The sequence below is a fragment of the Amborella trichopoda genome, chromosome 11 (assembly GCF_054954075.1).
Source record: "Amborella trichopoda isolate Santa Cruz 75 chromosome 11, AtrichopodaSantaCruz75HAP2 v2.0, whole genome shotgun sequence".
Lineage (NCBI taxonomy): Eukaryota > Viridiplantae > Streptophyta > Magnoliopsida > Amborellales > Amborellaceae > Amborella > Amborella trichopoda.
In genome coordinates this window covers 12,636,844-12,697,791 of record NC_142346.1, presented here as the reverse complement: position 1 = coordinate 12,697,791, position 60,948 = coordinate 12,636,844, and the positions used below count along the sequence as shown (strand labels likewise).

The 60,948-nt window shown below is 35.7% G+C and overlaps 1 long non-coding RNA gene across 5 annotated transcripts; it reads right to left on the bottom strand.

Annotated features, from left to right (window-relative positions):
* Positions 1-17,975: 17,975 nt before the first annotated feature.
* LOC110006633 (uncharacterized) lies at positions 17,976-35,574 on the bottom strand. 5 transcript variants are annotated; one of them, XR_016044318.1, is made up of 3 exons: positions 35,280-35,574; positions 32,670-32,729; positions 17,976-18,942 (listed from the first exon to the last, which is right to left on the bottom strand). It is a non-coding gene; the product is annotated as an uncharacterized LOC110006633 (long non-coding RNA). The 5 variants fall into 5 exon arrangements; XR_016044320.1 differs by having other exon boundaries at positions 35,330-35,571; XR_016044321.1 differs by lacking the exon at positions 17,976-18,942 and adding an exon at positions 20,683-20,818 and having other exon boundaries at positions 35,280-35,569.
* Between the last annotated feature and the right edge of the window lie 25,374 nt (positions 35,575-60,948).

Genomic DNA, 60,948 nt, shown 5'->3' with positions numbered 1-60,948 from the left:
TGAGGGGAAGGCTTGAGACTAGAGAGAAAACCTTAGCTTCCTGAGACTCTAACCCCAAAGCAAAAGAAAACCTAGACCTAGGGCACAACCACCCTAGATCTACCAGAGACTTGCTGATCGACATCTGGACCGGAAGGGCAAGAGGAACCGGTTCTAATACAGGCGAGCCCCAGAAGGCTCAAGAGTCCCGGACCATCCGACCTGATCAGGTACTCATTCTCCTTTCATTTCTTCTTTATTTTATTTTATTTATTTGTTTTGATCTGATTTTGATTTGTTTTGATTGAAAAATCGTATTTTGAAATGCTTTGGATCATGCTGGCTCTACCACATATTTGAGAGCAGATCTGCTCTTTTTGGGCAGATCTGATCTCAGATCTAAATTCGATTATTCCCATGCTCTTTACCATTTTATTTCCTTCATTTTTTTATCAGTTTAAAGTGTCAGATCAAAGTGATCTACATCCACAGATCGCTCTAATTTTTCACGGTAAATAGTTTGGCGCCCACCGTGGGGCAAATTGAGCGTGATTCGAGCATCAAAATTTTGAAAATCTCAAAATCTTTTGAAACTTTGCAAGCATGTTCTAGGTACCATTTTGTGATTGTTCCCAAAGTTTCAGGTTAATATTTTAAAATACAAAAACAATATTTTTCTGTTAGATCTGCAGTCCCCTCTTGTCGCTTTATTCTAATTTATTTTCATCAAAAACAATTTTATTTGTTTTTTCTCTAAGTTTATAGTAAGATTATTTTATCAATATCTACAAGAAAAAATGTAGAAAAATAATAATTTTTTGGGCAACATAGGGCGTGCCGCTTAGGCGACACAGGTTGTGCCGCCCAATTCCAGGGCGACATGCCCTCTAGTGGCCCCCCGTCACCCAAGTCATATGTTTTTGAAATTTGCAGGCTGGGTCCTGGGTCTCTTTTGGGTCTCTTTTGTGTCTGTTCACAAAGTTTCAGAGCAAAATAAAATTTTAAAAAATACCAAAAAATTATTTTGCTTGATACAAGTTTGTTCTATCTGCTGTTCTTGTTTCACTTTGTTTTAATTTTATTTCATCAAAAATTCTGATTTTTCTGCTCTTGCAAGTTTCAGTAGCCTTATTTCATCAAGATCAACAAGATATAAAAAATAACAACAATAAATTTTTTTTTTTTGGGTGGCACGACCCGTTCTGCCCAACCTACAGGTGCGACACGACTCGTGCTGCCCTATCACAGAGGTCCCAGAAAAAATATGGGACCCCACAGGCCTGTCCCAGAGCCTTTTTTGTGCTTGTTCACCAATTTTTGGCTTAAATTAAATTTTTTAAAAATATAAAAAAATATTTTTCTTCAGATAAGTCTATCATGCTCTTGACTTTTTCTTTTTTTATTTTAGTTTGTTAATTTTGACTGAAACCATGTTTTTCATGCTTTCACCACACTTAGTTTATCTGTGTTTCATCAAACTTAAAAAAGATAAAAAAATTAATAATAACAATAATACATCGAGGGCCGCACGCACCCTCCTTGAACCATGTCCCATTCGAGTCACCCTCGACCCCAGCGCTCGACTTAGCACAGATTGTGCCTGGTCTCATTGTCCTTACCATACATTCTTAGGGGTTCCTCACCCCTCCATCTATATTGTGCCTCGAGCGAGTTTCGCCTCGAAGCGCATATCGCTAGGCGCGATCAGCGTTAAGGGCTCACTTGTTTTCTTTCTTATTGTGTGTTTGTGTGGCTAACTTTATTTTCATTTGCGTGCTTCTTTATACACTCTAGCACGCATCGACCGGAAATCTCCAAAAACTAGAAAACAAAATTTTCGAAAACCCCCAAAATCCACGTTAACGGCGTGAGGGGAACCCAACTTTAAGAGTCGAGGCGATTGGGATTCACGTAACTCTATCTGTGAGCGCCCCTCCGTAATCCTTTGCCTCAAAGCAACTCTGCGTATAATAGAACCTGGTAACATGAGGTCAAGACCTATGCAGGGAACTATATTAGTCTAGCCGCATTTCAGTAGTTAGGAACCCACTCTCAAGCCAAGCCTACCTATAGTACTATACTAGGTCAAACTTTTTCATGTGCTTGCTTGCTTATTGATCTTGGGTCTTAGCCCGAATCTGCTTTTGGTCAGAGCTGAAGCCTCTGGGTCTTGGTTTAGACTTGTACCCAGCCTAGCCCAGGTTTGAACCAGGTTTCGCCTTGGTCAAAACTTAGGCCCCTCTTGGTCCGAGCCGAAGGCTTGTTCCTAGTTCGTCTTTGATCAAGTCCAGGTCCATACCTGGCCTGATCATTAAAACTCTCTGGGTCTAAGTTCAGGCTTATACCCAGCCTAGCTCAAATTCGAACCAGGTTCACACCCAAGTTCGAACCTAGGTCCCTTTTTGGTCCGAGCCAAGGGCTCGTGCCTAAACCAAATTTGATCTAGTCCAGGTCCACACTCGATCTGATTATCATAACCCTCTAAGTCCAAGCCTAAGATTGCGCTCAGCTCAGTCCATGTTCGGACCAGGTTTGCACTCAAGTCTGAACTTAGACCCACTTTTGGCCCGACTCGAGACTCGGACTTACCTTGTCTACATCTTTGTCTAGGTTCCAGTATAGGTCTAAACTAAGAGTTACCTCTAGGGTTGGATTAGGCTTACCCTAGTTCAAAGTCTAAACCAAAACCTGTCGAGTTTAGATTCTAGGCTAATTTTAGCCTAGTTGTCACTTGGGGTTGACCACTAGAGTCAGGTTACGTCTACCCTAGGCCGTCTAGTCTAGATCTTACCCAAGTCTGATTCTAGAACCCTGCCAAGGACGACCACCATGTTAGTCTCCCAAGACGATTATGATGACCACTCCACGGCTGACTCTAAACCGAACCTTCCCAAACTTAGGGACCAATATGCCGCAATCCCATGGGATTACGGCCAAAACTCGGGCCAATCCATTATCCATCGTCCAGGACTTCAATTAGAAGCTGGGTCCCAGGGATCCACTCCTAACCCTGAGCTCTGTATGGTCCGAAAAGTTGGCTCCGCCCAAAAAACATTGAACAGCCAGGGGGTCCGACTGGGCATTGTCCTATAGGGAACCTTACGTAGCCACAGTAGAAGCCATGTGACCTTAGGCAACCAAAGCAAGAGCCGTGCGATGGACGAAGTTCACACTGTATCTAATGATGCGTAGAAGTCGCACCAAAATAACCTTGGCGCTCAGCGGTCTCAAAATCAAGAACCATCTATGTCTAGGGGATCTAACCCAACCTCGAGCCACCGTAGTACAGCCCACGATGTCTTAAACACTGTATGCAGCCGATGTGTCAATCTAGACCAACCCTTAGGCGAGATAGGCATCCAGGCTGCCCTCAAAAGTCTAGTTGACTTAGGTTACACAGTTCATGCCCCAGTTCATGGGTCGATCCAAAACCAACCTAATAGCATAGGTCAACTCATAGCACAACCGAGTCAGCCGATTCTTCAATCGGCCCCTCTTGTGTATCCGGTCCAACCAACCGTGCAGTTTTCGCAACCGGTGGCGATGCCTATGGGTCAGTACGCCCCTCAAGGACAAATGTGTCAAACCGCCACGGTAACCGCAGCTCATCCATCACAAGCCCAAATAGGCCAACATCTACCCCAAGTCTCAACTCATTAGTCTATGTTTGGGAAGACCGGTGGGCCTACTCTCGTGCCGAATACCCAACAAGAAGGCACCTTAAAAGCGATACAAGATATGATTGTAAGGATGGGTATGTATGTAATTCTACCCCCAAAGGGCTATGCTCATGAGACCCTTGGAGGCATGGAGGACCTTCCCCTTGGGTTTGTCATGCCAGAGTTTAAAAACAAATTCATTGGGAAGAGTGACCCAAATATTCACGTCTACGCGTACCTCCTCTCCGTTCGAGCCTTGCGAGACAGGTCTAACCAGTTGAAGGCCCTGTTTTCACAAAATTTGACCTGTGAGGCTTTAAACTGGCATCGGAGAACAATGACGGCTCAACCACACATAATTTCAAACGAAATGTTCAATCAGTTCGTCTCTCATTACCGTGGGTCAACACCAAGATCTCTTTCCCTTGGCGAGCTCAGTGCAACCAAACAAAACCCAGGAGAATCCTTCAAGGATTTTATCAGTCGATTGCGTGAGGCGGCGATGCAAGTCATCAAATGTCCACTTACGGACCCAGCTAAAATCTCCATGGCTTTAGAAAATGCAGCTCCTGAATACAAGACCTTCTTTAGCCAGGGACTTATCCCCCACTCTTTCAACTCCATGATTGAGCGGGTGGCAAGACATGAAAGGGCGAGAGGGACACCCCTCAGTACAAGGCCCGATAACAAAGCCATCACGACTCCCCGGAATAAAAATAAGAGCAATGGCAAGGAGAAAGCTTCCGGTCAGGTTAACAAAATTGTCATTAATGGACCGGCTCAGGGTTCAGCCACCCAGCACAATAATAGGAATCAAAATTGAAGGGGTCAGCCTAGAGCTAACACTCAAAATAACAATCGAAGGAGAGAGGACAACTTCACCCCTCTCAAAGGTCTGTTAGAAAAAGCGTTGGAGTTACTCTTGAAGAAAAACATGGTTCAACTCCCGTTACCATCTGAACCACTATTTGAGGTTAAGGATAAGAACAGATGGTGTAAGTGGCATAGAAACCATGCCCATGATACCCAAAATTGTTTCTACTTGAAGTGGGTGATTCAAGGGTTGATTAATAGGGGCGACATCACTGTCGGACCTAGAAATCAACCTGTTGAAGAACTTAATCAAAAGATCGATATCTTCACAAACCCTCTTCCCAAATACGGCCACAACGACCGAAGAAACAGGAGCTCCGAGTAACTCAAAGGAGGATGTTATCATATGATTGAAAACTGAGACGAAGAAGATGATCCCAGCCAATTCATATTTGCTTGTGATCATCATCTCCAAGAAGTTGAAGATCGTTTGAGTCTTCTTAGAGGAAACTCTTCGTCCCCGAACTCTGATGATCCTCCTAAGTGGGACCAGTATGACAAATATGATGCCCTCGAGATTGACATGGTCAAAGCTGATGAAAAGGGATCATCTTCCAAATAAAGGGCCAACACCCCGAAATCTCCCATTACTCTTGCTAGGGTTGACCCTATCGAGCTTCAAGCTGGCGAGGTTGATTCCCTAACCAGAAGAGGCCGAGTGTTCAAACTCATTCATTTAATGGCCAACACTCTCGATGAAAGAATGAGAAACACCTCAAGAGCCAAACAACCAACAAGAGCTGCAGATCACGAGCCGAATAAAGAAACTCAAGGATTTGCATCTACCTACAATTTACCAACTCATCTCGGGAAGATCCAGGCTCAAATCTCCATCTTGGAGCTGCTTGCGAATTCATCGGCATATAGAGCGCGAATTGAAAAGGTTCTTGCTAAGACCCACATCCCGAGCAACACACAACCAGATGAGTTGTGCGGGATGATCAACCAACTAATGGCACCAACACCAATCATATTCACGGACGATGACATCCCGGCTAATGTCAATCGCTTTCACGTTCAGCCTCTTCATATCATTATTTTCATGAAAGGATATGAGATAAGGAGAGTTCTGGTTGATAATGGGGCATCCTTGAATATATGCCTTATGAAAATGATGAAGCAGATAGGCAAACGCTTGGATAACTTCGAGCCGTGTCAACTAACTATCGCTGCGTACGACGGGACCAAAAGACAAGCTGATGGCATACTGCCTGTCACACTTAAGATCGACCCGGTCATCCAAGTGATAAAGTTTTATGTCTTAGACATAAAACCTTCATTCAACATGCTTCTAGGAAGACTGTGGCTGCACGAAAACCTCATGGTCGCCTCTACGCTCCATCAATGCCTCAAATTTCCAACGAAAAATGGCGCGTGAAGGTATGCGCTGAACCCCCTGCTTTTCTCAATCTTAGCATACATAATGGGAAGCTAGCCGTAGGGGTCGAGCTTGGAAAAATCTCACTCGCTTCCTTCGAGCAAGCTGATTGTGTCACCTTACGCCTAGAAGCTGGGGACCCTGTTTCTCAATTTTTGCAAACTTCTGCATCGATGGAGAACATTATCCAATGTCAACATCGTAGCTTGGCACATACTCCTCTCCCAAGCTTCCAACCAGGCCAAGGCTTGTGGAGTCAAGGGCAAGACGTAACAGAGGTGATTTATTAATCACCCCAAGCCAAAACTAAAAACGGGGATCAAAGAGGACTCAGGTGTTCTCTCACTTTATTTGAAAGCCAGATGAAGCCTTCAAGCTATTTAGGCCTTGTATCCGAGGGCATTCAAAGCCTCGATCCTCTCGATGCCCGTCCTTCAAAATGGCCAAAGGTGATCCTTGATTCCCTAACAAGGAATAACTCTTCTTCCACATCTCAGCACACACAAGAACTGGGAATTGAAGACCTTTTCTCTGACCTATATTTGAAGGTATGCACAATCGGCTCTAACACAGCTAAGCGTGCTCATCTACCTACTCAAACTTAGGAACAGAATTGATCGATAACTCCTCTATCTCGAGAATCGCTGGAAGCATACCAACGGTACCTCCAAGTCCTGGTGCCAAAAACAGATAAGCGCAGGGTGGCCATCTAACCGCCCTGCGCGTCCGGCCTGCAACATTTCTCTCGTGAGTCCCATAAGGGACACCTCTTACGACATTTCAAAAACCGTGGAAAATTCAAAACATGATACAGCTGATAGTAACAATTTTGTTTTTAAAAAAAAAGCGCTCACTCAAGATAGCGCAATAACAGTGCATAATAACCGAGACGATGAATTGGACGACCAAGATGAAGATCAAGAGAGTCAAGAGTGTGAAGAAATCTCTCAACTTGAAGAACTTACTTCCCATGTTGAGCAATTCAAGAAGAGGTTCGATGGTGACCCAACGGCTATCATCAAAGAGACGATTGACGTAAACCTAGGAACTGAGAAGGGCCCAAGGTTAACCAAGTTTGGAACCTCCTTATCTTCTGAGGAGCGGGAAAATGTGATTTCCATTATCAAGGAATATCGCGATGTCTTCGCCTGGTCATACGATGATATGCCGGGGCTAAATCCCACATTGGTGCAACATCACCTAATATTCAATGAAGGGGCAAAACTTGTAAAGTAGAAACTCCGACGTCAAAAGACCCATATTGAGCTCAAAATTAAAGAAGAAATCAACAAACTGCTCAAGGTGAAGTTCACTACCTCCGTCGATTACTCAGAATGGCTGGCCAACATAGTGGTCGTACCCAAGAAAGACGGGAAGATCCGAGTGTGTGTCGATTGCCGAGACATCAACAAGGCATGTCCAAAGGACAACTTCCCGTTACCAAGCATAAATGCCTTGGTCGACAATATTGTGGGGCACGAGATGCTGTCATTCATGGATGGCTTCTCGGGTTACAACCAGATCCTCATGGCAGAAGAAGACCAAACCAAGACGTCATTCATAACACAATGGAGAACCTATTGTTACAAAGTCGTTCCTTCGGTTTCAAAAACGTAGGAGCAACTTATCAAAGAGCAATGACTAGCATCTTCCACTATCTAATGCATATTGTTATGGAAGACTATGTCGACGACATTCTGGTCAAGTCAAAGACCAGGTCTAATCATTTCAGCAACTTGAGAACCATTTTTGAAAGACTCCAGAAACATCAACTCAAAAATGTGCCTTTGGAGTTGAATCCGGTAAATTACTAGGCTTTATAGTAAGCCAAAGAGACATTGAGGTAGACCCGTCCAAAATATGAGCCATCACCGAAATGCCTCCTCCCCGGAGCATCAGAGAAATCCGTGGGTTTCAAGTTCGCATACAAGCCATAAGGCGTTTCATTTTACAACTGGCGGACAAGTGCGCACCATTCAATAAACTCCTTAAGAAAGGCACCTCATTCATATGGGACAATGAATGCCAAGAAGCGTTTGATCAAATCAAGGAGTACCTCACCAAACCTCGCATCCTTAGTCCTCCTAGTCTAGATAAACCCATGTTCCTATATGTGTCGGTGAAAGACAAGACCATGGAGGCAATGTTAGGATAATATAACGACCATAGAAAAGAACAAACGATATACTATATCAGCAAAACCATGGTCGACTATGAAACAAGATACACTGATGTGGAGAAACACTGCTTAACACTTGTGTGGGCCATGCAAAAACGAAGATATTATGTCTTATCTCATTCAGTCAAGCTCATATAAAAAATTGACCCACTCAAGTACCTATTGGAGAGGTCAGTCCTCAACGGACGTTTGGCGAAGTAGAGAATGCTATTGAGCGAGTTCGAGATCGAGTATGTCACTCAAATATTGGTCAAAGGACAAGCCATTATTGACCACTTAGCTGAACATGCACTGCCAGGCAATATTCCCGTTAACACGTATCTCCTTGATGAGAACCTCTTCTCAATTGAGGACTCGAATTGGGAGTTATACTTCGACGGTGTAAAGAACGAATACAAATCAGGTATAGGAGTCATACTATGCTCACCCGAAAAGATTTTAATGCCAACAGCCATCAGATTGAATTTCCCATGTACCAATAACGTTGCTAAATACGAAGCCTTGATAACCGGGCTTGAGAATGTTATGGGAATGAAAATCCAAGAAATACGAGTGATTGGTGACTCATTACTCGTCATAAACCAGATTCAAGGGATTTAGAGGGTAAAAGAAGAAAAGCTCAAACCCTATCAAGAAAGGTGGAAAAGATGATTCCATATTTTTAAAAAATCTCCTTTTAGCATGTAACTAGGGAAAATAATCGGTTCGCCGACACCCTTGCAACCCTTGCTTCGATGGTTGATATTCCTCTAAAAATCACCACATTGACATTCTATATCAAGAACAAACATGACCTTTCATCGTCGATGATCGAAAAAGAAATAGAACAAGAGAATGAGAACGATGGGGAAGTATCTTCCGCGGTTTCAAATGCGCTAGTCAAAGGGTTCCACGATGTTTTGTCCCTGTTAAAAGATGGTTTATACCCTAAAGGAGCCATCAAAAGGGATAAAGAAGCCCTTTGAAGGTTTTCTATGGGATTCTTGGTAAGAGGTGATCTCCTATTCAAAAAGTCATTTGATGACATCATTCTACGGTGCCTCGATCAACCAGAAATTGACCAAGTACTAACAGCTTTGCACAATGAAGGAGGTCATTTTGGGACAGCCGCCTTAGCTCAGAAAATCAGGCGCCAATGCTATTATTGGACCACTATGACTAAAGATTACTAGAAGTTCGTTAAGAGGTGTCTCAAATGTCAACTTTATAGAGACCTCATCCATGCACCGTCCATATCACTCAACTCAACACTGCCCATATGGCCCTTCGCCATGTGGGGTCTTGATATCATTGGAATGATATCACCAAAAGCCTCAAACGGCCACTGTTTTATATTAACGGCTTCAAAATACTTCACCAAATGGGTAGAGGATGCATCATTTGTTAAAATTGACGGCCAACATGTTGCCATGTTTCATAAAGAACAATATCGTAATTAGATTCGGTGTTCATGAGTCAATCATCACTGACAATGGATCCAATATCAAAAAGGAAAAGGTTACTAAGGTGTGCAAAAGGTTCGGGGTAACGTAGAAATTCTCCACACCTTACTACCCTCAAAGAAACGGACAAGCGGAGGCCACAAACAAAGGACTTCTCAGAATAATAGACAACATAATAGAAGTCGGGAAAGATTGGCACGAAAAGCTAAATGACGCCCTATGGGCCTACCGGACAACTTAAAAGACTCCTACTGGCATGGCTCCATACTCATTAGTGTATGGTATGGAAGCATTGTTGCTTATCGAGATTGAGATACCATCTCTCCGAGTGCTCATTCATAGAAATTTAGATGAAGAACAAAGGATCGAAGCATAAATCGCGGCTCTCATTAATTTGGATGAAAGACCACTACGAGCGACACAAAATATCGTTGCGTATTAGTGTAGGGTCGAGAGAGCATACCACAAAAAAGTTGTTCCTCAACAGTTCAAAGAAAGAAACATGGTATCCAAGAAAATCTTTCTCACTCCTGCAACTGCACACCCTTTAGGCAAGTTCAAACGTAATTGAGAGGGGCCATTTGCGGTTACTGGAGCGCACGCAGGCAACTCTTACAAGATAAAAAATCAGGAGGGGTATGAACTCAATGACCCCATTAATGCGATGTATCTTAGAAAATATTACCCATAATGGGCTCAAAAGAGTGGTGAAAACCTGAAAAAGTATCACAAAAGAAAAAAAAAATGAAAGAATATAAAAAAAAAAAATGGACATGGTGAAAACCTAAAATGGCATCACGGGTAAAAAGAATAAAAAAAATCTCCAAAAAGGAAGTTTCGATTCAAAACACTCAAGTACAGACAAGTACTTGCAAGTTTCAACAATACTGCACAAGTAGACCTTGAGGATGAAAACTCCTCCTAGACCTTGCAGGTTCCCAACAGAACCAACTCAAAAAGATGTGGAAAGTGACTTCGACGAACCTTAGGATAACATCGAGTCCTCTCCAAGATGGAAGCCGGGCAAGAATCTAGTGAACTCTTTATGGATCCGCGAAGCACAGGATGAAAGCTCCAAAGGTAAAAAGACAACTTCGAGACTTTTGAGTTCTCACGATCTCACAAGAAAATCCTTTCATCATCTTTGGTTAAAACTTGATAAAGAATATGACCACCAAAGGGGCCACATGTGGCAAAACTGTAAGGCCCACCCCTTTTGAAAATGCTTTTTCAATCTAATTTGTTAAAACCGTCTATTTTCAAAAACCCTTTTAAAAAGACTTCCTCCATCACTACAAGAGGCTAAACTGATAGTCAATCTGGCATTGTTCTCGAAGCCAACTTCCTACGCCTGTTATGAAGGCTTAAACTAGTTACGCACTCCATGGTTGTACAAGTATAACGACCAACTACCACATATCAGAGATGGGTGAACCTCGCCAATGACCAAATTGGCTAGTTTGGGAGTGTTTTTCTCTCGACTGGATCCCCTGAGCCAACATGAGTCAAGGTCATTCCCGTGTGTGTGTAAGATGTCGCAATAGCTGGAAATTCGAGACAAAGACCCTACAACTAGGGAGCTGAGTTTGTAACATTTTAGTTTAGAAAGTGTGTGCAAAGAAAGTGTTCTGCTCTACTTCAATGAGTCAACTGCACACGTATAAGTTAAAAAACCACCCAAACTTGGTAAAAAAAAAAGGGCTTGGCGGCACGCCTCGTGTTGCCCAACCTAATACCAAAAAGTAAAAAAAAAGTTTTGCTTGGCAGCACGTCTCGTGCTGCCCAACCTGATACAACAAAAAGAAAAAATTTGCTTGGCAGCACGCTTCGTGCTGCCAAAAAAAAAAATTATGCACGACACTAGCCGTGTCGCCCAGCCTGTGAGGGTGACATGCCTTGTGCCATTAGTGTCGCCCATACATTTGCCAAAAGTTTTACTTTTACGTTTTCGAACAAAATATACTTAATAAAAAAAAAATTCAAAAAAATTTCATATGCTCCTCGGTGGCATGAGCCTAAACTGCCAACCAGCTTCAAAATCTTTCGCTCCTCGGTGACATGAGCCTAAAATGCCAACCAATTTTCCAGAAATTTTTTTTTTTTTTTTTAAAAAAAAATCTTCACGATGGCATGAGCCTAAACTACCAACAAGTTTCCAAAATTTCAAAAAAATAAAAAATAAAATTAAAAAGAGAGAACACTCCTCGGTCGCACGAGCCTAAACTGCCAACCAAAGTTCGATCCACGACACAACCACCTTGTTTCAATAGAAAAACGTCAAACTCGTGCGACGTTAAAGAGTCGAGATAGAAAAAACGTCAAACTCGTGCGACGTTAAAGAGTCGAGACAGGAAAAACGTCAAACTCGTGCGACGTTAAAGAGCCGAGACAGGAAAAACATCAAACTCGTGCGACGTTAAACAGTCGAAACAGGAAAACATCAAACTCATGCGACGATAAAGAGGCGAGACAGGAAAAACGTCAAACTCGTGTGATGTTAAAGAGTCGAGATAGGTAACGTCTAGCCCCATATGACGTAAAATGTCGGATGTATTCAGGGCACAACCACCTTATTCAATGTGTTCAGGGCACAACCAACCTGTTCAATGTGTTCTGCGCACAATCACCCTGTTCAATGTGTTCAAGGCACAACCACCATGTTCAAACGTCTAGCCCCGTATGACACAGGGTATATCCAGTTCAACGTCAAACTCGTGCGATGTAAAAGAGCCGAGACAGGTAATGTCTAGCCCCATATGACGTAAAATGTCGGATGTGTTCAAGGCACAAGCACCCTGTTCAATATTGTTCAGGGCACAACCACCCTGTTCAATATTGTTCAGGGCACAACCACCCTGTTCAATGTGTTCAAGGCACAACCACCTTGTTCAAACGTCTATCCCCGTATGACGTAAAAGGGTCGAGTGTATGGTCCATCACTACATGACATTAAACTGCTTAGAGGGCTCTATGATTGTAGGAGTTAAAACTGCTAACCAACCTTGTTTTTCAAAATATCTTTCTCTTTTTAAACTTTCCACTATATGTCTTGTGATTTAAAAAACTTTAATTCCTTTGTTAAAATCGTAGTATGTCCCTGCTCCGGGTTCTATTTCAAATCTTCCCCTACTTTCTAAAAGTATTTTAAAACAAAGGAGCTTGGACACCCGTATATGATGAATACCGCGTTTGCCTCGATTGCTGCGTTGTTGCCTCGTCTCTCACTTCAGATTCGGCTAGACAAATCTCTTCCTATAGAAAGCCTTTCCCTATAGACAGCCTTAGGAAACCCTAAGGAGATCAAAGAAAATGCCAGGGTTAAAAATTTCAAACTGCAAAACCCCTTAAGTTACGTGGCATGGCCAAAAAATCCAACTCAAGTTTCAAGCTTGTGTAACTCATCGACATCTCACACCGAAAACCTAAGAGGAAAAATGCCCAAGGTGGGTGAGCTCGATGAGCACAATGACTTGGAGGGATAGTTGGTGTGCCCCCTGACCACGTGACTTCAGGATAAAATTTAACATGTCTGCTTTATCTTTGACATTCACCTGCCCCTTGAAGAACAGGGAATGCCAGAGTGTTTACTTCTTTACCACTCACCTATCCCTCGAAGGACAGGGAGTGCCAAAAAGGGACAACTGTAGATACCCAATTTTAAATTTGAAAAATTCTATGGTTTCATGAACCCTTAAGACGACACTTAACCTAGTAAACACTAATCCATAGTTCACACTACCTACTTTGTGACCCAGAACCAGTTTGCCTGCATAGAACCCCGTAGGAACCCTGTTTTGACCCAGATTTCTATAAATGCCCTATTTTACTAAAAAATCATTAAAAATACTAAAAAAATCTGTTTTGACCCAAATTTTCTCTGAGAGCTTCACGAGAGGCGGAGGAACACACCAGAAGTGAAAAATCTCAATTTTGACAAAAATTGGTGTGTGCAACACGAAGCGTGCCTCCCAAGCAACACAACTTGTGCTGCCCAGCCTTGGGCGACACAGAGGGTGCCGCCCAAATTCGTGACTCTCAAAATTTTGAATTTTGACCAGGGATTTGCTTGTTACGCGTGCTTATCTTTCCCAACAAGTTTTGACCCCTATAAGGCCTCTTTATGTGGTCATTTGAGGGGAAGGCTTGAGACTAGAGAGAAAGCCCTAGCTTCTTGAGACTCTAACCCCAAAGCAAAAAAAAACCTAGACCTAAGGCACAACCACCCTAGATCTACCAGAGACTTGCTGATTGACATCTGGCCCATAAGGGCAGGAGGAACCGGTTCTGATACGGGTGAACCTCAGAAGGCTCAAGACTCTCGGGCCATTCGACCCGGTTAGGTACTCATTTTCCTTTCATTTCTTCTTTATTTTATTTTATTTATTTGTTTTTATCTGATTTTGATTTTTTTTTATTGAAAAATCGTATTTTGAAATGGTTTGGATCATGCTGGCTCCACCATAGATCTGAGAGCAGATCTGCTCTTTCTGGGCATATCTGCTCTCTGATCTGAATTTGATTGTTCCCATGCTCTTTACCATTTTATTTCCTTCATTTTTTATCAGTTTAAAGTGTCAGATCAGAGTGATCTACATCTGCAAATCGCTCTGATTTTTCACGGTAAACAAGTATAAATGATTAGGTGCCTTGGGATTTCATACTTGCAAGAATGACTGCTCTAGGATTCCTGGAGTTGTATATTTCCTGGATTCGACTCTGCATTACCATTCCTTTCTCAGTTCTCCATAATGGATATCCAAAATGATATTTCAGAGGCAAAAAGGTCCTAAGGCAAGGGGATTATTTGCCTTCTTATTTATTTGCTAATCACGGCTTTTTTCAATTGATAGTTGGATCATGAGGTGTTGCAAGGTATGTTACCTATGATTTTCTCTTTAGGTTGTGATTATGGAATTTCCCATCTTTTTTATATTGATCATAGAGTTATATTATGTGAAGCCTCATTATTGCTACTTGTGCAATGAAATCTATTCTTTTGAATTTTGAAAAGACTACAAGTCAAAAACTTAGTATTGCCCAAAGCAAAGCCTTTTTTTGTTTTTTGTTTTGTGGCGCAAGATACAAGGCACTTGATTTTGAGGCACGTGCACTTGGTTTTCGTGAAGGATCCTTGCCGATAAGATATCTGGGCCTACCACTATTTCATGACAATTTAAAGCATAATAATTGTCATGTTTATTTGATAAGGTTATTGACAAGATAAGGATATGGCAAGCTCTATCCTTATCTTATGCAGGTACATTGTAGTTGCTGAAATCGATACTCAACTCATCAGCTAGTTTCTGGATTTTATTCTTCATCTTACCCAAGAGTACATGCAAAAGTTGCAACACAATATTCTATGAGCAGGCACATTTGAGAAGAAAGTTCGTGAGTGGAAAATTACCTACCTCACTTTTAAAGATGGGGGCCTTGGGATTCGTGATATTTATGATTTCAACATTGTAGGTATGATGAAGTTGGCATGAGGAGTTTTGGCAAATCTGCCATCTTATTAGCACATTTCTTTAAACACAGATACTTCAAAGATTCATCGATATGGGGATCTAAGAAGAAGAGTTGTTCTTATTCAGATGGGTTATCTCATTTGCAAAATAATGATAGATGGATTGTAAGAAATGGACAGCCAATGGATTTTTAAACAAATCCATGGTTATAAGAGAAGTCTATTTGGGAGAATTATGGTGTTAATATTCACAATGACCTTAGGATATTTGTCAAACTTAAGGTATCAGAATATCTTGAAGGTTCTCCCCAGATTTGGAACCTTCCCTCTCTTACATCCGAGTACTTAATTGGAATATGGAAAGAGGTGGAGGCTTTGCAGTTCTGTTGCAGCCACAAAGCGTTTTTTTAATATGGACCCATTCTCCAAATGGGCTATTATCTGTCAAGGAAGTGTGAGATTTTGTTTTGGCGAAAGGTTTTCTCTCAACCTATTTTCAAAGCATTATGGTCCTCAAAGTGCGATCCTAAAGTCAAGTGATTTCCTTAGCTAGCCTTCCATCACCAACTTCCCACTTCCTCTCTCTTTCAACAAAAAGGGATTGCCCTGCATCCTAATGCCCCTTCTGTAGTAATAATGATGATAACATATGCCATCTATTGATTCATTGTGTTTTCTCACAAGGTATTTGGAAATCGGTTGTATAGAAGTATGGTAAAAGATTCATTCCAGGCACATCCATTGCGATCATGCTTAATAATTGGATCACCTTCAAATTCAAATAAGATGGTCTTCTAAATATTTGGTGTCATAGGAGGTGATGAGGATTTTTATTGCTGCTTTTGCCAAACCCTTTAGTATTGCATCGAATAATTATGCGTAATTTCATGCCTTACAATTGAGTATTGATCTAACGATCTAATTGGATTGTTTCCCCTTACAAATCGAGAGTGACGCTTTGTTGCTTGTCAATGTCATATGTGGCTGATGTAGAACTCTATGGGCGCTTCTTAACGTGGAAGCAAATTGCCAACAGTCTTTCAAATTGTGTATGGAACCATTGCACATATTTATCAAGAGGCCAACACGGTGGAAAATATTTCATGCTAAAAAGGCAATGACTTTATCTGAACCCACAATTTGGTGCTTTAGACGACAAGATTTTATCTATCTTTCTTTACTGCATGATATTGCACAATTGCCTTATTGTAGGATTGCAAAATCATGAACCATATTTAGTTTTTTTTATTATTAATAAAAACGGGTAAAAGGCCTTCTCCATCACTGATTTACCCTTTTTTTTTTTTTTTTTTTAATTTATTAGTTTAGAATTATTTTACTATACAAAGATGAATAAATTTAAACTTTGTTTTATATAACTTCTATTATGAAAAAATTCATAATTCACATTATTAAAAGTTAATACATTATGTAATTTAGGATATAAATAAATTACAAGCTTTGTATTAGTAATTTATACTTATAGAATATAACTTTTATCATTCATACTATAACATTAAAAAACTAAAAAAAAAATCCAATTTCGATGCTACAAAATTAAAATTAAAATTATTTTTTTAAAAAAAGATTTTTTCTGCAAAATGACACAAAACTCCAAATAATTATAAAATAATGAAGAAAAAAAAAAAAAAAACCCTCAAATTCACACAAGAAAAAAAGACTTTTTTAACCAAAAATTTACGTTGTCTTAAAAACAAGGGTCAATAAATTTGTACAACAATAACTAAGGTAGGTGAATGAATTTGTTAAAAAGTTCACATTGTCTAAAATACGAAGGTGAATAAATTTTTTGATGTCTTAAACGCGAAGGTGAATAGATTTTACAAAAAAAATTTTGATGTCTTAAACACGAAGGTGAATAGATTTTACAAAAGTTGTTATGTAAATTGTGCTAAATAAATTTATATAAGTACAAATAAATTTACGCGAACTTTCTTGTTTATTCACGATGGTAGATATACAAATTTACAAAAAGAATAAATGGAGAAGTATACAAAAAAGACCATTTATTTTTTTGTACAAAAAGGGTATAATCACTCTTGTTACCTAAATTTTCAAACTTGGTGGTTGTAAGAGTGTCATTGAATAGCCACAAAGTTCCAAAAATTTTTTTCGTACTTCATTACTCAACCCAAACCATCCAATTTGGCATCTAATAAGGGAAAATAGTTGTCATTTCCTTGTAGTCTAAGTTTTTTTTTTTGGTAAATCAGTGGGGGGAGAAGGCCCCTGCCCGCTTTTCATTGATTAAAGAAAAATAAATTATAGGTCACTATTTTACAACCCTACAATAGGGCAATTGTGAAACATCATGAAGTAAAGAACGTGAAATAAAATCTAAAGGCCTAAAGCACCAAATGGTAGCCTCTGAAAAAATTGTAGCCTTTTTAGCGAGTACATCCGCCACCATATTAGCCTCACGATAAACGTGATAAATAGACCATGAATCATTTACGAGTCTAAATTGGCAATTAGCAACTATGGCGTGAAGCCCCCATGAAGATCTGCAACAACAACCTATGACTTGCACTAGTAGGGAAGAATCACTTTCAATCTGAAATGAAAAATAATCTATCTAGATAGCTAAGTCAACACCCACTTCTAAAGAAATGCAGAGAAGAGAAAACCATCACCCCTTCTCATGACATCCCCACAACTGGATATTCCAGGATTTTGAAAGGAGGACCCATCAATATTTAGCTTGAAGTGTTAAGGGTGAGTAAATCACCATGCAATCGATATGGAGGACTCGATTCCTTGTGCTCGCTATGTTACTTGTAGATATTTTGTTATTACCTTATTTGATATGTGGTAGGACCAAGCTTTAGAATCGACCAGTTCTCAAACATGACCAATGATCCTCCTAATCAACTGTTCACGCTTGGATACATTTCCTTGAAAAATACAACGATTTCGCTCCTCCTAGCATCCAAAGTACCGTGAAGAAAAAGGAATGCCAAATATTAAAAACTCCATCTGACTTGAATCTGAAGGCTACCCATTTCCTCAATGTAAATACAATGAATGAATAAAAAATAAATATTTTACCACATCTCCATACGATCTATCTTCATATCCCCTGTAATAGAACAAATAAAGCAATAGATGACATATATTGTCATTGTTATAATAGCAAAAAGGGCATGCATACATAAGCCACGTTGATCCCTCTCCACTACAATAGAGTGGAGGTAGGGAGTCGGTAATAGAGGGTCAACTAAGAGAACCATTTCGCCTTAGGAGGGCACCTTGAAGACCACAGCATTTTGAAGATGGGTTGGGGAGAACCCTTGCGCCAAATAAAATGTTACATGTCCTTGACCAAGAATAGCCCGTTAGGAGAGTGAGTCCATACCAAAAAATCACTATGGTTTTAAAGGAATTATGAATGCGACCTCCTCCTCCCATGCCTGCTCCACCTAGTTCCATGCTTTTAATAGAGGGCTAGATGTAGGAGAGAAAAGATGCAACGTCTATGGGGAACCCTGTATATAGTCTACGACCTTTGCTTTAGCCAGAGGCCTTAGAGTCATATAGATATGATTACCATAAGACTCCCCAATCGATATTTCTGATAACCACGGATCCGTCCAAAAATCCACTGACCTGCTATCCCCAATAATTCATCAAACATTGTGTTGCAAGAAAGATATGCGCATTTGTATACCCTTCTACGCACACGAAGAACTCTTTCGTAAAGCTCCCCATTATAGATGAGTTTTTGAAATGCCTGTGCCTAAAAAACATGCTATTAAAGAGGATGGATTAATCATGACTCTCCATGCCAACTTCATCATGCCTGCAATGTTGAAGTCTGAAATATCACGAATCCCAAAGCGTCCATCTTTCAGTGTGAGGCATATAGTTTTCCTTCCGTTCACAAGATGAATTCCTTTATTCCCAACTTTGTCTATCCATAAAAAGTTGTATTGCAATCTCTCCACCTATTACTTGTACGTTTGGGTAAGATAATGATAAAATCCAAAATATAGCTGATGAATTAAGTACAAATTTCAACAACTATAAATAACATGCATAAGTTAAGGATAATGTTTGCCACACCCTTATCTTACCAATAACATTTCCAACTAGACTATGACAATGCTTGTGCTTTAAATTACTATGGAATAGAGGTAGCCTCAAATATCTTAACGGCATGGATCTTTGACTAAAACTAAGTTCCTTCAAAATCATATCATCTTGTACTCTGCTCCACACCAAAGAATAACGCTTTGCTTTGAGCAATATTCAGTTTCTGCCCGTAGTATTTCCAAACTTCAAAAGGATAGATTTCATAGTAGTACAACAATACAAGAGGCTTCACAAAAGATAATAACATCATTAACATAAAAAATGTGAGAAACCCCAAAATCACAACCAGAAGGAAAAGCCAAAGGTAGCATATCTTGTGACACTGCACAATCCAACTGTCTACTAAGGAAGTCCATGACTAGTAGAAAATAGGGTGATAGTGGATTCCCTTGCCTTAGACCCCTTCTAGCTATGAAGTATCCATTTGGAGAGCCAATGTGAAGCATTAAAAATTATGGTGTGGTGATACATATACGAATCTAGGAAGATGAAAAGCTTTGGAAAGCCCAAGGTAAGCAACCTAGCAAGTATAAATTCTCATGATACAGGGTTCTTAAGTCAAGTTGTAAGCACATCTTAGGTTTCTTGGAATTCCTACTTGGAGTTCTTATGAAATAGAGAAATAAGCTTATTTGCCATCATAATATTATCTATAATAAGTCTCCCCTTCATAAATGTTGCCTGTCTAAGGGCAATAAAAGAAATCAAGACATCCCTCTGGCGATTAAAGATGATTTTGCTTATAATCTTGTGCAAAACACTACATAAACCAATTGGTCCAAAGTCTTTCATAACTATCTGAGAATTAAACTTAACCTTAGAAATGAGACAAATGAAAGTGGAGTTAATTTGCCTAAAAAATTCATCGTCCTTAAAGAAACCCTTCAAGCTGCAAAAAAGTCTTCCTTGATTACCTCCCAACTGAATTTGTAAAACTCTACAGTGAAATCCTGAGTATTTTCATTGTTCATGTCCGTATACAAGCCATAATCTCCTATAAGGAAACGTCCTCAATGAGCTGCCTCTACTGATTTGGATTAAGACGTAAAGTAGGTGGAAAAAGGTCAACCGATTGTAGGTCAATATCACTCTCGTGTGCAAAAAGATCCTTAATAAAAACAATCATATGTGCTTCAATTTGCTTTTCAGATGCAATAGAATTCCCATTTTGATCCTTTTAATAGGGTGATCATCTCAATTCTCCTAACAATGTATTGTATAAATTAATGTATAGTATAATATTATGTAATTATAAATATATTAATAGCATATCATTAATATATTTATATTATTATAAATATATATTTAATATATAAATTAATATAGTACAATATTATATGATATAAATATAATATATATAATATATGCTACTAATATATTTATATTATATTTCTGAATTTTTCTCAAAAGAAAACTCAGAAAAAAGATAATTGTTTTTTAAAAAAACATTTAAATAAAACTAAAAGAGATGAAATTCAAAAGTTATTCTATGAATTTCTGGAAGACGAACAAAACTCATATTCCATTCTTTGAATGGTATAGATACTGGATAAAATTAACTAAATACTCTAAAGAATCTATCATTGCTTTGGTTTTGCACTCCACACAATGGATTATCAGTAAACACGAAGAAATATTTTTGCTACATCCTCATAATAAAAGTATAACTATTTTCCAATTCCAATAACACTCTAGCCATTCCCTTCAGGGATACTTCTGGACCACTACCTGTTAGAGATATAATAGAGCAGCAAAATTATACCAATCTTTATGCACATACTATAGGCTCTCAATCTGAAAGAATAGAAACTTTTCTAGAAACTATGAAAGATGCAATCCAACCTATAAAACAAATTATTTTTACAAATGAAGGAAAAGATTTGTTTCAACAAACTGCTCCGAAAAATATTCCTAAATCAATTAAACAACCTCTGCCCTTTGGTGAAAAACCCTTGGTTACTCTAATTACTAATCTTCAAGAAAAGTCAAATTTAATAAAAGAACTTTTAAAGATTATCTAAATTAACTCTCAAAAATCAAGTAAACGTTTTATTTGAGCCAGACACTTGTTCAGAATATTCTGAAGAACACTCTCCTGATGAATCCACTGAAAATTCAGACAGACTCTGATGTGATAAAACCATAATATTTTACTGAATAAAAAATACTCTTAATAATAGGAATGTTACTAGAAATGTTAAGACAAAAAACTATTATGGTCGTCCCTCACCAGTAGATATACAATTTGAAGAAACCCCAAAAATAGTAACCCAAACTTTCTCTAGTGACTCTATCAATGAATGGAATATAGATGGCATGACCAAACATCATATGACTATGTATGCTACTGCTTGTTTACTTAGAAAAATTCAGATCAGACCATTGCTAACTTAATAGTAGCAGGATTGTTTGGCCAGCTAAGAGGTTGGTGCTATAATTATTTAAACCAAACTCAAAGACAAATGATTCTTAACCATTGTAAATCTGATCAAAATAATTAGAAAACTTTTGTTATCAATTTGGAATAAACCTATATCATCCTACAAATAAACCAGGTTAAGTACTTTGAAAGTGGAAAATCCTATAACAATAATTAGCAATATAAGAAAAATAGTTATAAGAAGAAAAAATAAAAATAACGATAACATGAGAAAACAAAACAAAATTCCTACATGCCATAAATGCGGAAAGAAAGATCATTATGCTAATAGATGTTTTTCTAAGAAAAAACACACTAAAAATTTAAAAAAATCCTTAGAAATAGAAGTAGTAGTTTACTCCTCTTCCACTAAATCTGAAATTGATAAACAAGATTGTTCTTGCTCAATAAATGTTTTAACTACAGAACAAGAAACCTCTCTAACTCCACCAATAAAGAATTTAAACATAAACCATTAAAAAAACACTTTGAGAATCAAAATAAACAAGTAAAAGAAAGATTGACCTAACACCTCCTGTTTATGATTTAAATAAAATAATAAAATAAGCCAGAACTAGGAAACCCTTAAGAGAAGATATAACAATAACTGATTTCAAAAGAGAGAGAAATGAAACTCAAGAAGAAATTAGAACTTAAAAAGAAAGATTAAAAATTTTAGAAGAAAGTTACAATTCTATAAAAGAACACTTTGAGAATCAAAACAAACAAGTAAAAGAAAGATTGACCTAACACCTCCTGTTTATGATTTAAATAAAATAACAAAAGAAGCCAAAACTAGGAAACCCTTAAGAGAAGATATAACAATAACTGATTTCAAAAGAGAGAGAAATGAAACTCAGGAAGAAATTAGAACTTTAAAAGAAAGATTAAAAAATCTAGAAGAAAGTTACACCTCTATAAAAGAAGAAATTAATGAAAAAACAGAAATAGCTCTAATGGACTTAGGTGCTGATTTAAACTGCAAAGAAGAATTAGTGCTGCCACAATATTTTGAAAAAAATGATAAAAAACTTTACACTGCTTATTTGAATAAATTAAAAATCAAATATAAAGTGTCAAATGCTCAAATTTGCAAAGATGGTATCACTGTAAATATTACGATGGAAATATATTATTAAAAATATTTATAAATTACCAACTCTTGCAAAGCTCGTAGAAGGAAGAGTCTATGAAAAAAACAAATTTTGAGAAAATTATTGAAGATAGCCTAGAGGAAGCTGATTCCTAGCTATACACTAAAGATATGGATCCTTCTCCCTCTTCTCCTGCAAAAACGCTAGATTCAGATAACTATTAAGGAAGAGAAGGAAGTGACGATTGACGAGACTAAAGGCATCACCGAAAGTAATTTTGTCATTTAAAAATAAAAAACAAACTCCACTATTGTATAATAAAGCAAAATTATCAGTGTACATTACTGTAGTAGGTAACTGTAACTATCATTGTACCTTAATGTAGAAGGTCACTACAGTTATCACTATATAATATTGTAGCAAGTCGTTGTAGCTATCACTGTAAAGTAACCTACATCACTGTTATTACCAAGCCAGCTATCCTTCAAAAGAAGATTTGTTTCTTCTCAAAAGTCAGTCGCTCCAGCTGTTTCAATTCATTTTTATCCTAGAAAATCCTCCTTCTCTGGCTATAAAAGGAATCGCCATTCAAAGTTTGCCCCCTCTCTTGCTCTCTTACTTTTTTTCTCTCTTGCTCTCTTAGCTCCCTGGTTTTTCTCTCATCCTTTCTATATTTTTCTCTGAGTAAATATTGTAATTATCATGTACAAAGTATCAACTTAGATTTGCGTTGTTTGTAAGGCTTTGAAGGCTGTTTGTAAAATTCTGGTATGTATCTTTTCATAAGTTCCAGTTTGATCTATTGAAGTATGTATGTTATTTCCGCTCTGTTATTTATTTCTTATGTAATTTAGGATTTATTTGTGTTTTTATGGTCTTGTACAAAATGGGATCAAAGCCAAGTCATTGCTTTATTTCTTGCTTTGAATGGTTTTCAAACTTATCTATAACTTTGTAAGATCTAGAAGAGACCAACTCGTAAGCTTACTGAGGCCAACCTATAAGCTAAAAGGTTATCAATGACATTGGAACTTTTATACCCTTTTAGTCGAAGATTGGCGTTTCTTGGGGGTTTTTTTTTTTGGCTCCTTTACATTGAGAACTTCTTAGCACAATAAGACGTAGTAAGATAAGCTACGCGAGACACAGTACTCTAGACTTATTAAGAAATGGCTAATTTTGAAGAACTATCAAGAAGTAGTATTTCTATTGATGACTTGGATCATCACATAGTTGTTGAAAATTCCTGGGAACCCGAATCGTTTTAGGAATCCGAATCGCGGCCTCTTAGAAGATTCCTGTTTTAGGAATCGACATCTGTACAATAGGAGTTGCTGGGAATGAGATTCCTAATTTCCTGAAATCATGTATCGATTAAAATAGATTCAAGGTTCCTCCACATCTCGAATTGAGATTCGAGCCTCCTTGGAATCAAGATTCCAATCCCCCTGGAATTGACACTCGAGGAGTCAAGATTCATTGATGTGGAATCGAGATTCCGACATCTATGGAATCGAGTTTCTAACATATAGAGAACAAAATATGTTTGCAGTTTAAAATCGTGATTCCGACATATTTGGAATCGAGTTTTTTGTGTATATGGATCAGAGATCCATGCTAGTTTGATATTGAGAATTACAATAGTATGGAATGCGTTTGACCCCTACCAAGAATCAAGATTTCAATTTTATGGAGTAGGAAACCCCATACACATCTTGAGCCTTATCAACTTTAAAACCTATATCAGATGTCTCTTATTAGAAGGGTTCCCAAATTTTAAAGTGATTGCGTTGAAACTTAGCGTCAAATAACCTACTAGGAAAATTATATACAAAAGATATATATTTCTAAATTGTGATTTTAATTTCATTATTATAAAGGAATAATAGGATTATGTCTACGCCATGGTTTTGTTTGTATGTGTCTTACTTACCAGTTATATTTAAAGTAAAAGCCATCCAGAGTAGCACAACTACAAATATGAAACCATGCTACCATTAGAAGCATTCGAAGGAAGATTTCTACTCCATTTTCCTTTAGAAAGTGCACAACCATCATAAACATTGGACAATATATATTTTGAATTTGTTTTTTTCTATTTTCTATTTTTTTTTGTTAAATCTATTATATTTTATTTCCTTAGTTAATTTTTTTCCTTATATTCGCATTTTACAATAATAGTAGAGGAGAAAATAAGTCTAAACTCTAAACATCAAGGACACATATGAATACATATTGCATGAATAAAAAGCAATGTAGATAAAGAGAGAGATTTTGATGTCAAATGGTAGTTAGAACTAATATATTGTGTAATAAAAAACTAAACAATACAATACTTCATATATAGCTTTCAGTTAATGATGGGAACATTTATGGGGACCGAGGGGTAGAAGGCATGGGGGCGGGGTGAGAGAGAGAAGAAGAAGAAGAAGAAGAAGGAGAGGGGAAGGGGGGCTACAATTTGTTCCTTGCTCCGTCCTTTCACGCTGCTGCAAGAAGCTTCCGCCACTTCATGAAGGTCGAAGCAAGATTCCATATTGATTGAATCACACTTCCCTACTCCTACGAACCGACGTACTATACTTGATAGATTCTATATTCAAAACCCTAACGAAACGAGATTCATTACATATGGAATCATGTATCACTCGATGTGGACTCAAGATTCGATATATTTGGGAACGACTTTCCAAAAATAATGGGTTCAAGATTCTAAAGATGCACTGAAACGAGATTCATAAATTAACGAATCGAGATTCCTTGGTTCTGAGAAATGGTTTTGAAGAAGATTCCAAAACGAAATCGCCAAATCGGGTTTCTGAACCAGAATTGCGGAGTCGGCAAAGAGATTCGGGTAATTATGTATCATCATCATTATAGCCTTTTCCCAATTAATTGGGGTCGGCTACACGAATCTTGCTCTTCCATTCTGCTCTATTAAAAGCCATACCCTCAGTGAGGTCATAAGTCCCCATATCTTTTCGGACTACCAACCACGTCCTTTTGGGCCTACCCCTTGTCCTTTTCAATCCTTCCACTTGAACTAACTCGCACCTCCTAGCAGGTGTTGTACTTGGTCGGCACCATACATGGCCAGACCACCTAAGTTTACTCTATATCATCTTATCACCTATTAGTGCCACACTTGAATCATCTCAAATTCTATCTCTTCTTGTCTTGCCACTTATCCATCTCAACATCCTCATCTCCGCTACACTCATTTTATGGGTATGTTGTTTTTGTTCGCCCAATACTACATAGAGCAAAGTTGTTCTCACAGTTGTCCTATAGAACTTGCCCTTCAGCTTCACTGGTATGTGACGATCACATAAAAGTGCACATCTCCACTGTCGGTTACTTGGATAATATTACAAATTTTTAAAAAATATTTTATAAAAAGGATGACAGAGAAGCCAAGGAGTTAAGAGATCAAGAGAGCAAAAAAATAAGAGAGCAAGAAAGGGGTCAAACTTCAAATGCCCAGGAGATGAGAAGGTCTCTTCCTTTTATAGCTGGAGAAGAAGGTCTTTCTTGGATAAGAAGGAATCGAAACATCTGGAGCGATTTAACTTTTGAGTAAAAACGAATCTTCTTTCGAAAGACAACTGGCTAGATAATAACAATGATGTCTCATGATGGCTACAGTGGTGACTTTAAAATGATAACTACAGTGATTTGCTACCAATTATGTACAGTGACAGCTACAGTTGTGACTTTACAATGATAACTACAGTGATTTGCTACAATTATGTACAGTGGCAGCTACAGTTGTAACTTTACAATGATAACTACAGTGATTTGCCACAGTTATGTACAAGTGACAGCTACAGTGACCTGCTACAGTAAGGTAAGTGATAGTTACAGTGAACGGCTACAGTGATGTACAGTGATAGTTTTGCTTTATCATACAATAAAGGGGTTTGCTTTTTATTTTTAAATGACGAAATTACTTTCGATGCTACATTTTGTCTTGTCAATCGTCCCATCCTTCTCTTCCTTGATAGTTCTTTACATCTAGCATTTTTGCAGGAGAAGAGGGAGAATTATCCATATCTTCATTGTTTAGCCAGGAGTCAGCTTCCTCAAGGTTATCTTCTTCAGTTTTTCATATGCTCTTCCTTCTACAAGCCTTGCAAGAGTAGGTAATTCATTGATATTTTTAATAATATATTTCCATCTTAATATCCACGGAATTTGTTTTTGAGTAATAAAATATAATATGTCAGAAGTGCTCGTAAAGTTACTGGAAGATAAATGTTCATTTAATTGTGGTGGCATAACATCCAGATTCATACCAAAATTTTCTCACTAATTAATAAACCAATTTGGGACATATTGATTGAAATTATCAAAAAAGATTATCCACCATGTACATCCAGATCTATAATTTTGTATGTAAAAGATGTTTTCCCAAGCATCTAAATAGTCATAATACGAATAATTATTATATACCTTTAATTTGCTAGAGCAGTTTCAAAGAACCTTTTATAATAAAAGGGACTTATGCCAAAATCTTCAAAGCTGATTATTCTGTATGATGAGTTGAGAATAGGCATATTCTTTGTTATATCATCGTTATTTTTAATAAAACAACTTTTTGAATCCATAGTAATTCTTTTATAATAATACCAGCCTTTTCCGATGGTTTTAATGGGAAATTTAAAAGTAGAACCAAAATATTTAGTCGCAATATTTTGTGCTGATAAGCTTGAACTTATATCTGGTTCTTCTAAAGGTATTATTTTGAGAGTCGAGAATTTTTCATAAGAATAGCAAATCCTATTGGATTCGCTTGAGTTTGCAGGACTCACAGGACTCCTTCCCACAGGGTGGAAGATGTGTTGTGATGAGTTCTATAATGAGTTCAGTTGGTCATCTTTTTACTGCAAATATTGTCGTGTTAAAAAGTCAGGAAGGGAATTAGAATCTCCTTTTATAAATTCTATATCAAATTCAAAGATGAATAGAATAGCTTGCCATCTAGTAAATATTTGTTTAAAGGCAAGGCTTTTGACATTTTTTCTAAAACTTCTTTAGCAGATTTCAATGTTCGATAAGTCAGCCGCTAGGCCACCTAGGTGGACTTTTTCAAAAAATGACTATGCATGGGTAAGATGGGTAGTATTAGGCGAAATCCTCTAGGCGCTGGCCTAGGTGGTGTAAAAGGCGGGGGTGCCTAGGCACCGTCTTGAAAATATGATAATTAATTCGTAATTATTAATTTATTAATTCGTAATTATTAATTTATTAATTCATAATTATTAATTTATTAATTCATAATTATTAATTTATTAATTTGTATTTATTAATTTATCGAAAATGCTTGTTGCATATGACAGTAATTATAAATTTATTGGTAAGCCAAAAAATAATATTAATTCGTAATTATTAATATGTCGAAATACTTTTTACATGTAACAGTAATTATTAATTTATTGATAAACCAAAAAATAGTATTAATTCATAATTATTAGTTTATCGAAAATGCTTTTTGCATATGATAGTAATTATTGATAAACCATAAGATAGTATTAATTCGTAATTATTAATTTCTCAAAAATACTTTTTGCATGTAACAGTAATTATTAATTTATTAGTAAACCAAAAAATAATATTAATTTGTAATTACTAATTTCTCAAAAATGCTTTTTTCATGTAACAGTAATTATTAAGTTATTGATAAACCAAAAGATAGTATTAATTCGTAATTATTAATTTATCAAAAATAATTTTTGCATGTAGCAGTAATTATCAATTTATTGGTAAACCAAAAGATAATATTAATTTGTAATTATTGTTTATCGAAAAATATTTTAGCATGCAACAATATTTTTTAATTTTTTGGTAAACCAAAAGATAGTATTAATTCCTAATTATTAATTTCTCAAAAATGCTTTTTGCATGTTAAATTAATTAATTCATTGGCAAAGCAAAAAAATAGTATTAATTCGTAATTATTATTATTATATAATAAATACAATAAAATAGGGGGAGTTGTGGGGATCCAACTTAAAAAAAAAAAAAAAAGACAACACAAGCCGCCTTGGGGTCTAGGTGCCCACCTAGGCGGCCTAGAACCCTCATTGCCTAGGCGGCCGCCTATGCCTTCTAGAAGATTGGCAGATTTACAATCTATTCTAAGTATGAATTTTTTATTTATAATATCACTTTGGAATTTTAACAAGGTTTTTACTATGGCTAAAATTTCTTCTTTTTTTTTTTATTGTAGAATAGTTCTGTTGAGTAGGATTCCAAAATCCTAAAGTAAATCTAATTCATTGTTCTTTATTTTAAGTTTTTTGTTTTACTATTGCACCATATCCCCCCTCAGAGGCATCTGTCTCGATTATTTTAGGAGCAGATGAGTTTGGGATAGCTAACCCTCTTGGATTCGCCAGAATATCCATGACTCTATTTACAGGACTTGAGGAGATATTGTTGTTGATTCTTTGATATGATTTGGAGGCCATCACTTTGAAATTTTTATAAGGTTTTTACAATGGCTAAAATTTCCTTTTTAATTGTGGAGTAGTTTTGCTGCGTTGTATTCCAGACTCCTGAAATAGATCTTGTTCTTTATTAAAATATAATATAATATAATATAATATAAATATATTAATAGTACATAATATATTATTATATTTATATTATATAATACATAATATAATATCATCATAGCCATTTTCTAATTAATTGGGAACAGCTACACAAATCCTGATCCATCATAAATACAATAATATAATGTAATATATAAATTAATATATAGTATAATATTATATAACATGATATTAGATAATATTATATTATAGGGCGTGGTTTCTATAAGGTTGCAACCTTAAACAATCCAATTAAGATGCACCTCTAAATTGTAACATAATACTTAATTTTGATGTAAAAAATTCTTAAGATTATCTCAAAATCTATTTTCATAATTATAAAATTTTAAACTCCAAAAATAGTTAAACTCAAGTAGATCTATAAACATAAGAAAATCTTGAAAATGGACAGTCTAGATAATGTGCTGCAAGATGCACTATTTCAAGAACTCAAAATAATTTGGTGTTTGTATATTCATACATCTTGATGTTGATATGATCAATTAGAGGGGTTTCAACATTAAAACAACATTTTTCGATGGATTTTTGAGGTGCATCTTTAATTCTACATTTTCAAGTTGCAATCTTTTATAAACTTTTTCTTATATTATATAGTATATATGCTTTATATTATATTATAACAATAGTTCTAAAATTATGTATTATATTATAATATTTATTATACTAATATATATTATCTAATGTTATATAATACAGTATAATATAAAATAATATATTATTTATAAAAATGCTATTTATATATTGTATATTACATAATAAATAGTGAATAGTGAAAAGTGGGTTCGTGTGTGAAAATAAAAGCATGGGGAATGCTTCCCCATCTCAAGAGGTGAGGTTTTATTTTACCATGAATTAGACCATTTCATGGTAAAAGTTTTTACCATGGGATTTATTCGCATATGCATTACGCACCAAACAAACGTATCAATCACAAATTTCACATTAAAATATTTTCTAAAAAACATTTATGCACAAACCAAATGTGCCTTAAGATCATCCTCTTTGGTAGGTTGAATTGAAAATTTAAACAATTTCATCCTTATATTCTCCCATGTTTCTCCCTCATTTTGGATCCTAATTCTTAAGCCCTCTCATATATTGAAATTTTCCACAAAAGGGTAGGTGATTTAATACTTAATTGCTTCCTAAATTGATGATGTAAAATTCTCCTACATCTTAATACCATCCTAGAAGCCATCCCACAGTATATAGCTAAGACCTTGACTGTAAACCAGGGAAAAATGAGCACGTTATACAGCTTCCTATGATCAAATCAATTATGCACTTATAATGTTTATCTTTGGTGGAGGAGGAGATTGAATTTAGAGCGTTTGATGAAATTCCAAATTAATGTATAATTTAGCAATGTAATTTGTATGTTGTATTTCTAAGTACTTGAGTATTATCATGTGTTTAATCAAACTTATTGGTGTATTGTGTGTTTGGGCTTTGTCAAGGGACCAATTAGAGTTGCAATCTTCATTTTTAGTGTAAGAAAAGCCAAGTTTAGTGGCTAGAAAATGTTAAGGATGAGAATTCTTCAGATCTGGTTTGGATCCACCAAGATCCGAATCCAGATCCAAAAAGTATTCATCAGATCCCGATCTGGATCTGATCCAAAATATTCAGATCTGGCTTTGAATCCGAAACTATATATAGGATCCAGATCAATTTCAATTTTGTATAATATAAACTTAAAATATAATTATAAAAGTTAAAATAATTATATTATATTATATATATATATATATATATATATATATATATATATATGAGAAATTATCCTATAGGACTCTCCCCCACCCATGTGTGTAGGACCCCAAAGGTTCACCATTAAATTTGACACGGATTTCTAAAAAAATCAAGTCCCACACCCATGTGATAACTTTTCTAGAGATCCGTGCCAAACTGAATGGTGATCCTTTGCGGTCCTACACACATGGGTGGGGGAGGGTCCTATAGGATCATTACTCTATATATAAAATCATATATATTATTTTAAAAAATTGGGTGGATTCTGTATCGGATCCACCTATACCTGGATCTGACCCGAATTACCATTCGGATCTCGATTTTGGATCCAAATCCAAAACTTGGATTCATAATCGAATCTGAAATAGGATCCAAATATCGGGTTTCGGATCTGGAATGGGTAAATTCTCAGCCCTTGAAATTGTATATACTGATATAAGATTCATGTAATTGAAGTAATGTTTATTGTATTGAGAAAAAAATTTTAATTTGTGCCACTTGGACTTGGCTTAATACACTATCAAGATCTACTGAAATAAACTTCAAAACTTGGACATAACAAGTTCAAATTTATGAACCCCATATCTTTCTAATATGTCTTACTAAAAGAAACTTCAAAACTTGGAGAGAACAAAATTAAATTTATGAACCCCATCCCTCTCTAGTGTGTCTGCCTCCACTGTCATCTCTCCAACTTCAAAACTAGGAGACAACCAGTCAATAAGAGAGTTTTTAAGGTTTTTTATAGGAGAGCAAATTTTAGAGAGAGAACCAAGTAGTTTTTCCAAGAGAGAAGAAAACATGAGGTGCGTGTGGCATAAAGAGAGGGGTGTGGATGTTTGAGGTGGCGAAGCCCTTTATCAAACTGTACAAGTTTTTGAGAAAGCCTATTTTAGAAACTTTTGAAAAATTTGGACGTAAAAATTGAAAGGCATTGATAGGGGTCCTATATATTTCACTATAGATAAGAAACATACTTCGACTACCAAGATAACCCAGGCATGCAAGATACAGAATTCCTAAAATGTAAATCCTTTACAGTTGAGTGGAATGATATCCAATCAACAAACACACATAAAAACAATTTCATGTGAGAAAAAACAAAAATAAGTAGTAGTGCGAAGAAGAAATCTTTGAGTCTCCATGAACTTTACCAAAATTTCTCTCTTGTTTAACAATTCCACTGCAGAGAAATCACAGAAAACAAATATCCCTAGCTTTAAATCAAATAAAAAATGGAAAAGTAGGGTTTCTACCCAAAAGCAGTCAAACTTATTCAATATATGTTAGAAGATGGATAAACAATTCATAGATAGAATTTAGTAATCTTCCTTGCATTAAAGACCATGACCATGAAACTTTTCCAACAATGCTTAATGTCAGAAAGTTCAGTATGAATAAAAGATTTAAATAAATCTCCCTCCAAACTTATCTTTGATACAGATTAGTGAAAGAAAACATCGTAAACCGTAGCTAGTACATTAAAGTTTTTAATCAATTGTTTCTAACTTATTCCAAGAGCTCTATGACTGTTAGTTTAGAAGAACTTTTCACTTTGAGGTAGCTAAAAGATTGGAGGGCACTTCCATTACATGAGCAAAAGCCGGATCCCCCCAAAAAGCCGATGCAGATCAAGATATGGTAAATATGACGTATATTTATGTGATATAATTGCCACTTGTATGTGGATATCATACCTGTGTCAGAGACACCCCCACTTGATGATGCCAATGGCATGCAGCAAAAGATGGCCAAGCCTATTACATTCAACTACCAGACGTCAGAAGGTAATCTACTAGAAACCTATTATGTGATTCACTTACAAAGCCCACCAAGAAAGCTACAGTCTTAAAGCTCACAGAAAGGACCACTTACAAACTCTTAAAATGTCAACTCAAGTTGTAGAAATGATCTTTGGAAAAAAAGGAGTGAAAAACAGAATTGAACCCTGAAGTACTGAGAGGCTATTAGCAGCCAAAAAAGAAGCAACTCAAGACACAAGAATGAATTACAAGATATATCAAATGCATCCAAAATGCCAACGTTTATACATATTATAGTTGTAAGCATCATATATAACAGTATATAACAGCAACAAAAAAAAAACTTTATAAGAAAAATGAAGTCATTTAGTTAGAAGAAAAAAAGTGAAAATCAGCCACAATCATATAAACATGATATATCTCACTGATAACTACATAACACAGCACTTCATATTAAATCAACCCAGCTCTCACCACTTTGGGCATTGCATTTGTACAAATTACATCCCAAAGCATAACCACCAGAAGAACAACAGTAAAAGAAACACTTTTGCAAGCCCAAAGTACAAATTCTTTCTTTCCCAGGAAGATAAGAGAAGGGATCATGGGATATGCAGTGATATAATAAAATTCCTGAAGAGATCAGCTGCACAAGGAAATATCACTCTACTAAATTCAAGGGGGATTGGAAAATGGGATGCTTTGAAAACAGCTCCAGAGATTCATTTGCTTAAATACACTGTAAGGAGTGATCTCTAATAACAGAAAACCACGCTCATTTTATGAACAAGAAAGGAAGAGTGTCCAAAGAATATACAGAAAATAACTAAGAGCCTTTAAAAATCATGTTTATATAATGAGGGAGGGTAGCTGGCATGGGTTCAAAGTGTGATAGAGGGTAGTTGGGATATTGGAAGACCAGGTAGGGCCATTTTCAGCAGTCAGATGGGAAGCAATGGTGGACGAAAATGCCATGTAATGACAATATAATTTGAAGGGGGTCATTGGGAAGGAGGTCGATGGGAACGGAAACATGGATATGGAGTAGGGTGGTTTTAATATTAAGATTGACCAAAAATGATGTACTCGTCTCTCAAGGATAAAAATTGTTGAACAGCTCCTTGATTTTTGTCATAGACACTGGATATCATACAAATTGTACAATTTTCTACAGTACTTTTAAGGCATCTCTCAAATCACCAGATATGGAGTAAAGTTCATTTAAATTCCCAAAATCACGTAATGGCGACATAATGACTTGTAGTGCAGCAGGTAAGAGTTCAATCAATCATATCAACAACAAATAATGGGAATTACCTAGTGGTAGAAACTCCTTAAAATAAATCCAAAACCGGCCGCCCCCACTTAGAACCATATTCAAGATCAAATTCGATGAATGGTGTGTCACCATATTCTATTTGTGACGTACATAGACATTATCTATGTGGCACATAGTCATACTGACTATAAAAAGAAAAATACCGATGCATTAATGTAATAAAAGAAAATAATCCAGAATTGACATAGGACGGAAAATCCAAGAACATTCAAGAAAGCACACCCACAATCCATAACTGTAGCACGAAGGAACTAGCACAAAATGGAGTATTCGATAAAAGATGAACGACACATATTGGACAAGATAATTTAGAACTAGAAACTATGTAAAGTTGCACATGATTAGAAATATGAAAGGGTATTAGTGTCCAATAAGCAGTCAAGTTGCAAATTCAACACGAACCTTTAATTACACAAAATGAGAAGAACACCATCACCCATAAACAATAAAAACAAAGTAATAATTTTCCTTTTCTTTCTGTTGTATATCAAAACAACAAAGAAATTTCTAACATACTCGTAATTTTTTACATATTCCATGAGTTGTATAAGCAAACTTACAAGAAAAGAATGAATGGTACTAAATGGATTCAATGTTTTGAACCAGCAGCATGTAATTTTAAGAAATAAAAACTCATACAAAGAGTCTAGACTCTGGTTCCTACTTTTTGAGAGGTCAGAGCAACTCTTTTTAACATATTTCATTTAATAATCTAACTATTATGTTTAATAATTATGTCACAAACAGTTAACTTGAGCTTTAAGAAACCATCTGCATGCTCCAAAGTGAGCTGGAAATAATCTTCATCATCAAAATTGACAAAGAGATCTGCATTTTACTCTACATACATCACACTTTGAAGAAGAATGAAACCTGGATGAAAACATGCCACCAATAACCAGTAACAAACTATCATCTTATACCATAACAATGATGCAAATTTCTGATAATTCCCCAACATTCTTAATCCCCCGCTGGTTTTCCATATCCTATCCATAAATCAACAAAATTAATTTACCAAACAGCGCAATTCATGGTTTCCGTTACTTATTCATTTATTAAGTTTTTCATGATTCAGATGTTGTATCAACCAAGCAATGGCCCATCATTTTCCATTTCTCACTCTTCAAACTCATGAAATTCTCCAAAAGAATAGCACACAAGAGATAATTATCAATATCTACAAATGAATAGAGAGAAAGTACCTGATTACCACTGGCTCAATAAATATTCCGGATCAAGGAATTAGGTTTACCTGAGAAATTTTATGGAGGAAATCGGGCTCTCGTAATTAGGGTTTCAAACAAGAGGCAAAGCAGAGATGAAGAAATTGTTCATGGAAAAAATGGGAATTTTTTGGTTAAAATTTAACGCTTAAACATAATTCCTTCATGCCGGTAGGTCAGCCGTTCAAAAATTAGGGTTTCGCTTCGAGCAGGGAAAATGGCGAAATACAGTTTTAAGTAACTGAACGATTTTGGTCCTCGTCTCAAACTCAAATCAAATACTCAGCCGTAGTTTTAAATTTTCGCCGAAATCTGAGAAAATTCGATATCGGCTTATCTTTCCGCGCCTTGCCCTAACGGTCAGGGGATCACGGCCGTTAGAACATCTCCAGGTCCACAAACAGGCATTACGGAAGGGGTAGACGTTTGAAGAGGTAACGGACGTTATATCACTGCAATGGGCGTGGGCGTTAAACTGGAGTAGTTAACGGAAACAAGTGGCAAACATTGGAGAAGGACCCGGTTTCTATGGAGAAGGACCCGGTTCCTATGCGGCCATGCCCACATGTGTAGAATTGAGGGCCTATTAATAAATTTATTTTTGAGATGGATTTTTGGACTTAATTTTTACACATATATCAGTTATATTTTACGTTATTACAGATGTATCGAACAGTTTCTATTATTATATGTCTACTCTGTTTTTTATCTTTCATAACACAATTTTTTTAAAAAGATGACTTTACCTTTTTTCGGGCGTTCAACATCCGAATTGAAGGGTTTTTTGGACGTTCAACATCCAAAAATAGCCGAAAGTTTATCGTTCGCAGTCATATTTTCGGATGTTGAACATCCGAAAATGTCATATTTTCGGATGTTGGACATCCGAAAATAGAACATCAGAAAATAGCACATTTTCGGATGTTGACTGCAAAATATGAACGTTAAACTTTCAGGCTATTTTCGGATGTTGAGCATATGAAAAACCCTTCAATTCGGATGTTGAACACCCGAAAAAAGATAAAGTCGCCTTTTTTAAAAAATTATGTTATCAAAGGTAAAAAATGGATAGACATATAATAACGAAAAAATTTTGGTACATCCGTAATAACGTCAAATATAACGGCTATGTATGTAATTTTCTCTAATTTTTAAAGCCATGTAATCCCTAACGTGAAGATCATAAATATGAAAAAGGGAAAGTATATAATGAGACCATTTACCTTTGGTACCAGGTGGTCACAATTAATATTAACCATTGGATTTGAAATTGGGTGGCTACATTTATTTCATTGACCAAGCTCAAAGTTCAAAAGAATGTTTCTCAAACTTCGTGACACACTTAAGGTATCAAATTTCATATCGAATGATTGCAATTAATTATGACCTTCCTGTACCAAAGGTAAGTGGTCTCATTGTCTACAATCCAAAAAAAAAAAAAAAATTAAAAACTAGAAATAATAACTCTAGTAAGAAAACATTTTGACTGTTAGTTTTTATTGTTTTTAGATAGAATACCTACTTCCATCCATTCTTAAGATGGATGCTTTACACTTTTTGGATCACATATGTAGAAATGCGGTCCAACCCGCATGAAACAATTTTCTATTGGTGAAACGTGGATGTTGGACTAAACAACAGGGAAATGAGGCTTATTTTTATAAGGGATTGCATATGACATGACCATTCACTCTTGATATAATTATCATCATCATCATCGTAGTCTTTTTCTTAACTATTTGAAGTCGGGAATATAAATCCTGGTCCGTCATTCTACTCTTTCAAGGACCATGCCTTATGTGAGGCGAATCTTGATACAAGGTCACATTATTATAAGCTATTGGATGTGAAACCTGACAGGTTAAAGTGTATTACAAGTTTTGAGAAATTTCATTCTATACTTGTGCTCCTTCAGTGAACTTCTCGAACCACTAGATTTCACATCCAGTGGTCAATAACGATCGTGACATCCTTATAGCGAAAGTAAATGGCCTTATTGTATACATTTCCTTCTTAATATCTGCTGTGCAAATTTAACGACCAAGATTCAACCTGAAGTTGATCCCTTTCTGTACTTTTTTGCTTTAGGTATGGCCAACATTGGTTCGTGGAGTTAATTCACTGCCAAAATTAGGACCAAATGCCGATTTTTTATTGTATTTGGATATGGTTCAGGCCAGTAATTAAAAAATGGAAATCCAGGTAGGGTTCATTGGATCTGACTCGAGTGATTCATGAGTCAAATAGTCGTACGGATACAATAAAAAATGACAAAAAACAAATCTAAAAAGTAAGGTTACAAGGTTTCTCAACCAGAATCACACTTACCAGAGTGGTGGTCTGATTTCAAATCAAGTTGGTAATTATTTAATCACTTGTCTGAACAGTGCGGATCCTATGTAAGATGTTTGATGCACAAAACGATAAATCTTTCTCTAATGCTATCAAAATGCAGTCAATCATTCTCTCTCTCTTTTGTTGGGGGTCCTAATCTACATTATTGAGTGTAGGGCCAATGATATAATGCTACTTTTGTGTGGATAGGCCTTCTTGTTTTGTACATAAGCGACACTTTAGCCTTAGCATAGGGTGCACGCCCTACAAAGGTCACCCTTCTTTTCCATTTCCTTGCCATTTGCCAACACAATCCCCTTTGAATTCCCATAGTGGCACAAAGTAGGTGCCCAGAATGCCCTCAGCTACAATACTAAACATTTACAATATTACATGGATTGTTTTCTAGTGAAAAAGTGAGACAATACTGATCCTTTGCTTTAGTATTGTTGTTGAAATAACACGAGTATCAAATCTTTAAATGACTCAAAAGCTTTAGTATTCATCATCTTTAGTAATAGCATAAGACCATTTGAAGATCCAAGGGATCTCATATAAGATGGTAAATTGGACTAGGGTCTCTATTTTAGGCCAGTTTTTGTTAGCTGCTTCAAATTTTGACAGCGAGCATCATAATTGTTTGGGATAAATATCTGGGTCAGGTCCCCAGTATAACATCCATTTTTTAAACCATGAGGGTAATTCATTTATAGCTTCATTAAACCTGAAATAGATAAACCAATTGTGAGTATTTTGTTTGTTTTGGACTATCAAAACCTTTTCCCAGGCTTATTCAAGACAGACTTGGTCTCTTATTCAGTTTTAATTACATAATCACTTCTGAACTTAAAAGTTCCCTTACTCTATATTTTAGAAGTAGAGACCTTAGGAATATTCCAATTGTTTAAGTCCTTTTCTATGTTGGCAATAACATTTTTTTCAGAATTCCTAACTGACTTACCAGATGAATTGGACTCAACATTAGATCTCTGAGAACCGATTCTGAAAAGTCTTGTCATCGAGTCAATAACGTAATTACGCACAAAAGTTAGCCGAGTCAATGAATTAATAGCCTGTCTTCAACACTGTTTACGACTTTGGCGACTTATGGCGGCTTATTACTATTACGACTGTGATGAACATAAAAATGACTCTAAAAGAGGTGAGTATAAGAAAAACAGAAAATACCATAGAAAACAAAAAAAGAAAACATTCAATTCAGGCAAGGAAGATCCTGAACCTAAGAATAAGAAACCAAAAAGAAAAATACCTATTTGTAAAAAGTGTGACCGTTATGGGAATTATGCAAATAGATGTAGAACAAAACAAAAAATTAATGAAATTTTTGATTAAGGACTAAGAAGACAATTAGAGCAAATCCTCATTATAGGAGATTCTTCTAATGAGGACTTATCTATTTATGAGACAGACTCAGAAGATGAAGCTTTGGATATCAACATTGAAACTTCTGATACTAGTGAGACTGAAGAGGACTGTAAGTATGATAATTATTGAGCACGTCAAGCGGAATGGGATTAACAAAACATAACAAGTAAAATAACATAATGATATTAACAAAACATAACAAATAAAATAACAGATTAAGATAAACACATCAATTTATAAATAAAAAGTAAAGTATTGGAATACTTACATAAAATTAGAAACACCAGCACACTCTAAAACTTTTACAATCGTTTTAGAGAAAGAGAGAGAGAATAGAGAGTAGGAAAGAAGGCTAAGCAAACTTCAAACTTAAGCACACTCTGAGCGATGCCTTCTTCAAATGAGAAGTCCTCTATTTATCATCTCGGACTTCAAATTTCATACATCCCAGTTTTCTTAAAAGCGGATGTCAGTCCATTGATTTCCTGCTAGGCGGAAAGACGAGGGTAGTGGATGTCGGTAATGTCGGTGGTACTTGCTACGTGGAAAGGTAGGAATAGTGACAGATGGTGTTGGTGGTAGCATATTGGTAGGGACATTTGTCCTTTGGTGTGACAAAAAGGTATCGGCAACATATTAGTAGGGAGACATGTCAGTATAATAGGGACACCTATCTTTTGTTTTGCCTTAAAGGTGTTGGTAGGATTAGTGGGCTTTGTATCCTTGATAGAGTGGAGTCGGGCTGGCCCAATAGTCTGCTTTATGTTTGATGGATCGGGGGTAGAATCTCCAAACAGTCATCACCGTTTAGGTTTCTTTCTTCTTCACTGACTGACATTGAGTCTTCTTCGAACATTGATAATAGTTTTTCTTTGAGTTCTTCTTTTGACAAATTTGGATTTTCAGTCTGTAAAAGCCTTAAATATGAGGTTGTACCTGTTGGTTGGTTAAGCCCAGGTGTATTGACTTTAATTTTGATGATTTTAATGGTTTCGGGAACTAAGTCTTTAATATCAAAACTGTCCCACCATTTCATTTGTATTATTCGTTCAAGATAGGGGATATGATCCCAATTTTCATCATCTTCAGTAACAATATAAGACCATCTGAGGATCCAAGGGATCTCATATAAGATGGTAAATCGGACTAGGGTCTCCATTTTGGACCAGTTTTTGTTTGCTGCTTCAAATTTTGACAACGAGCATCGTCATTGTTTGGGATATATATCTGGGTCAGGTCCCCAATATAACATCCATTTTTTAAACCATGTGAGTACTTCATTTATGGCTTCATTAAGCCTGAAACAAATAAACCAACTGTGAGTATTTTGCTTGTTTTGGACTGTCGGAACCTTTTCCCAGGCTTCGATGTAGTTATAATAATTATAGCTCTTGATTTTAGAGCAAGTATTTCTAAAATACCTTAGCTTAAGGGATTGAATCCCCAATCTTTATAGGCCAATATTCTCTTTATTCCGATTTTTTAGTAGGCCACAATGTCATGCCCTCTATAGTTCCGGAAGACTTCTATTGATCCTGTTTCTTTAAGGATCGTTTCATAGAACATTTGAGACTTAAATTCGTCTTAGGATGCATATGATTTATTAGGTAGATTTTTGCAATCTCATTTGGATTAAGATGTATATGAATATTATCTATTGGTAAGATGTAAAGATAAGATTTTTCCTTGTATTCAGATGACTGCATTAAGTCTTTACTTGTATTTGGACTGTTTTCTTTGTAAGCGGCTTGTCTTGAGGTTTCACCACTGGATTTCATTTGGGTTTTTCCCCTGGATTTCCTGCAAAAACTCTTGTATTAAGAAATATGGTAAAGAATTGGTATTACTTGAGATATGTTCAATGTTGAAGTTAAATGTTGCTAGGATAGCTTGCCATCTGACAAATATTTGTTTTAAGACAAGTATTTTAACATCTTTTTCTATTACATCTTTTTCTGTCTTACAGTCTGTTGTAATAAGAAATTTTGGATTAAAAATATCATCTTCAAATTTTAAGACACAACAAACAGTAGATAGAATTTCCTTTTTTATTATGGAATAATTCTTTTGGTCATTATTCTATTTTTTAGATATAAATCTAACTAATTGTTCTTTTGTTGAATTTGACATTCTTTGGTTTATAATTTCTCCAAATCCTATTTTAGAAGCATCAGTCTCTATTATTTTGAAAGCCTCAGGATGAGGGATTGCTAGACATGGTAATTCTTTAGCTTTTATCTTGATTTTTTGAACTGCTTGGGTATGTTCTTCTCCCAATTCTGGTAAATTCCTTTTGAGCCAATCATAAAGAATTGCACAATCTTCGGCTAAGTTTTTATAAAAATCAGCAATATAATTAAGACTTCCAAAGAACCTTTGAAGTTGTGTTTTATCTTTAATTTCATTAGGAAAATTGAGCAAAGCTTATTGCCGTATCAATGGGAATAATTGATTGGTTATGGATATTATGACCTAGAAATCTGATTTTGGTTTGAAATAATTGGATCTTTTTCCCGGACAGAACCAACCCTGCAGTTTTTACTGCCTGCAAAAAGATTGTCAGATGTTTCCAGTGCTGATCTATAGAATTAGAGAAAATGAAAACATCGTCAATATAGACAATCATAAATTGAGTATAAAGCGTAAAAATATATTTCATAATATGCTGAAATTCGGAGGGAGCATTTTTTAATCCGAATGGCTTTACATTCCATTCATAATGATCGAATGGTAAAGTCAACACTGTTTTATATCTATCCTTTCCTGAGATCTGTATTTGCTAGAAGCCTGATTTCATATCAAATTTGGAGAATATTTGAGCTTTAAAAAGTCTATTAAGCAAATCCCTTTTGTTAGGGATTAGGTATCTTATCCATCTTAAGTTGTTGTTCAAAGGCTTATAGTTGATGACAAGTCTATGCACTCCTCTTTCCTTTTCTAAAGCCTTTTCCACATAAAATGCTGGGCAACTCCAAGGAGAATATGAGTTTCTGATTAATTTTTTATCAAGGAGGTTTTGTATTTCTTTCTTACAGATTTCCAAGAGTCTACTATTCATTTGAATCGGTTGAGATTTTGTAGGAATAAATTTTTCATTGAAATCAGGTTCATAAGGTAATTCAACAATATGTTTTTTTTTTCCCAAAAAGCCTTTGGAATATCAGTACAAATTTCCTTTTCAAGTTTATTTTTAAATTGCATGATTTTCTCTTGGATAATGGGGTTATTAATCTTTTCATTTATTTGTTTGGTTATGATCTCTTGGTTAAGCGTATTGAGTAGAGATTCTTTATTCTTTCTTAAGACCATAACTTGATTTATTTATTTTAGCTTTGGTTTGTTGATGAATTCAAACTTGACTTTATGGCCATGGATCTCATATTCTATTCCTGAAGAGTCTAAAGATTTTATAAGATAAAGAAGACTCAAGAAAGGGGTTACTAAATTTATATCTTGAGCAAGACCTTTTACCACAGTGAATGGCATTAGAAAGCAAGCTCTGTTATTACAAAAGGCAGCTTAAAAAAGTTTATGATTGATTAAAAACTTTTTATCATTGGTAGTATTTAAGACTTGGGTATTCTTATCAAAGAATCTTGATGAGACAAGTCCCTCATTGATGCAATTAAGATCAGCATCTGAATCAATAAGAGCTATGGCAGAAAAACTGGATTCTTTGGATACAACAATTGTGACTTTGGTATGTCATTTTTTATTAATAACTTTATTTACCATGTTAATGTAATTTAGTTGGTTAAGGTCAATTTTCTCAATTGTGTTAACAATCTCTTCTTCGTCCTGATTTTGTATATTCTCAAATTCATTTATTAGGTTCTCAAGTGATTGTGGATTACCAAGGGTTTATTATTAAGGGCTTGTAATTCTTCTTTTAAATTTCTTATTTCAAACCTTAGTTCGGAAATAGTTGTCTCACGCTCAAAGAACACTTGTTTTTTATTAACTCTATCAATTATTTGTTTGAGGCCATAAGTGGGTTTAAAGACTTGACTTTCAGTCTTTTCCTTGGCAAGGTATTTAACAAGGGCATCCATTTTTTCAAGTGGGTCAATAATTTTATCAATTATATCTAGAACCAAATTTTGTTCCTCAGTAAGCATACTGAGACTAAGACCTTGCATATTTAGTAAGGCTCTATAATGATCACACTTACAGTCCTCTTCAGTCTCACTAGTATCAGAGGTTTCAGTGTTGATGTCCAAAACTTCATCTTTTGAGTCTGTCTCATAAATAGATAAGTCCTCATTAGAGGAATCTCCTACAAGGAGGATTTGCTCTAATTGTCTTCTTAGTCCTTCACCAGAAATTTCATTAATTTTTTGTTTTGTCCTACATCTATTAGCATAATGCCCATAACGGCCACACCTTTTACAAATAGGTATTTTTCTTTTTGGTTTCTTATTCTTAGGTTCATGATCTTTTTTACCTGAATTGAATATTTTCCTTTTTTGTTTTCTATGATATTTTCTGTCTTTCTTATACTCACCTCTTTCAGAGTCATTTTTATATTTTTGGTGTGAGTTTTTTCAGGAGGGCGATAATAACCGCATTGTTCACAAAAGTCTCCCATTTCTCTTTTACCAGTGATTCTTTGTTTTTCAAGCTGTCTCTTAAGCTTGAGGTCAGTACAAAGTTCTAAACCGGTAGCACAAATCTCATTATCAAGTTGGCCTAGAGTATAATTCTCATAGGGGATTTCTTTTCCTCCATTAGCATTTTTGAGCTTGGTCTTAATTTTTTCTCTAAATAGAGTTGAGAGTCCATTCAAGAATTGAGACTTCCAATGTATATCTTTGGAATCGTTTTTGGTAAGTAATTGGGTATGAAAAACATCTTTGTACCATCTGTAATGAGAAAGGTCAAGACATTTGAGATTCTTCAAAAGTTCTCTGGTTCTTTCATTCCAGACAAAGGTATCTCCTATAAAGTGTAGGGCAATAGTATAGATTAGTGTATTGACACAATCATCGTTCTGAGAAGGCCTAGGGTAATACATTTTTGATGTAGCAGTAGGCCTAGCTTTTGTTCCATAATTTATCATATTAATCTGGTCTGGTTGATCAAGGTTTCTAAATATATCCTCAAGTTTAAGGATTTCTTTATTACTAATATCTTCAAGCATGTTTGTAGCTGGAATTTTATCTTTATTTTTGCTACTTTTTTCATCAATTATTTTAAGAGTTGCAAGTCTGTGAACCAATTCATCAAAGGATTCATTCTCTTCTTTGAGGGTTGGTCCCAGTTTAAAAGTTTTATTGGAAAGAGGAATAACAGGTTTGAATAGGATGGGTTTAAGTTTTTCTTTTTCCTTAAGAGGTTGGATTTGTGTTGAAGTAGATGGCCTATTATTTAGGCTTTCTTCTATTCTTGTAGTTTGTTGACCTATACTTTGTAATAATAGATTAGTATAATTATTTTGTTCAATCAAATGATTAAGACTCTCTAAATTTGCGGGTCTTTGTAACACCCCCTCATCTTTAGGGGTATAGGTTTGCTTATAAGGAACAACCCTAGATTTAGGTAAATCAACGGCTGCTTCAGGAGGATGGATACTTTCTCCATTTGAAGTCCTGTAAGTTTTATATATCTTTGTAAGGATGACAATAGTTTCAAGATTCCTAATTTTAGGAGTATACAAGTTATCATGAAATTTTTTACCTTTTGAGTCTATATAATATTTCAACCAGGTAAAGAACCTTATATTAAGTTTGTTTTTTATCATAGTCCTGATATATTCGTCATCAAGGAATTTTTTAAGGTTGCTATGTTTAAGTAACCATTCTCTTATTTTTTTTATTGTCTTCAGAGTAAAAATCTTGCCTTAAGAGTTTGTAGTTGATTTCGAATTTTTCAGCTTCAAGCATATTAACAGACCCTTCAGGGATATGGGAACTGTATCCCATGTCAGAAAAAGTTGGTCCTTGGGAGCCATCAAAATCTTTGTCATTTGTGTTGAAGGGTTTTCTACCTTATAAGTAGGTTGTACAATTTGTTGGGTTTTAAGCTGATTTAGCCCTCCTATGACAACATATTTTTCTTTTTCTGCTTATGTCTATGGCATAGAGGAGAAAAAGATTCTAGGGGGCTCAGGCATCCTAGATGATTCAAAACTAAATGACAATCTTGGAGGCTGCTTTGAGTTCCTATTTTGATTAAGGAAAGTTCTAAGCAGAGGACTGAATTGAATTTCTACCTTTCCTTCAGCGTACTGGGTTATTTGGCTGATTTCTTGATTTTGTACAGGCTTAGGAGGGACAACACAGGATAAGGTCCATCTTTCAGGTAGATTCACCTGATCCCACAAAATAGTTCTGGGGATGATTAAATTGGACTTTTCAACATTAGTTTGGAAAATAATAGTTTGACCCTTAGAGCCAATCCTCCTCATATTTGGACAGATAATAGTCATAGCCTTATAGCAGACCCTATAGGTAATGGCTATTAACAAGTGTATCAAATCTTTAAATGACTCAAAAGCTTTACTTTCACAAATCTTTAACTGACTAAAAAACTTTACTTTCACAAACTGATCCCCCCCCCCGTTAAAGCTTGTGCTTCTCTCGAATTCTTAGGGCCCGTTTGGGGACATAGATTTGGGGGCATTGATTTTTAATATTTTTGATACTACTAGAATCTACTATTTGATTGATCCATTGTTAGGATATTAAATTGTTGAAAAATAATCTAACTTTTCCATGATTTCATTTCCCTACCAAAACATATTTTTTTTGAATTTTCAAGGCCCATGGATTCCACTCGTTGGCCCCTCGACCCGAAACTTAAGGCACATTTGGTAGGTATAAAAATTTCATGTAAAAATTACGCTACACACGTTTGGTACGTGACAAATGCAAAAAACTATGTCAAATTTTAGTGAGCAAGTACTTGATTTTTTTTTTTTTGACAAGATTACTTTAACTTTATTAATCAATAAAGAGTTACACTGATTCAAAAGGGGCAAAAATAAAAAATAACAGCATTTTGTGGAACCATGCTGCGTTTGGCCAAGCCATCAACAATGTCATTTGCCTCTCTATACACATGCTGAAAAGAGATCTGAACATCCTCACACATGTTCGTAATATTCATCCATTTTCTCCTCAGGTGCCATGGTGGACTCAATATCTTATTATACCAATTTATCACAATCATTGAATCCCCTTCAATGATACAAGCCACATTGATGTTTCTTTCACCCAATAACTTAACTCCTCTCTCTAATCCATTTTCTCCTCAGGTGCCATGGTGGACTCAATATCTTATTATACCAATTTATCACATTCATTGAATCCCCTTCAATGATACAAGCCACATTGATGTTTCTTTCACCCAATAACTTAACTCCTCTCTCTAAGGCTACTAGTTCTGCTTCATTTGCTGTAACCTCTCCACACGGACCAGCAAAATAGAAGATAACATCTCCATTTGCATTTCACAATATTCCTCCTAAACCAGACGAGCCCATCAAAATTAAGTTTTACACTTCCTTGAGCTCCTTTTGGTCTCACTTTCACAAAATTTTGTAGCACCAAATTATGCAAAATAATCTCAACATCCACTTTTGACACTCCAAACCCTTCCTTAGTTATAGAAAACCAACTCCAAATCGAATGCATTATCTTTCTTTTTACCATTTCCACATCCATAGCCGAATTTACAAATGTCCTCTTATTTCGCTCCATCCAAATCTCTCACAAAATCGCAGCTTGTACTATCCCCCAGATCAATTCCCATCTTTGGTAAATAGTCTATACCCAAACTATCTAGATATTCATATGCTTGCCCGGCACCACCATCGTAAATCCAATCTTTTGAAGCATCGACGTCCAAATATGATAGGAGAAAGGATAATGAAAGAATATATAATCTCCATTCTCATCACTTTCCTTGCATAAAATGCATACGTTCGTGATAACTCTTCCCCTCTTGATAATCTTATCCACTATAAGCGCCTTGCCTTGAAACAAAATCCACAAAAACTTTGGATTTTGTACGGAACCTTCCAACACCAAATTCTCCTTAATAGAGGTCTACTCCACCGCACCCTATCATGAAGCAACAAGCTATAAACTGATTTTACAGAAAAAATTCCATCTTTTTCCACTTTCCACACAAGCTCATCTTCTCTTTCAGGAGAAAGATTAAATTCATTAGTATTCTCAAGCAACCCAATATATTGTTCGATCAAAGAATTCGGGACACTATTATACCTGCAATTTACCATCCACGTATTTGCCTCCATATCATAGGTTTGGGATGCCAAAATTAATTGTTGATTTGTCGCCTCAAACACCAAAAGATACATTGATTTCAAGCTACAATCCCGCACCCATGTACTTTGATTTCAAGCTACAATCCCCCACCCATTTACTTTGCCAAAAGGATGTTTTAGTTCCATTACCAATTATCCACCTACAACAACTCATCATGAAAATCTTGTTTTGGAGAATTCCTTTCCAAAATGAAGATTTAAGATTATTTTTCCCCCCACTACCAATCCACAAATTACTTTGATCAACCCCATATTTAGCTATTAGGATATCCTTCCACAGCATCCCATCCTTAGTTTTTATTCTCCACCACCATTTAGATAACAATACCTGGTTTACATATTTCAACTTTCTAATTCCTAGGCCTCCCTTTCTTTTTGGTGTTCATATCATCTCTCAACTTACCAGATGATATTTATTGCGAAAATCTCCCGACTCCTACAAGAAATTTCTCATCAACTACTCTTATCTTTTTGGAAACCGAACTTGGCATTACTAGAAAGGACATCTGATACACTGGTAAATTTGACAGCGATATTTGGATCAAAGTAGCTCTCTCCCCTAAAGGTAAATGTTCAACTTTCCACAGGTCCGCCTTAGTGGTTACTCTTTCAACACCGGGTCCCACACTGATTTCGGCATTCTGCCATATGAGATTGGCAATCCCAAATACAAAATTGGAAACTTCTCAACTTTACACCCCATATGGAATGGTATCCGATTAAAACTCCATCTGAACATTCCACTCCCACCAAAGATGTTTTCTCAAAACTAACTTTAAAGCCCAATACCATTTCACAACACATCAAAAGCCTTATAATATTTATTATCTGATCCACTTCAGCATCTCAAAACATCAAAGTGTCATCTGCATATTGCAAATGAGACTCTAACAATGAAGATGTTGTAGAGACCTTAAATCCATTAAACCTCCCCCTAGCTTCTACATTTCTAATCATCAAGCTAAATGCTTCTGCTACAATTGTGAATAAAAAATGAGATAATGGACCACCTTGCCTCAACCCCCTCGAAGCCTTAAAGAATCCTTTCAGACTTCTATTAACCATCACTAAAGAAATGAGCTGAAGAAATGCCACGTTTAATCCACATTCTCCACGTATTCCCAAACCCCATACATTTCATCGCTCCAACAAGACATCTCAATTCACTCGGTCATATGCCTTTTCTATATCTAGTTTTATTAATACTCCCAACTTGCTTCCATCTTTTTACAACACATTCCTACGCTATTAGAATTCCATATGTGATTATTCTCCCCTTGATGAAAGCCGATTGTGTTCCCAAAATTACTAAGTTTAGAACACCCTTTAGCCTATCTGGCAATATTTCGTAATGATTTTATACAAACTAGTCCAAAGACTAATTGGTTTGATATCAAACATTCTAGAAATGACCTGCTTCTTTGGAATCAAAGCTAAATAGGTGCAGTTTATGGCTTTACTCAATACTTCTTTTGAGAGAAACTCATTAACCATAAACATCAGGTCCAGTTCTGTCAAGTCCTAAAATTTTTTTTTAACAGACAATCAGGAAACTATTTGGTCCTGGCGATTTGTCCCATGGCAATGCAACCACAACCTTTTTAATCTCTTCTTCCGACGCCATTCCTTCCAAAGATAATGCCACAACCCTTGGTAATACTTTGAAATTAACTATGTGAAAGTGCGGCTTTATTTGCATATCCTTCTAAAAAATCTTTTGAAAGTGCTTCACAAACTCCATCTCCCACTCCTCACTGTTATTATCTTCCACCCCTTCAAAACAAATGCTCGAAATATCATTCTGACGCCTCCGAGAGTTTGTTACTATATGAAAGAACTTAGTGTTCGAATAGATTTCTTTTGAGGGAAGAAAACCATAAGAGATTAAAACGAAAAGGCTTTGGACCTTTACAATTATCATTAGTGCTTAAGCAAATCGGGACATGGTTAGATGATAACTTACTTAGAGCATTAACTTTAGCCATAGGAAACATCATCTCCCAATCTCTAGACACAAGAAACTGATCAATTTTGCTCATGATTAAATTTGAAACAAAAGTATCTAAAATTTTTTAAAGAGAGAAACTATCACAAACACAAAATTTTTAGAGAGAGAAACTACATTGAATTTTAAGTTTTAGAGAGAGAAAATAATCAAAATTTTAGATAGAGAAACGATATCAAAATTTCGAGAGAGAAAGAACCTAAATTTTTAGATCGATAAACTATTTCAAAATTTTAGAGAGAGATAGCATTTCAAATTTAAGTTTTGTGAGAGAAAAATATTAAAATTTTATAGAAAGAAACTAAATCAAATTTTAGATAGAGAAAGTACTAAAAAGCTTTTAGAGAATGAAACTATATCAAATTTTCAAAGAGGAAAATTATATCAAATCTTAATTTTAAGAGAGAGTAAGTATTTTAAAATTTTAGAGAGAGAAACAATATTAAATTTTATGGAGAGAAACTACCTGAAATTTTTTAGAGAGAGAAATATCTCAAATTTTTTTAAAAAAGAAAAAATTATCTTAAAATTTTAGAGAGATAAACTATATTAAATATTTGAGAAACAAACTACTTCGAAATTTTTAGAAAGAAAAATATCTCAATCTTTTTTAGAGAGAAAAACTATATCAAATTTGAAGTTTTAGAAAGAGAGGATATCCTAAAATTTTAGAAAGACAGAATATATCCAATCTTAGAGAAATTATCTAAAACTTTTTAGAAATAAATTATCTCAAAATGTTTAGAGAGAGAAACTATTTTAAATTTTAAGTATTGAAGAGATTTTGGAGAGATAAAATATGTTAAAATTTTAGATTGATAAAGCACTTGAAATTTTTGGAGAGAGAAACTATTTCAAAACTTTTAGAGAGAAAGTATGTTAAATTTTAGGCTTTAGAGAGGGAAAGTATACTAAAATTTTAGAGAGAAACTATATCAAATTTTAGAGATAGAAATTATCAACCTTTTAGTGAGAGAAACTATTTCAAGTTTTAAGTTTTAGAGAGCGTAAGCATCTAAAATTTTTAGAGATAGTAACTATATCAAATTTTAGATAGAGAAAGTACTTAAAAAAATTTTAGAGAGAGAAATTATCTAATTTTTTTAGAGAGAAATGATATCAAATTTTAAGTTTTAGAGAGAGCAAGTATCTTAAAAATTTAGATAGAGAAACTATATCAAGTTTTAGAGAGAAACTACTTGAAAGTTTTTAGAAAAAAAAAACTATCTCAAATTTTTTAGGAGAGGAACTATTTCAAATTTTAAATTACAATAAGATAAACTATCGTAAAATTTTTAGATAGATGCTATCTCAAATTTTAAGTTTTTAAAGAGCAAGTATATATTAAAATTTTAGAGAGAAACACATCAAATTAGGAGAGAGTTGTTGGGTTTATGTGGCCTTTAAAGGCCTTATGAGTGTGTAATGAAAAACATTTATTATAGTGGAACATAAACTCAGTGGGAGTGTGGTCCCTCGTGGACCGTACTAAGTAAGTGATGTTTGCTGATACCGGACTGTGCTTGACAATCTAGTCCAGTTGGTTGGAAAACCCAAGGTACCTGGGCATAAAGAATAAACCGAGAAGGGTTTTGGGTTCGCCCTTGATGAGATCGGAGCGTATGCCTGGATGAGTGAGCCGATTGACTGTGTGACCCTTGTGTGTGATGGTAGGCCTATAGAGACGAAGGCTAAATCTTCATTCATGTTCCATCACACGGCATGCGTATCGATAGATCGTTTGGGAAAGCCATTTATCCACCTTTGGGTGAAGCGTATGCATGTGCAAGAGAGATACCCATATGCACCATAGAGCTGTGGGCGTATTAGGTCGTAGTGATATTGACTCGTCTCTAGAGGAGGACCTATATTCTACAGACTGGGATTGCCATCTCTTGGCTCATCGGCCAGACTCTAGTGACCCGTTAATGAGCCCCTGCTTGGACTGTGAGTCATGGGAAGCATTGGGTCGATTTGATAAAGCAAGTGTGGTCTGTAGTCTACAGTTGAAGGTGGAGTACCCCATAATCGTTGATAGAATTCTTGAACCATATGGATCCACTTCCCATCATATTAATTTAATCGTGTTTATTTTATTATAGAAATTATTTTAGATTTATTATTTGAATTTTTATGAATATTTTAATATTTTATTTGTGATTTTTGGACTTATAAAAATAAAGTTATTGATTTTACAAAGTCATAAAAATTCAAATAAAAGTTTTAAAATTTGTTTTTGTTATTACATGGGGGCCTATAGTACACATGGGCCCACCATGTGGCATGTGGGTGGGGACCACATGTGCCACATGAGGGTGGCACGCCCCACCCATTGGATTCTCTTTTGGTTTCTTTATGTTCAAGAAATTTGTGTTATGGAAAGTATGTTTTAAGGGATATGGTCAATTTGGATATATAGTAAACATATGCCCTATCTTATTTAAATATGGTAGCATATATTAACTTGATAATATTTGACATATTCTTATGGAATATATGAGATGGAACATGCTACTTTATGGAATGAATAATATTTTATTAGATTTAATTTATTTAAATATATTGTTGGGAAAATGGTTTAAGGAAAATGAGATAATGGTTCATGCACCTTCCATAATGTTGATGGCCCATCTATACAATGGATGGCTCAGATCTGTCACCCCACAAGTCACATTGATCAACGGTCCATATTCAATCTTAAGAAAGAGACAAACTATGGGAAACCCTAAACCTAAAATTCACTATAAATAGGGGTGCTCTTCCCCCATCTAACCACCTCTCTCTCTCCCATAAACTCTCTCTCTCTCCTCCCTGGAGACTCATAGGGGGTATGCCCCAACCCTAAGTCACCTTCTCTCTCTTTCTTGACCTATAGATGCCAAGGGTTGGGAAAATTAGGGTTTGAGCCTAATTATTTTGGAGTTAGGGTTTTGTAGAAATTTAAGGGTGGTTACTCAGTTTGGTCGAAATTAGTTTTCCCGGTTCGAGATTGAAGCTAGACCGCTGATCCCACGCCATTGGATGTGGAGACTTGATGTGGGGAGTAATAATCGTGGTTGAGGAAATCTCCGGCATCTTCTCTTTTACTTTCTTACTCTTTTATTTTATATTCTCAAGCATAGTATTAAGTTGTAAAAATGACTTGTAGAGTTTTATTTTATTGGTGTGCTGCTTTATTTTGAAATATTTATTGATTGTAATAAGGCCATCTATATGAGATATTTTTTCCAAAATATAAGAGGGGGGATTATTATCAATTTAAAAAAAAAAAAAATTATTCCCTGACTAAGGATCGTATAGGTTTTTCTTTCATTGGTATCAGAGCTGGTTTTACTCGATTGCCATTAAGATTCTTTATTTTATTTTATTTTCTTTTTCTTGAGAGTAGAAAGGTATGACTGCTCGTACCTTCATCTCAGATATCTTGAAAATCAAAAGGTTTGATGGGACCAACTTTACTTCATGGCAAAAAAAGATCAAATTTGTGCTTTATGAGGAAAACTTGCATGAGGTACTCTTTGAGGACCGACCTCGTCGTCCAACTGGCGACTCATTTCAAGAAATCAAAGATGAGTATGCCAATTGGAAGAGGAGGAACCTAAGATGCAAGCACATTCTTTTATTTGCCATGACTGACTCTTATGCTTCTAAGTATGAGTCCATCTATACTGCGAGTGCGATTTTTGATAAACTTGAGAGAGAGTATGTTGAACCATCTCTTATGAAGCAAACCATGACTATTAGGAGGTATAATGAGTTAAAAATGACAGAAGGTACCAAGTTTGCATATCATGTGCACGTGTTTCGTGCACTAGTCAGAGAGCTAGAAAGCACAAGCATGAAGCCTAATGAATCTATGCAAGTGATTCATCTCATGAATTCTCTTCCTAATTCATGGGAGATTTTTATATCTTCCATCTCTTATAGAAGAAAGGCACAAAAAGTGGAGGAACTCATCACAATAATCAAATCAGAAGAAGAGAGGAGGAATACAAGGCAAACTCCAAGGTATGCTGTACATATGATAAAATCTCCACCCTCTTTTAAATTTAAGAAAGGTAATGGAAGAAATAATTTTGGGAAGAAAAAAGATTTCAAAAGAAGAGATTTTCGAAATAAGGGAGCAATGAGAAAGATTTGAACTTGCTTTATTTGCAAGAAAGTGGGCCACATAACAAATAGTTGTTGGTTCAACAAATCTGGAGGGACCAACAAGGAATTGGCATGTGTGGTCTTTGAGTCAATACTGGCTGACCTCAAGGGAGTTTCTTGGTGTCTTAACTTGGGGGCTATGGCCCATGTCACAAACACCAATGATGGTTTCCGTTCTTTCACTGCCATGGGGTTAGGACAACAACATATTTACATGGGAGAAAATAAAAAAACTGATGTACTTGAAGTTGAAGATTTCGAGCTAAAATTGAAGAGTGACCGCACCTTGATCCTAAAGCAAGCACTTTATGCTCTTGATATGAGGAAGTGTTTGGTTTTGGTTCCTAAGATGTCTATGGCTGGATTCATTATTACTTTCATTGGGGAGAAGTGGTGGTCAAGAAGGGGAAAGATGTGATCATGACTGGACGACTTGTAGATGGGTTATTTACTATTGAAATAAAAGATAATGTTGCTTATGTCTCGTCCCTTAATGAATTAGATGCTATCCTATTACATACGAGGTTAGGACACATTAATATCAAACGAATATAAAGATTGAAAAAGGACGAGATTCTTCAAAATTATAAGGGAGATTTATTGAAAGTGTGCGAGTCTTGTGTGCAAGAAAAATTAATAAGGAAAAATACGATCCGGGCAAAAACAGCTACTAGCGTATTGAAAATCATTCATAATGACATATGTGGACATATGAATGTGAGCACCAAAAGTGAAAAAAGATATTTTATCTATTTTATAGATGACCACTCACGATTTGGCCATGTATACTTTATTCAAACAAAATCAAAAGCCCTAGAAAAATCGAAAAAATATAAGGTCGAGGTAGAGAATCAAATCAACCTAAAAATCAAAGTTCTTAGAACCGATAGAGGGGGAAATATTCATTTGACCTTTTCAAAGAACTCTGCTTTGAAAATGGAATTATCCATCAATATACCATGCCTTATACTCCCGAACCAAATGTTGTAGTTGAGAGACGGAATAGGACCTTAGTTGAAATGGTAAGGAGTATGATGGGGCATGCAATTCTCTCCTTAGATTTTTGGGGAGAAGCCGTGTTGATGGCGTGCTACATTCTTAATCGGACTCCTACAAAAGTTGCTCCACTTACTCCTTATGAAATTTTCACAGGTCGTATTCCCTCCTTTGAACACCTGAGAGTTTGGGGTTGCTCAGCCCATGTCCTTATCCCACATCAAAATAGAACTAAATTGCAACAAAAAACTGTTTAAATCATTTTCATTAGTTACCCAGGTCATGGTAAGGGGTATCGATTCTACGACCTTGAAACATAAGTGGTTAATGAAAGCCGCGATGCTCACTTCTTTGAAGAAGAGTTCCTTGAAGCAAGGGTGAGTAGAAAACAAGCCAACTTTTATGAGGAGGCAAAAAACAAGGATGTAATTTGAGACCCTGAACCTGAAACTTCTAAACCAACTCAACCTGAACCTGAACTCCCTAAAGAAATTGAACTTGTACCTGAACCAAGACGAAGTTATCAAGTCAGTAGACCACCTCTATACCTAGAACAATTTGTCTACTTTGGGGAACATTTTGATAGGGTTGGGGAAGATCCAAATTCAGAACCTAAAACTTACCGTGAAACCTTGACCTATATTGAAAGGGAATCCTGGGTAGAAGCCATGAAAGATGAGTATGCTTCCATTAACTAAAACCATGTATGGGAATTAGTACCTCTACCTTAAAAGCATAAGGCCATTGATTGTAAGTGGATTTTCAAAAAAAAGTTGAACTTTAAAGGGAAAATAGAAAAGTACAAAGCTAGGTTGGTTGCAAAGGGTTTTACCCAGAAAGAAGGGATAGATTATGAGGAAACTTTTTCCCATGTTGCCAAATTTCTATCCATCTGAATCCTTATAGTTATAGCAGCCTATTTTGACTTTGAGGTTCATCAAATGGAAGTCAAAACAACCTTTCTAAATGGGGATTTAGAAGAAAAAATTTACATGACCCAACCCGAGGGATTTGATGAGAAAGAGAAAGAGAACCTAGTATGCAAATTTAATAAATCCCTTTATGGCCTGAAACAAGCATAACGACAGTGGTACATAAAATTTCAAGAGACCCTTGCTCTTGTGGGGTTCTCTACAAATAATGAAGATTATTGCATATATCAAAAGGTCAGTGCGAGTGATGTGGTCTTTATATCATTATATGTGGATGATATGCTAATTGTTAGTAGCTCAATTGCTTTAGTAGTCAAGAAGAAAAATTTATGTGCACAACACTTTGATATGAAGGATCTTGGAGAAGCTTCATATGTGTTGGGCATCAAGATAATGAGAAATAGGAGAGAGAAGACTATCCAACTTTCCCAAGCAACCTATTGTAAGAGGATATTGGAAAAGTTTGATATGAGTATGTGTAAGCTCATGTTTACTCCAATTGATAAAAAGACGAAGCTCAGTAATAAAATGTGACATGAATATAAGAGCTATAGAGAGAGTGTCATACATGAGAGCAGTTCGGTCCCTTATGTACATCATGACGGGAACAAGGCCTGACTTATCCTTCGTCATGAGTCCGGTGAGCCGTTTCCAAAGCAATCCAGGAGAGGAGCATTGGAAAGGAGTAGAAAGAATGATCAGATATTTAAAAGGGACCATGAATTATACGCTCACATATAAAAATGGAACTGAAATAGCAATAGAGGGATATTCAGATGCAAGCTATCTCGTGGATTCAAATGACGTGAAGCCTACATCTGGGTATGTGTTTATGATTGGAGGAGCTGTGGTTTTTTGAAAGTCAAAAAAACAAGATATTGTGGCATTGTCCACTATGGAATCTGAGTATGTGGCATGCTGTCTAGCGGTCAAGGAGGCCGTGTGGATTAAGAAGCTTCTTAATCAACTTAATGTTCATCAAGTACGTTATGAGGCAGTATGGACTTTTTTACTGCAACACGTCGGCTATTTGTATCTTTAAGGAGCCTCGATTTTACAAGAATTCCAAGCATATCAAGCCATACTTTTATCACTTGAGAAATGAAGTGAGATTGAAAGAGATCGAGATCAGCTACATATCTATATATTTGATGATCGTAGACCCTCTGACTAAGGGAGTTGTCCCTAATGTTTTTGAAGATATGCGAGAGAAATGGGGATGAGAGAAAGTGAGGAAGATAGAATGTAATGCCTTCAAAGGCCAAGTGGGACGTGTTGGGTTTATGTGGCCTTTAAATGCCTTATGAGTGTGTAATGAAAAATATTTATTATAGTGGAACATAAACTCAATGGGAGTGTGGTCCCTCGTAGACCATACTAAGCAAATGATGTTTGTTGATACCAGATTGTGCTTGATGACTAGGCCAGTCGGTTGGAAAACCCAACGTACCTGGGCATAAAGAATAAATCGAGAAGGGTTTTGGGTTAGCCCTTGATGAAGTCAGAGATTATGCTTGGATGAGTGAGCCGAGGGACTGTGTGACCCTTGTGTGTGATGGTCGGCCTACAACGACGGAGGCTAAATCTTCATCCATGTTCTATCACATGACATGCATATCGATAGATCGTTCGGAAAAGCCAGTTATCCACCTTTGGGTGAAGCGTATGCATGTGTCAGAGAGATACACCTATGCACCATAAAGCTATGGGCGCATCAGGTCGTGGTGACCTTGACTCGTCTCTAGGGGAGGACCTGTAATCGACAGACTGGGATTGCGACCCTTGGCTCATCGACCAGACTTTGGTGACCTACTAATGAGCCCCTGCTTGGACTGTGGGTTATGAGAAACACTGGGTCGGTTTGATAAAGCAAGTGTGGTATGTAGTCCACAGTTGAAGGTGGATTACCCCATGATCGTTGATAGAATTCTTGGACCGTATGGATCCACTTCCCATCATATTAATTTAATTGTGCTCATTTTATTATAGAAATTACTTTAGATTTATTATTTGAATTTTTATGAATCTTTTAATATTTATTTGTGATTTTGAACTTATAAAAATAAAGTTATTGATTTTACAAAGTTATAAAAATTCAAATAAAATTTTTAAAATTTGTTTTTGTTATTACATAGGAGCCCATAGTGCACATGAGCCCACCATGTGGCATGTGGGTGGGGACCACATGGGCCACATGAGGGTGGCATGCCCCACCCATTGGATTCTCTTTTGATTTCTTTATGTTCAAGAAATTTGTATTATGGAAAGTATGTTTTAAGGGATATGGTCAATTTGGGTATATAGTAAACATTGACCTTATCTTATTTAAATATGGTAGCATATATTACCTTGATAATATTTGACATATTCTTATGGAATATATGAGATGAAACATGGTACTTTATGGAATGAACAATATTTTATTGGATTTAATTTATTTAAATGTATTGATAAGACAATGGTTTAAGGAAAGGGGGATAATGGTTCATGTACCTTCCATAATGTTGATGACTCATCTATGGAATGGATGACTCAGATTTGTTACCCCACAAGTCACCTTAATCAACGGTCCATAATCAATCTCAAGAAAGAGGCAAATTATGAGAAACTCTAAAAAAACCCTACACCTAAAATTCACTATAAATAGGGGTGCACTTCCCCCATCTAACCACCTCTCTCGCGCATAAACTCTCTCTCTCTCCTCCCTAGGGGTCATGCCCCTCTCTCCTCTCTGACTTTCTCTCTCTAACTCTCTCTCCTAAGACCCATAGGGTGCACGTCCCAACCCTAGGTCTCCTTCTCTCTCTCTCTCTCTCTCTCTCTCTCTCTCTCTCTCTCTCTTGACCTAAAGATACTAAGGGTTGAGAAAATTAGAGTTTGTGCCTAATTATTTTGAAGTTATAGTTTTGTAGATATTTAAAGGTGGTTATTTAGTTTGGTCGAAATTAGCTTTTCCGGTTCGAGATTGAAGCTTGACCGATGACTCCGCACCATTGGATATAGTAACTCGGTGAAGGGTGTAATAAGCCTGGTTGAGGTATTTTTCGGTATGTTCTCTTTTACTTTCTTGCTCTTTTATTTTATATTCTCAAGCATAGTATTAAGTTGTAAAATTGACATCAAGTAGTTGAGTTTTATTTTATTGTTGTGCTGCTTTATTTTGAAATATTTATTGATTATAATAAGATCATCTGTAAGTGATTTTTTTGCCAAAATATAAGAGGGGTGATTATTATCATTTTAAAAAAAAAAATTGTTTTCCCCGACCAAAGATCGCATAGGTCTTTCTTTCAAGAGTAACTATGTCAAAAATTTAGAGAGAGAAACTTTCTTAAATTTTAAGTTTTAGAGAGGAAAACGTATTAAAAATTTAGAGATTAAGTATAACAAATTTTAAAGAGAGAAAGTACCTCAAAAGGTTTAGAGAGAAACTATCTCAAAAATTTAAGAGAGAAACTATCTTAAGCCTTAGAAAGAGATTGTATCTTAAAGTTTTAGAGAGAGAAACTAAATCATATTTTAGAGAAAAACTATTTGAAAATTTTCTCGAGAGACAAAGTATCTCAAAAATTTTAGTGCTAGAAGCTATCTAAAATTTTAAGTTTTATAGAGAAAGTATCTTAAAATCTTAGAGATAGAAACTATAACAAATTTTAGATAGATTAAGTACTAAAATTCTTAGATAGAGAAACAGTTTCGAAACTTTTAGGGAGAAACTATTTCAAATTTTAAGTTTTAAAACATAAAAAATATATTAAAACTTTAAAGAGAGAAACTATTCAAAGTTTTAAGAGAGAAGATATCTCGAAATTTTTATGAAGTTCCTAAATTTTGAGTTTTAAAGAGAGAAAGTATATTAAATTTTTTAAGAGAGAAACTATATCAAATTTTGTTCCCAAACAATAGACATGGAAATTATTGTAAGGAATCAATAAATTTTATTGTATATCTAAACAATAGAGTTGAAGAATCTATGACAAGAATCTTTGATATTTCCATAAATTTTTTTGGATTTTAAATGTCTAATATTCCAAATTTCCTATCGAAACCGTTCCTTAAGATAAGTATCCTATGGTCCGGAAAAATTACTATAACATTTATATATTCTCAAAGACCACATTTTCTCAAAATTAATTCTAACTTTCTGGAACTTCATTTGAGAAGTTGTAGCTTCCTATGTTTACATGTACTGGACATGTAACATGTTAGAAATGGGGAGAAAGGAGTCTTTAGTTTGTAAATTACTTTGCACACAAAAGAGACTAAATCCAACTCAATTTCTTCACTCTACTTGTACAAAAATATAATACATGGATATATAGACCACTCAGGAGCTTTCTAGACTCATTTTACGTCTTTCTAGTGAAGTTTTCCCTCTCTAAACATGCACCCTATATGCTTGGATAAAATTATAAGAATATTCAAGAGAATTCTAGACTTCACTCATTCCCAATTCAAATTTGCATGGATTGCATGCTTTGGACTCCTCTCAGCTTTGAACTCCTCTCTTTCAATCTTTGGAATTGTGACCTTGGAATTCTACACAATTCTTTTACAATATTAAAAAATTGTCCTCAACATAACTTTCCCAAACTATCCCTTACATTTAAATCTAATGCCAAAAATACCCTTGAACATAATCAAGCTTATTTCTAGCATCCCCCTTAAGCTTGATATTCCAACTTGGTTACTCCTAACATAAATTTTAATTTTTGAAACATTTCATAGTTGAGAGGTTTTGTAAAAATGTCGGCAACTTGATCTTGTGTCTTTGTGTAAACAAATTCAACCTTCTTCTCTTTCACTTGGTTCCGAATGAAATGGAATTTTATATCAATGTGCTTGTTTCTCTCATGAAACATCGGGTTCTTTGCCAATGCAATTGCCAACTTATCTACATAGATTTTGGTGGCAGTCTCTTGATGCTTTAAGAAAATTTCGTAGCTACAAGGCATGACAAGTACTTGATGTGGCGGCTACAAATTTCGTAGCTACAAGGCATGACAAGTACTTGATGTGGCGGCTACATACTCGGCCTCACAAGTTGATAGTCATGATCGGTTGCGTCTTCGATGACCATGTGAATGTCGTACTCCCCGTGCAGAATACATACTCGGAAGTACTTTTTCTATCATCCAATTCTTTGGCCTAATAACTATCAACAAAACTACAAGATCAAAAACATTAGAACATGAATAAAATAAACCATGATCAAATTTACCTTTGATATATATGAGAATCTTTTTGCTGCTCTCAAGTGAGAGGCATTTGAAGTGTCCATGTATCGGCTAACCAAACCAACTCCATGGAGAATATCTAGTCTTGTACATGTTAGATATCAGAGACTTCCCACTATACTTTTGAAAAATTTAAGATCAAACCTTTCTCTATAACCTTTTTTTCTCAATTTTAGACTACTCTACAGGTGTATTTACTGGATTACTATTTCATTTTAAATTTTTTGAGAAATTCTTGTGCATAAGATTTTTGTGGCATAAAAATTCCATCATCCATTGTTTAACTTCAATGGCAAGAAAATAAGACATGAGCCCA